This window comes from Sminthopsis crassicaudata, chromosome 1 (genome assembly GCF_048593235.1).
Source record: "Sminthopsis crassicaudata isolate SCR6 chromosome 1, ASM4859323v1, whole genome shotgun sequence".
Lineage (NCBI taxonomy): Eukaryota > Metazoa > Chordata > Mammalia > Dasyuromorphia > Dasyuridae > Sminthopsis > Sminthopsis crassicaudata.
Window position 1 is genome coordinate 61,003,487 of NC_133617.1, and position 72,089 is coordinate 61,075,575.

Genomic DNA, 72,089 nt, shown 5'->3' on the forward strand with positions numbered 1-72,089 from the left:
GGTGTTGTGTTAGGGCCCACAGGAGACCTGGTGCTACACAGAAGTTGTGGAGGTTGGGGTTTGGCTTCTCATCTAATGCTGTGTTGGGGCCCTTCGGGAGCTTGGCTTCACTTGTGGCACTCTACTGGCTCCTGTGGGGAGTGAGCCTGGTGCTGCAATGGTGGGGGGGGGGCTAGCTGCTTGTTTTGGTATTTTGCTAGAACTGTAGAGCCTCAGTTACTGACCTGTTCTGGGTCTCAAAGCTCTTGGCTTGTTGGAATGTGGCTTGCTGATGATTTGCCTAGACATAGTCTGCTTTGGACTATGAGTGAAACAGATCTTTCGTTCCAAACTTCTAAGTTGTTTTGGCCTGGAAAAAATTTCCCCCATCTTTTTATTGATCCTATTTTCCAGAATTCATTTCAAGGCATTATTTTATAGTTGTTTTGAGATAATTTTGGAAAGTTTAGGTGATTTTCTGCTGATAGTCTGGCTATTCTGATATTTTGGCTTCTGGAAATCAGTCTATTATTATTATTGTTTTTTTAATGAGCTCAATAGCCAAGAACAAAAGAGACAATGAAAAGAGGGACTAAGTCACCTTCTCCTCAGAGTTATGGAGAAGAAAATATTGCATTTCTGTAATACCTGTGCTATTAATAGAGTTCTGGGTTTAAAATCAGGAAGATCTGAGTCTAAATCCTTCCCCATATGCTTACTAGCTGTGTGACCCTGAAGGAGTCACTGCCTCAATTTCTTCATCTGTAAAATGGGGATGATGATAATAGCACCTACCTCCCAAGATTGTTGTAAAGGTTAGTACAGTGCCTGGCATATGAAAGCACTATATAAATGCTAGCTATTATTCTTATTATTTCTGAGGGGGCTCACCTCACTCAAACCAAATTTCGGACATAGATGACCTAAATTCCACTGCTATACCTGCACAATCAGTGATCGTGATGGTCTTTCTGATTCAAGTTCAAGAGAGAATAAGTCAGTAATAAAAATACTATCTGCTTCATAAGTGTTAAAGGCTAGATTTGAACTCAAGTCTTCTAAACCTGAGCTTGCTGCTGTATCCACTGTGTTACCAAGCTGTTTCAAAACATCAAGTATTTTGCAATTATGATATTGGTATCTCTGGGTTACTCTGAAAATAATATCTTTGGCATCCTCTCCTCCTTCAGGATTAATCCCTCAGTATTCTCAAAATTATGTCAGCTTTTCATCTTATATATGGACTTTCTCTGTATATATAGGTGTTTTATTCTAGCTTCATTTTCTTCAGTGACATTTCTGTCTCCTCTAGCATATCTAGATCCCTAATGTTGTAATTCTGCTGTCCTTGATGGTAAAAAGAGTTTCTTATAAACATCTTTGTAGATCTTCTTTAATCTATTTGTTCTTTTTCCAATTTCATGCTCAAATTTTCTTAGGGGGAACTTTGCTTATTTAGATCACTATCAAACTTTCTTTATGAAGTTTTTTCTCTCCACGGTTTCTTATCTTTATGAAGTGATCTTATTCATAATCTCTCATTCTTTTCTGTAAGATTTCATAATAAGTTTACATTTTATGTTGATGTTTCTCCTGGCTGCTTTATCTCTGAGTTTCACAAGTAAAGTTAGTATTTTCTGACTAATATGATTTTGAGATTTTTTTTGGCCTCATCATTATGACTGTTGTTATATATCTGTTAAACTCTGGTAAGAAATGACTATGTTAGTGTAGATGTCCTCTTTTTCAATAAGTTCCCAATTTGGGGTGTTAATAATGTTTTTAATATCCCAAGTTGGAGTTGCTTTAATTCCTTGGCCTATCTTTTTCTCATTTTAATTATTTCTTATACACTTGTATTAATTTTGATTTCTGCCCAAATCAGTCAGTGGTATGATTATATAAACACAGCTAATTTCAGGAAAGGTCTTTTCTCTATCACCATTACCAAAAAAGCAGCAGTGGATGGAATTACATAAGATTGAAAGTCAGTTTGGAGTCTTCTTTATTTCATGGGTTTCCAGGGTCAAAATATTCATTACCAAATGATTAGTCTACTGGTCACAAGCTTGTCTGTACTTTGCTAAGTCAAGTCTCTGAAAATAAACACAGTTTCTTGTTAGAGCTATATTCCAAGACTTTCTAGCTTGTCTCTCATTAGTATGACCTTTGAGAAACAAGAGAAGCTTTCCTTGGTAGTACTAGAGTAGCATTTTGTGGAGGCAGATACTAATGACAATAATAATGACTCCTTATATAGCAATTTAAAGCTAGTAAAGCACCTACCTAACATAAATATGTTATTTGATCCTTGATCTTAGGTTGGTATCAGAAGTATCATTAGCTCCATTTTACAGGTGAGCAAACTTTGACTCAGGTAAGTTCAGGAGGCAGTTAGAAATGCAGGGCTGAGTTCAAGTCGTTTTGAGTTCTCTTATTTATGTAGAACTCATCTGGGTAAAGGTAATAATTGAGGTCATGGGAGAGAATGAGAGGATATAAAAAGAAAAGATTAAAATGCTGAAGATAGATCCTTAGGCTACACTTGTCTTTGAAGGATGGGAGGAAAATGAAAAATAATTGAAGTATATCAAAATAGAAAGTCAGATGAAAAAATTTTAAAAAGTTCTGTGACATGGAATATGGTCAGTGAGAAAACCCAACAGCATCATTTTCCTGGCCCAAGAAGACAGTGAGATCCTCTGTTGAGAGATGATGTTTTTGTGTCTCTGGAGAAAGGAGAAGGTTCAAAACAGTCACTGTGGGAAATGTGTTTGGAAACCAATCAAGATGAAAGAAGGATTGTTGTGTGGTTGTTGTTAGGACCCAATTGAAGTCAGACAGCATGAATTGATACCAGTCAATTCAATAAACACTTATTAGGTACCTATTATGTGCAGAAAACTGATACTCTGAATTGTTATTGATGAGAAGTTTTAGGTAAGTCATGGTTTCCATTTCTGTGGAGTTTATAGTGTTAGGGTAACACGGAATACACAAATAATTAAAATTCATATTAATATAACTACTATGTGTAGTACAGATATGTGTAGATCAGGTTGCAGGTGGCAAAAAGTTTTACAATCAGGCTCATCATTCTCCAGGGGAGACAGATTTCCATCTTGAGAGGAACAAGAGAAAGTCCATGACTAGGTGCTTGCTCTTTCTCTCACCTATCTCCAAGAGGAGGATGAGGCTCGATTTAGGTTTATCTGTTCCCCCACTCATATCGGTAGTATCAGAATATGATTTAGGAATTCAGAACAAAAGCTAGTTTTCCAGTCACTTGCAAGGGAGATCTAGCCCTTAGCTTACCCTCTTTACTTTAACTCTTTCTTACCACTTGTTGTTTATACATAAGATTGTCACAAATAGTGAGTGGTGAGCAAAAATATTTATGCAGGCAAAATAGCAAACACTGGAGAAGTGTTTAGAATACACAGAATATTAGAATACACAAGAAAAGAAATAAGATTTTTAACATGAACCAAGATGAGATTTCCCATCCTCCCCCCCCAAAAAACAAAACAAAACAAAACAAAACAAAACAAAACAAAACAAAACAAAACAAAACAAAACAACAAACAAACCAAAACCTGATCTTACTTAAGGGAAAGTCTTCAAAGTCTCTAGGTGACAAAAGCTCAAAATTAGGGATGTATCAAGGAATCAGCTTCTCATATGTGTGTACACATTCTAAAGTCTTTCTTCCCACATGTTGTTACCAAAGAACCATATATTTCTTCTTAAAGAAACTATGGCACCAATTCTGCCTTTTATATAGATTCTCATTATGACCTGAGTATTCTCCATGCCAGTTGGAATTCATATTTCCCCCCCAGGTATGTAGCAGCAGATAAAACACTACACTCTTGGTAATTATGGGTTATACTGCAGTTTAGCTCAAGCACCACTTTCTACATGGAGTCTTTTCTTTTCTCTTAAGCTGATAGTGTTCCCCCGTTAACTTGTATCTATTTTGTTTATGTCCATACAAATATATATAGGTACATTAATGGATATATTGTTTCTCTTTTTATATTGTAAATTCCTCAAGTTCATAGACTGTTTCATTTTTATCTTTATATCTCTAATGGCTAGAGTATTGGTGGTTTATAAATGCCTTCTGATTCATTGAAAAGTCCAAAGAAAGGGCAATAAACAAGCTTCTAATTACTTAAGAAGGAGGAAAATGTGACAAGTTAGCATCACTGAGAGTTGGTGGAATAGAACTCAGAACTGAAATATGCCTATGGAAAGGTGTGCCTTGTGCAGAAGAAATAAAATAGTTTAAAAGGGGGCAATGTATATAAAAAAGGGGCTTTGCCTTCTATTAAGTAGGTTTTTTCTTTTTTAAATTTAATTATTTTTCCAATTAATAAATGCTTTCTCTTCCTCCCACTCTCCTCCCTCTAAATGAACAATAAAAAAGAAAGAAAAACCTTCAAAGAAAGTGTTTGTGTTTGAGCAAAACAAATCCCACATTGACCATGTCTAAAAAAATGTTTCATTCTTCATTGAATCCATCATTTCTCTATGAGCAAATATACTTGACTGAGGAAAACTAGGAATCCAGTTCCATAGAGCAGAATTATGGAGAGCAGTGGGTGAGCATAAATTAAGGGAAAGGAAATAAATGCCATGGTAAATGTATTCTATAGACCATCTGAAGGAGTTTGGGAAAGTCATTCACAAGCTTAGCTTGGTGCATGGTATAATTTTGATTGGAAACTTCAGTTACCCAGATACCAAGTCAAGAAGACTTATTAAGCCTTTAGAATGTGTTAGTCATTAGGGATGCAAAGAAAGGTTAAAACATAGTCCTTTCCCTTTAGAAAGCTCATAACCCAATGGGGGAGATAGAATGCAAGCAATTATATAAAAATGCATATGGCATATATTGGAGATAATCTCAGACAGAAGGAACTAGTATTAAGGGAGTCTAGAAAAGGCTTCCTTTTGAAAACAGAATTTTAGCTGAGACTTGAAGGAAGCCAACGAACTTAGGAGGCCAAAATGTGGGAGAGCATTCTGGACATGGGAGAAAGCCAGAGAAAATGCCCCAGAGTTGAGAGGTGGAGTGCCTTGTTCTCAGAACAAAGAGACCAGTGTTATGGTTTGAATTGTGTGTGTGTGTGTGTGTGTGTGTGTGTGTGTGTGTGTGTGTGTGTGTGTGAGGGGGGCAGGGAGAATAGAGTAGAGGAGGGAAATAAGATATTAGATGACTAGAAAGCAAAACATAATAAATTAAAAAAATTAATAGTAACATGTTAATTGTTCAAAACCCCAAGTGTAGTCTGGCATGAGGTAGCTTGTCTTACAAACCATCTTGCTTACAAAGAGGATTTGCAACCAACTTCTCAGTATTATAAAATATATATTTTAAAATTTTTGTTTGATTTTATTTTCAATTAACAGAAATTTATTTTTCATCTCCTATCTCTCACCTCCTCTCCCAACCCTCAACTTTCCCCAAAGGAAAGGCAAAATCAAACCCTTACAACAAATAATTCATAGTTAAGCAAAACAGATTCTAACCTTGGACATATCCAAAAATGTGTGTCTTATTCTGCATCTGGAGTCATTAATTCTCCATCAGGAGATGATTAACATACTTCATCTTATGGAAGGGGTTGGTAATTACATTGATCAGAATTTGTAAGGGTCTCAAATTTGTTTTTTTCCCCCACCATTTTGTTGTTATGTATAAAATGATTTAGTGCAATGGACAAAGTATTGGACCTCAAGTCAGGAATATCTATTTTAAATCTGACCTCAAATACCTATTCCCTGTGTGACCCTGGACAAGTGACTTAATTTCTGTTCACCTCAGTTTCCTCATTACTAAGTAATAGTATCTATCTTCTATTGTTGTTATGAGGATCAAATGAAGTAATATTTGTAGAGAACTTTGCAAGTCTTAAAGTGCTGTATAAATGCTTACTGTTATTCTTCCTCTTTTTTTCTTCTCCTCCTTTTCCTCCTCTCCCTTCTCGTCTTTCTCCTCCTTCTTCTCTTTTTTCTCTTCCTTCTTTATTATTATTATTTTATTCTGATCAGTTCATACAAGTCTTCCTGGGTTTCTCTAAAAATCCCTCTTTTACCATATCATGTCATGATATACTGATATACTGATGATGATATATATCATCAATACATATATTGATATATATTGAAATATATATATCAATACATATAATGATAGTATTCAATTATATTCATGTCCCATGGTTTGTTCAACTAGTTTCAACTCAATGAGCACCTCCAGTTTCTAGTTCTTTGTTACACAAAAAGAGATGTTTGTACAGAGATAGGCAAGAGACTAGAAACATGACCTCAAGTCAGGAACAGAAAATGTAAACTATCCTGAGTAAATATAAACAGCAATAGAAGCTCCAACTAACCCATGGGAAAAGTTGAACATGACCCTGGGCCATCACTGGCACCATGCCTTTACTGTATTGTTTCTATATAATACCTGAACTGAACTAGGATTGGTGTGGAAATTAAGGATGTTATTTTGTCCTGCTGTCACCCCAGAGGACTGGTCTCTTATGAGTAAACTCCTTTAAGTAATCCAATCAACCTAATTAACCTTAATAAAACCAACTAATGACGAAACTGGTATGAACTGCTCTTTCTTTGGTATCACAATATTCTCTCAGAATGAAAGCCATCTTACAACTGGCATAATTAGGACAGATAGTCTGGCTCTTTACACTGCTCTTACTATTTTTACACATGTGGGTTCTTTTTCTCTTTCTTTGATCTCTTTGAGATCTGACCATCCTAGGTCAAAGGGTATTCACAGTTTAATGTTTTTTCCAGCATGGATCCAAACTGGTTTCCAAAAGGGCTGGGTCAATTCAAATTCTACAAGCAGTATATTAATGTGTCTGTTTTCTAGAAGTCCTTTAAAGATTTATCATTTTTCATTTTTGTCATCATTATCAATCTAATGGATGTGAGGTAGAACCTCTGAGTTGATTTAATTTTCATTTTTCTAGTTATCAATGATTTGGAACTTTAAAATATATTTTATTTTTCTCCAATTACACGATAAAACATTTTTTAGACATTTGAAAAAAAGTTTTGAGTTACAAATTCTATCCCTCTCTCTTTTTCCACTTATCTCCCCTTTCTCTTAAGTAGTAAACAATCAGATATAGATTAAACATATTAAATCATGTAAAGCACTTCCATATTAGTCATTTTGTATAGGAAGACTATTAAAAAAAGAAGGAAAGAAAGTTAAAAATAGCACACCAATCTGTATTCAGACAATATAAATTCTTTTTCTATATGTGAATAGTATGCTTAAGCATTAGTTCTTTGGGATTGTCTTGATTCATTGCATTGCTGAGAATAGCTAAGTCATTCACAATTCTTCATTTCATAATATTGCTCTTATTATATTATTATGTCCAAACAATATTCTCCTGGTTCTATTCATTTTACTTTGTATCAGTTCATGTGAGTTTCTCTTAAATCATTCTGTTTTTCATTTCTTATAGCACAATAATATTCCATCACTTGTTTAGTCATTCTCCAATTAATGGACATCCATTTGATTTCCAATTCTTAGCCACCACAAAAAAGAGGTACAATAAATGCTTTTGTAATAATAGGTCCCTTCCCCCCACCTTTTTTGAAGTCTTTGGGATATAGACCTAATGGTGGTATTGCTAGATCAAAGGGTATGTTCAGTTTTATGACTTTTTGGGCATAGTTCCAAATTACTCTCTAGAATGTTCACAACTCCATTAACAGAGCATTATTGTCCCAGTTCCCATATTCCCTCCATTTTCCCTTTTTGTCTTATTAGATAATCTGATGGATATAGGGGTTGCTGAGAATTATTTTAATTTGCATTTCTCTAATCCATAGTGATCCAAGACTTTTTTATGACTATAAATAGCTTTGATTTTTTTTGTCTGAAAACTATTAATATCCCTTGATCACTTATCAATTGGGGAATGACTTGTATATTTATAAATTTGACACAGTTCTCTTTATATTTGAGAAATGAAACTTCTCTCTATCCATATCCACCCCCCAGTTTTCTGCTTTTCTTTTAAGTCACATTGGTTTTGTTTGTGTAAAACCTTTTGAATGTTATATAATCAAAGTGATTTGGTTTACATTTTGTAATGTTGTTTTTATTTTCTTTGGTCCTAAATTTTTCTCTCATTCATAGATCTGACAAATAAACGATTCCATGCTTTTACCTTTGAAAACTGCCTCACTGCCTATGGTTCTTATTCTTGTAAATCTGAATTATTTCTCATAAAAATAATGCTTTATAGTTTGTGAAATGCTTTTTTTTTTGATCCTGATAGCAAACCAATGGGGTGTGTATATTATTACTACATTTTACAGATGAAGAAACTTAGAAAGACAGAGGATAAATGTCTTGCCCAATATTCAAATATTGTCTCGGACATATTTGAACTCAGGTCTTTCTGATACCAACTATCTACTTACCCATTATCTTGAAAATGAAACATTTTTATCAGGGAAACTTTGTGCAAAGACATTTTTTCTGAATTAATTCTCTCCCTCCTAATTTTAGCTGCATTGAATTTGAATGTGCAAAAACTTAAATTTTAGTGATCAAAGTTCACTGTTTTTTATTCTGTGATCATGTTTTTCCCTTGGTTTCCCTTATAAGTAATGAATTCTTCAATCCCCATTAATGATCATTTTATTCTCAATAAGTTGACAAACATTAAAACCACACAGAAATGACAGGAGAAATTCTGACTCCAAATCTGATCTAAAGCGATGGAGAAATCTTGGCCCCAAATCTGACCTAGAAAATAACAGTTCTTTAAGTACAACATAAGATTGTATCTTGGCAAGATTATTTACTGAGCTGTTTGTTATCAATTCTCTTTGAAATATTATGAAAATTAGAGGAGTCATAGGACTGGGAGAAGGGCAGATACATTACATTTAAAATATATAAGGCAGTTTTTTTCCTAGACCTAATCATGAAAATGAACAGAATATAGAGGTGTTCAATTAACTGTAAAAATGGACCATGGTAGGTGATTACTTTATGAGGAAAGAGAGTCCCCTTGAATGAATCATAAAGAAAGCAACTCTTGGGGCAGCTAGGTGGCGCAGTGGATAGAACACCAGCCCTGAATTCAGGAGGACTGGAGTTCAAATTTGGCCTCAGACACTTAACACTTCCTACCTGTGTGACCCTGGGCAAGTCACTTAACCCCAGCCTCAGGGAAAAAAAAGAGCAGAAAGCAATTCTCATAGTATGAAGAATGGTAAGTCTACACCTTGGCCCAGGGAGTCCAGGAGAGAGACTGAAAGAAGAACCCACAATGAATAGAGGTAGAGAGAGGGTAGCTCTAAAAATTAAGTGATGTTAGGAGACTGGTAGCAAAGGAAGGAACAACTACCACAAAGAAAGAAACTAAGATTTTGGGAATGGGCTGCTTGGGTAATCAGGCATGAGAAATATTGGGGTGAAGGTGTGTTGCTAAAAATGCCCTTGGACTATAGACCTGTAGACAGTCAACCTGGATGCCCTTTCTCCTCTTAAGCTCTGTAGAAGAAATCTGAAACCTTTCCTGGAAAGTTTATTTACCTTTCTTTTATTTAAATGTTTGTTTTGTCTTTATAGAGAGTGCTAAGCAAAGCCTATGCCAGTCTGGGTATACTTAATGGAAATAAGAAGTCATTTGAGAAAGGAGCATCCTCACAAAAGAAAGATCTATAGATCTAAGGTGTGTTGCCAATGTGCTATCTCTGAATGGGGACTTGAACTATAAAAGATAGAATTACAAATCATTTGAGACAAAGTCCCAGTACAGAAAGGGAGTGTTTATTATCAAGAAAGACATTTGGGTAACAAGCTGGTGGTAGAGAAAGTAGGGGCCTTCAGGAATCACTAAATAATTCTGTTCACCACAACTGCTACATTAAAAATGGAAGGTCCCATTTTTAAATCTATAAATTATGGGATGGCAAACTTGGTAAAATTCTGTATCATATTATTTATTCATTTTTTTTTGTTCATTTGTTATAGTAGAAAGAGCACTGACTGGAGTCAAAGAGCCTGGATTCAAATCCTACCTCTGATGAAAATTATCTTTGTAACCTTGGGAATGTGCTCATCTATGAAATGATGGGATTAAAGTAGGTGGCCTCTGTAGTTTTTTTTTTTTTTTCAGCTCTCTAGCTATGAACCTAATTTTTTAATGGGCCCTTTGTCTTTTTATGACAATAATTTCATAAAATAAAAAAAAACTTTTCTTCTCCCCTGTGTCCTGATTACTTAGGGGACAGCAGCTTCCGAAGGTCTTTGTGTCCTCTTTGTTGACAGAGGTGGTCACAGACTCCAGCACTAGGTGTAGTTCCTACAGAGGCTGCAACTTGATTCTTGACCCACCTACCAGATGAATCTGGAGTTCTTCCACTTCTACAATTTGGCCTTGGGAAAGCCCTACAAATACTTACCTAGCAAAGCCTTCCTCTCTGTGTCTCTTCCTAATGTGAAGCAAACCCATGATAGAAGTCAAAGAGAGGGACCAGAGAGCCAGAATGCCATGTCTGATCCTTTAAAAGTTCTGCCAGAGCATGACTAGACGGTGACCTTTAACAACTGTTCCCTTTATAGCCTACTTCCGCTATTGTTGGAATGCATTCCCTTGTCACTTGGAAGCCAGAACTTAGTTGAAAGCTCAGTTTCCTATGGAAAGCTTTTTCTGGTTCCTCCTAATTATTAGTGTAACCTGTAGTACAGACTTTTATTCTGAAAAATCTGTTCTTTTTTTCCCCTTACCTCTTCCCATTGAAAAATAGAAAAGAAAAACAAAACTTTTGTCAAGCAAAACAAATTCCCATCTTGACTATGGCCAGAAATGTGTCTCATTCTATACTCTGAATCCATCATCTCTCTGTCAAGACATGGGTAACATACTTCATCATTGGTCCTCTAGAATCATATCTATTGACTCTGGTTTTATTTGATTCATGTCTGATTCTATATTAAGGCAAGAGAGGCAGCTACAGAGGCCCTCAGTTGGGGGTGTGCTACTTATGGACACAGTGACCACAGTAGAAAGTTTGGGTAGCTAGATGGTGCAGTGGATAGAACATTGGACCTGGAGTCAGAACTTCCTAAGTTCAAATCTGACTTCAGACATTTATTAGCTGTGTGACCCTAAACAAGTCACTTAACTTTGCCCCAGTTTCCTCATCTGTAAAACAAGAGCTGGTAAAGGAAATGGTAAACTACTCCAGTATTTTTGCCAAAGAAACCCCAAATGGAGTTACAGAGAGTCAGATGTGACTGAAGAATGACTCAACAACAGGAAGATGGAGTAAGAATAAAGAAGCCATTTGTCATTCCAAACAAAGATTCACTTATCATTTCCTAAGTATTCATGGGTGCCAATGTCTATTCCTGGCCTAAGTGTATGATTTAAGTGCCTGAACTTTCTGGAGACAGTATGTGAACTGAAAGGCATGTTAAGTTATAAGTCCACACAATGAGTCTTTAGTCAGATATTCTATAGAAGTTCCAATTCTAGATATCTTTGTTTGTTTGTTTGTTTTCTTAGTATCTTGAGGCTACAAATGTAGCTGAAGACAGACTGTCCATAGGGTATCCTTCATTCTTGGTTCATGATTCCCCTGCCACATATATACTTAATAGTGTTGCTCAACTAGCTTCTTCAGTGCAAGTCAATAAGGAAATAGAATCAAAGGAAACCTTAGTTCAGCTCTTTTATTTTATAAATAAGAAAATCAAAGCTCAGAGAGGACCTTAGGACTGACGTTCAGCTTATCCAAGATGTCACTGATCATGAGCTGTGAGTGTTACTGGTCATGGTCACCAAGCCCTTTAGGGTTTGGACATCCACAGCATTGATAAATACTTCATCTGACATCTTGCTTGTTATCAATATTTAGAAGATTTGAACCACCTAATATCTTTAGTTACATCTGTTATAGGGAACTTGTATAATTTTAGCATATATGTGCAAAAGATTTTGTCTGAGGGTAGCTTTAAGGATGCATTCTATTCTACTGTGTCTAATGTTTAAGAAAAAAACTAACCACAGATACTCTGGGATTTTATGTCTTCTACATCACTCAGTTACATGAACATAAAGATGTGGTTTACCATTGAGCCTATTTGCTTGCAAATCATGTAACAATTTTAGGTGAGGAGAAGTGACCTAGGTGTACCTATAGAAATACTTAGCAAAGGTCTCCAGCTTCACTCCCACTTCTTTGGTATGAGAGTTAAATTAATTTAACTTAATTTAGGGTAATTTTTATGATAGTGGTATTAGCTGCCAGAGATATAGTTGAAAGAAATCAATTCATCTTAAGCCCAAAATCAGGTGGGCCTGAAAACTCCCACTGAGGAAAAACATTGCTGGAAAAAGACAATTTTATCTGTTTGCTATGATGACTGGGTGAAACTGAACCTGATTCACACAAAAACTAAAACCCCACACAAAACCCCAAACATGGGCTAGCTAAAAATATTTCCTGTGGGGAAGAATCATTCTAGCAGCTTAGCCAGAGGTGACTTCAGCAGCTCTAGAGGAGGGATCATGAACTGGCAGCTTCAGAGGCAGAGAAGTCCCAGCTGGGATGTATTCCTAGGAATGTGAGCTTTCTGGGAGAGGAGTCTTTCTAATGGCATGGTCATCTATGGGAAATTGTGCTCCTTGTGCACATGGGAGCTTTTTCAAACTTAGTGGTTATTTTGTTACTCATTTTAAGTTTCTCTGTTTTTGCTTTAAATTAATGTGCAACCTAATTTAATTTGATAAAAGAAGAAAGACATCATATAGGGAATCATGAGCTGTGGATTTCAATAGATGCTAACTCAAAAAGAACCTGGAACTTGGACATAGTTTTATATTGTTTTTGTTTGGTAAAAATGGGCTGATGACCTGTAGATTTGAATAGATGCTGACTGACCACATACTTTGAAGCTGTTTTTAGTTTTGGGGGGAAGGAGTCAAACTATATTTAAAATTAAGAAATTGGAGGAAATTGGGATGGGTTCCACTTAAGCAATGAAGGCAGTGGTTTTAGCGATCCCAGACTTCTCACTTCTTCAGAACTTCATGATGATAAAACCAGTTTTCTCATGGTGATACTATGTGACTGAATCTTAAAAAAGCTTTTTCTCAGTGACTTCAGTAAATCCCTGGAGCCCATAAGAGAGTATCCTGGAGTACAAAGTTTTTTTTCCTTCTAGCTTTTGATAATGTAAATCCCAGGAGCAAAATTACAAGTAGTGTTTCCATCATTCTTAGCTCCCCAGGGAGAAGTTGTTTGTAGTGAGCAGAATCCCTGTGAGATAGGATTGTTTCTGCTTTCTTCCTAAGAACCATACATATAATGGGATTCTTAATTTCTACTTTCTGTCTACCCATCCCAAGTACCAAACAGTCCCCTCAGAAGGAGAACCTGAAGGGAAAATAGAAATATCTTGCCATTCTCCTTCAACGGTAAGTCTGGGCTCTTGGACAAGTCAGGGACAAATGGAGGGGACTAGACCAATTATTCCTGAAGGTAATAAAGTTTATGAAAACTCTAATAGCTCTTTAGGAAAGACCTGGTGAGCTATCAGACCTACACTTTCCTGGAGTTGGAGGCCCAAGCTCTGGCCAGCAAATGTCCAGACAAATTCTCCTATTAACTTCCTAAGGATATCACTGAGATTGAGAAGATGCTTCCTTGGCATAGCCTTGACTCACCCAGTTCAAGGTAAAAAGGAGAAGTCCATAATTATGTGAAATTTAGATTTGGATAAGACCATATCTACATACCACATACCACATCTAGCCCAAACCCTCATAAATTGCAGACCAAAGGGAGGAAATGACTTGTCCAAGACATGCAACCAGTGAATAGTAGACCTGGGCTTTGAATCCACAGTATAGAACATAACAGGTCAACCCAAAGTAAAACAGAACAAAAAAAAAACAGCAAAAAGAAAAGCTATTCAGGCCTTGGCTTACAAGATGGCCAGGGAATGGTGTTGTTCCAGAGACATCAATATCCACTCCTTCCCAGGTCATTTTTTCTTGACTATCCCCCATCCTTGGAATGCTCTATATGCTCATCCCTATGACTTAGCTTCCCTGGCTACCTTCAAGTCTCAGCTTAGTGTTTTACCTTTGCAAAAGGCCTTTCCCTGTCCTTCTTAATCTCAGTGCCTTCAACTTGTCCCTCAGCAACTTGTCCCACCTATGTCTCATTCATAAATAGTTGTTTGCATGTGGTTTCTCCCATTAGAACTTGAACTCCTTTCAGTCAGAGACGCCCACCCTAGGCCACTCTCCTCTTCCCCCCAACAATCTTTTTTATGCTCTAAGGGTTTATCACAATGCCTGGCACATTGTAGGTGCTTGATAAATGATAATTGACTACTTCCAAGACAGGATTTGGAGTAAGCTTAAGTTCCATTTCCATTGACTGGCTATGAAACTGACTGTTACCTAACTATTTAGAGACCTCATTTTTCTCATCTGCAACAGGAATTCAATAATAATTGCTTTGTCTGCTTAGAGAGGTAGTGTGAGTTTCAAAGTGCTTTGTAAATCTTAAAATGCTATAAAAATGCAAACTGTTATTATGACCACAACTACTATTAATTAAAACTTGGAAGGCTGGTTAACAACTTTCCCCACTTTTTCCTTTTAGGGAGCAATAGTTCCCAGCCAGGTCTAGCCATCCCTCCTTTTGCCCTTTACAACCAGGAAGACCTGTATTCAAGTTCCATTCACCTCTGGCACATACTGACTGTGTGACTCTAGACAAGTCATTTCAGCACTCTAGGAAATACTTTAAGACTAATTTTCAGAGCAAGTATTTTGATAAAATTCTTCACCAGGACCAAGAAATTCTTAAGTCTAGGTCATATTTCTATCCCTATGGTTTCAAAAATAGTATTAGATCCCACTTGTCCTGTAATTCATGTCTAAAGGAGATTTGAGTTCAAAGGCTTGCTAACTTGCTAAGCAATAAATACAGTTGATGCCCCAGTCCTATCCACAGTACTTTCATCCCCAGCCCCACACTGAAAATCAACATTCATAAACCACATTTTTTCTAGTAGCTGTTGCTTAGCATCCTTTACTCCCTCCCCTCAAGAGTCCTAGTCTCTCCTTCCCTCATCAGATTTTTGAAGGCAATAAAGATTCTCAACATCAAGAAAGAGAAATTGAGACATAGACAGGTAAGTGTCTGGCCCCCAGCTACCCAAAATTTCTAAGATGGAGCTTCCTGTTGTTGAAGTCAAAGTAGGTGTAGCTATCTCTAAAAGGAATGGCACTGACCATTTCCTACCCTCCCTTTTTCAGCAGCTGGAGTAGACAGCTTTTGCCTCTGGGCCATTAAGCATCAGGGATTCCCACTCATTTCTAGTCCTTTTTACCTCTCACATTGTCTCTTTTGGGGAAGTAGGGAGACTTGGCTTTGAATCCTAGTTTGGACAAGTCAGTTCATGTCTCTGAGTCTGTTTCTTTCCCTGTAAAGCCAGGGTAGTAATACATTTTGCTTCTGTGATCATTTCAGTTGCCTTTTTCTGAGTTCTCTCCATTTCATTCTGTTTCTCCTTAAGTAGAGTCCAGGTGTGGAGTCACCATGCTTTTGTACAGAGGGAGAAAGATAATTTTTGTTTTCTTCTTGATAGCCTTTTGGATGTCTATCATTTGGGGGGGACTTTTAATTTACAGGAGCTTTTGGGCTGGTGGGAATGAAGGCTACACCGAGTTTCTCTTTGTTTTTATTGTTCAGTTGTTTTTCAGTCATGCTTGATTCTTTGTGACCCTATTTGGACTTTTCTTGATAAGTGTGCTGGAGTGGTTTTCTCTCTCTCATCTTACAGATGAGGAAATTGAGGCAGACAGGGTAAAGTGACTTGCCTAGAGTCACACAGCTAGGTATCTGAGGCCAGATTTGAATTCAGGAAGATAAGACTTCCTGACTTTGGGGACTGGCGCTCTATCTGCTTTGCCACATAGCTGCCCTCTCAATATCATAACTGATATCTGGAAGCCTATAATACTATAATTAGTATATATTATTTTCCCTACTGGCCTTTCTTCCCTTTGTACTGGGGTAAATCTTTCCTATAAATTTCAGCGTAGTATCATGAGATCTTCTGAAGCTTATACCTTCAGGTTCAACATTTAATTCAAAAAAGGAGCTTAGCTTTTATTTGAAAAGCTAGAAATTTCCTACTTCTTCCAGATCTATTAAAAATAAAAATCTTAAATGAAAAAGATTTAACACCATTGTCTGGATAACTAAATTTATACCATGATCTAAACTGGATATCTATCTTCCCTCACTTATATAATAATTTCTCAATCCCTTGCAATCTGGATTCTGGCCCAACAATTTTTGGGAAACTATTCTTTCTAAAGTTACTGAGGATCTTCTAATTGCCAACTCTGATGGCAGCTCTTGGCTTTCATCCTTCTTTACTCCTCTGCAATTTTTGATCCAGTTGGCCACCCAATCTCCCTGACTAATCTCTTTTCCCCTTGGCATCTATGACATCATCCCATTGTTCACCTACCTGTCTAACTGCTCCCTTTTTGTCTCTTCTTGATGCTGGGTAATCATCCATCTCCCTTTCTCTTAGCTATTAGAGGCATAGAGAGAGCCCTGAACTCAAGTCCTGCTTTAGACACTGATCATGAGAAAGCACAAAACCTCTTTCAGTCTCACTTCATGGTATATCTGCAAAAGTACTTTTCTCCCAGGGCTGTTATGAGCACCAAATTAAATAATACATTTAAATAATACAATACTTTGCAAACCTTAAAGCCTCTTGGGAGTTTTTCTCTGTAGGCTTTGCCTTTTTTCTTTCATAATCTCTTGGAGATTTATCAGCACCTATGGGTTCAAATATCCCTTCTGTACAAATGACTTCCATATATGTGTTACACTCCTCCAAACTTTCATTTTTCTATTGTCTCAATTCTCTCTCTTGCACACACTGCCATATTAACCTCAAATGGATCTCTTTTCTTCTAGTTTCTCTACTTTCTAGTGCATACTTCATGTAGTTGCTAAAAGCACAGGCCTTATCATCTCCACCCCTCTTTCAAATATCTCCAATAGGTCCCTATTGCCTAGACATAAAACAAAGCAGGATTTCCCTAGCCTGGCACTTAAGGTCTCCTATAACCTGCAAGTTCCCATCTATCTTTCCAACATTTTTTATGTTTCTCCCCTTCACAAATTCAACATTCCAACCAAATCAGATAATGTGAATTCCCTCAATTTAAATACTTCATCTCTTGTCTCCATGTATCAACGAAAACTGTTTCTTAGCTTGCAATGCCCTCCCTCCTCACTCTGGCTTCTTAGAATCCATGTCTTCCTTCAATTCAACAATTGCTTTCTTGATCTTACTACTAATACTGTTACCTCTCTCTATTTTTCTTGTATGATACTTACTGATGTATAGATATATAGATATAAACTCCTCCCACCCTCTACCCTGCAGAATATAAGCTTTTGAAGGCAGGGATACCTTTTTGTTTTTTGTCTCCCTAGCACCTGACATAAAACAACCAAAGTATTACATGCTACATGCCAGAGAGAAGTGAGACCCAAACTGCTTGGTGAAGTCTGCAGAGAAAGATCCCATTATTAACTCAGGGAAAAGAGGAATCAGGGAAAACTTCCTGAAGGCTGAAGCATTTTGGTTTGGCCTTAAAAGATTTCTAGTTCTATAGGCTGAAATCAAGAGGGAACAGCTTATTCAAAGTTACAGAGACAGAAGAGACCAGTGAGTGTTTGAGAGGAAAGAACTGTTTAATTTGACTAAATAACAAGAAAGCTGACATTTATCTAGCACTTTGGGACTGTCAGAATACTTTAAATCATCTCATCCTTATAATAACCCCATGAGGCAGGTGCCAGTTTTACATTTGTATAACTGATTTTCAGAGAGATTAAGAAATTATTTTAAGATTTCACAACCACTAATATATCACTCAAACTAAAATACACATGATTCTGAGTCAGAAATGTCATTCATTTGGCCACACTGCTAGACTGTAAATATAAACAAATGGTATAAAGAGGAAGAAGAGAATAAACTTATCTTAGAAAGATAGATTACTACCACATTGTAGAGAGCCTTGAATGTAGAAATGTTTGGGTCAATTCTTAACAATCCATTTACCAAAAAAAAGAAGAAAAGAAAGAAAGAAAAAAGAAAAAAAGAAAAGATAAAAATATACTGTTATATTTTTTAAGATTATGTGCATTAATAACAGTTTCTCCATTACTTTCTGTTTTGACAATCAAAAATCATTAGTGTTGTAACATTTGCCAGTTTCTGAGGTATAAAGAAAATAGAAAACTTACCAGTCAGAGCTGGTTCCAGCACATCCCATTTGAATATCAGAAAAAGCATTCCCCAAGCTTGAAGGAGACAGTGAAGAATTTTGATGGAAGAGGAGCGATATGAGCAGAATCAATGAATAAGAAAGATTGGTTTTGACAGCAGTATAAAAGATCTAAGGGATTGAGAGAAGAGGCCACTAAAGCCTTTGAGGAAACCATTGCAAAAGTCTAGGTGGGAGGATCAAGAATGTCAGGTACAGATGGAGGTGATGGAAATAGACAGGAGAGGTAGATGGATAAGGTAGAGGTATTATCAACAGGCGCCTGATGGAAAGTTAGAGGTGACCAAAAGGGAAGTCAGGGAATCTCAGGTGAAAGGTGGTAGCTGGAGCAGGTTCACAGTAAAGTTAGGAAGGGAGGCAGTTTTTGAAAGATCAACCTAATGAGCTTAGATTTGAACATATTGGCATTGAGATCCTGGAGGTTATCCAGGGAGAGATGATCCTAACATAACTGAAGATTTGGGTCAGCAGAAGAGGGATCAAGACTAGAAATGTAGATTTGAGAGTCTTTTTAATAGATATGGTAGCGGAAGATATGAACTGAATGAGATCACCGAGAAGTAAGGAAACAATAAATGCCTACTAGGTGGTGGTACAATGCTAAGTGCTTTACAAATATTATCTCATTTTTTCCTAGTAAATTTATTTATTTCTTTTTTTATCATGGCTTTTTATTTACCAGATATATGCATGGATAAATTTACAGCATTGACAATTGCCAAACCTTTTGTTCCAACTTTTCCACTCCTTCCTCCCACCCTCCTCCCTCAGATGGCAGGTTGACCAATACATGTTAAATACGTTAAAGTATAAATTAAATACAATATGTGTATACATGTCCAAACAGTTATTTTGCTGTACAAAAAGAATCAGGCTTTGAAATAGCGTACAATTAGCCTGTGAAGGAAATCCAAAATGCAGGCAGACAAAAATAGAGGGATTGGGAATTTTATGTAGTGGTTCATAGTCAACTCCCAGAGTTCTTTCACTGGGTGAGACTGGTTCTCTTCATTATTGAACAAATGGACCTGATTTGGTTCATCTCATTGTTGGAGAAGGCCACATCCAAAAGAACTGATCATCATATAGTATTGTTGTTGAAGCATATAATAATCTCCTGGTCCTGCTCATTTCACTCGGCATCAGTTCATATAAGTCTCTCCAGGCCTTTCTGAAATCATCTTGTTAGTCATTTCTTACAGAATAATAAATAATATCTCATTTAATCCTCAAAGCAACTCTGGGGAGATAGAAACTATTATTATCCCCATTTTAAGGTGGAACATAAATTGAGGCAGACAGTAATGACTTGATCAGTGTCACAGAGCTAGGAGGCATCAGAGGCCAGATTTGAAATCAGGTGTTCCTGACTTTAGTCTTTGGATTTTATCCACTGTGCTGCCTCTAGAACAGACAAAGAAAAGAGAGGACTATGGATAGACACTTGAGAAATAGTCACTTTAAAGGATTTAGGCAAGAATGAAGATGCATTATAAGTAACAGAAAAGACATGAGTTGAGAGGTAGGAGAACCAGGAGGGTCTTCCTGAAGCCAAGAAGAGACAATTCTTCCTCAAAAAGGAGTGATCACTAGTGCTGAAAGCCATAGGAAAATCAAGAAGGATAGGACTGGAAAAAAGTGAAAAATCCCATCATTGGACGCCAGCCATTGTAGACCTTTGAAAGGGTAGATCCAGTTGTGCTAGGGCCAGAAGTCCAATCTCAAGAATTTCTTATGATATCAACCAAGAGAGTCTTATTGTGAGGAAGTATAGATAGCTAGTGGAGAAAATGTGATTCAAAATTGCTGAAAAGGTCCTATAGTTGAATTGGATAGGGGAGCCAGAGGAGGGTTTTAGGCTTTTTTTTTTTTAATGATTGGAAAAAGTTAAGAATGTTTTATTAAGTGCCTAAAAAGGAAGTCTCTCCAACATGGCTCTTTCAGTTTTCCTATTCTTATTTCCCATTCTCGCCTTCACGCGCCTAGTGTTCCAACCACATTGGAATATATTCTCTCTTCATCTCTGACTCTCAGAATTATGGGAACACAGATTTAGAGTTGGAGGGATACCTAGAGGTGTTTTAGTCCAAACCATTCTTCTTATGTATGAGAGGTCCAGTAAATAGACTCTCTTCTCAGATACTCAGTAATTATTCTGGGAAGTCACTTAAATTCTTTCTACCTCAATTTCTCAACTGTAAAATGGGGATAATAACAGTATATACCTTCTAAAATTGTTGTGAAGACTAATTGATACAGTTTTTGTAAAGTACTTAGCATCTTACACAAGGTTACATGACCAGGAGGGGTCAAAGCCTGGCTTCAAAAGCAGGTCTCTTGACATCCAACCCAACTTTTTAAGTCATGTGGTTATTTCTCAAATATAGAAGCACCAATCAGAACTGGAACATAACAGGAGTGTGGCAGAATGTAGGCATGTGGGAGCCTCATAGCCAGCCTCATATACAAGAAAGATGTGACTATAGGTCAGGTAGGTGACCTTTGTGATTGTTGTTTAGGCTTTTCAATCCCAACCTACTTCTGACCCTATTTGGGATTTTTTGAGGAAAGATACTGGAGTGACTTATAATTTCCTTTTCCAGTTCATTTTATAGTTAGGGAAACTGAAGCAACAGGGTTACATAACTGCTTTACAGTTAGTTGGTGTCTAAAGCTGGATTTGAACTCAGATCTTCCTGACTCCAGAGTTGACACTCTATCCTCTATGGCACCCAGCTGCCCCTAGGGAGATTAATTTTTATACCAGGCCAGATAGAATTTCTTATGATATCAACCAATTAATTGATGGGAGTGAGGAGACTCCAGTAGGATAATCAAAAGGATTGTAAGAAATATAGCATCTTCAGATGAAATCCAGATTTTCCACCAGAGAGAGGGAGTGAAGAAATAATGGCTGAGAAGTCTCAGGATGAAGGGGTGTTTGTTAGCAATAAAGCAGAGATTCCAAAGAGTCCAGTGGGGAGCTCTAAAAGATGTGGGATCAGATGGAAGGAAAACCATGCTGAATGGCATAGGGAGCAGGCTTTTACAGGAAGCCATACAGGTCTTCTACATACCTTTGAGGTGTCATAACTGGATGATCAGGACTGGGTTGCCATATAAGCAGGGTATATCCTATTTATATATTTACCATGTTTAACCATATCCAAAGTAGATGTATGGTCTGAGGCATAAACAGATTTCAGAATTCAGGCAGATAAATTGATTGATATCAGGTCCATTGGCCTTTGCATGCATAAATCAGAGAAAAAGGGTGAGTTCAGAGACCATCTTCAAGCATTTTAGAGCATTTGCTGATCTTGAGACAGAGAATCATTATGGCCCAACATATTGGTGTCTCCATGCCTATAATTTCAGGCAGTTTGAAGCCCAATCCAATGCTTTTAACTTTCCTAGGGATATGTATAAACATAGGAGAACCCAAAACAGCCCTCTAAGGAAAACCACCTAAGAAAACAGACTGCATTGCTCTGCTAGGAAAGGCTTTCCCTACTTCTTAGCTCAATAGCTACAGGCATTTCCAGAACAAGATTCCAAATAAGAATGTTCATTCCCAAGTTTAAGTCCCCTTGGTATTGATCCATTTTTTTCAGGTCGCTTCAGAATGAGAGAGAAAGAGAGAAAAGTTGGTGCCTTTATTCCCAGATATGGAAGCAAGTGCTATCTGCCTCTTTCCATAGTTCAAATCCCCTACCTCCCTGACCTTGGTAACTACTGATGGGGTAACAGAATGAATATCAGGATCATCAGCATCCTGATGGCAGCTTGGAGAGGACAAAAGTCTCCTAAGCAGGGGATGTGCAGCTGGTTGTGTCTTCCTTCCCATTCTTACTCATTCTTAGACAGCTTTGTTGCTCCAAGGAAAGCTGATGCCCCACATCTGGCCTGGTTAGGGAATGTGGAAGGGAAGAATTGTGAGTGGGAAACATGGGGGGGTCAGTAGATGAGGATCCCAGAATGGTGAAGCTTTCTGTAGCTTGAGTAATTTCTTTCACATGCTTCCATAGTGATGGCAGGTTGAATGGCCCCAAGTGGCTGCAAAGGCAATAAGGGAGCTCTTGGAACCACTTTCCAGATAATTTTGGACACACGGAAATTGCATTTACCCAAGAACAGAAAATGTTGCTTATGGATTCAGCCTGGCCATAGAATCCTGCCGTCGTTGAGCACTTATAAGCCTGGTGTTCAAGAAAGACAAGACAACAGTAAACTGAGGTAAGACTGTGATGCTCCACAAAGAAGCAAGCATGGTTTCAAAGTTGTTGGTGGATGGTGGGTATATTCCCTCTTTAGCTCTTTGTCATCTCTGCTAGTATGTTACAGTTGGAAAGATATCCAGAAAAATGATCAGCTAAATTAGGTGGCTCTTTTTTCCCTCAGATGTTTCAGGCATTAAGCTGCACTTGTACTTGGCACCCATGTCAGAACCCAGAGTTTCATTTTTGATGACTATAATTCAGAGCCAGGAGCAGATCATATTTATTAGTCACTTTGAAGCTCTTCCTTCCTATTCCTTCCAGGAAAACATCCTGCAGTACTTCAAGCCCTTGTGAGCTTTTTCTCTTCATTCTCACAAAGGTTATTCTCTAACCCAGACCAAGTTTTTTCCATCAACCTTGAATCTGTTTCACTGAATCACTCTAATAGTGTCAACATCAAATAGAAATGGTACCACTACATCACATGAAAAATTCCTTGCAGGATGCTTACTAACTTAGAAAATCTTGCATCAACATTATTGAAGTTCTTTTGTGTTTTTTTTAAAAATATTTTTATTTCATTTTCATCTGGTTGGGATGCATTCAGGAGTGTTATGGACAGTGCATATGACACCCCTAATTTAGTGCTGGAACCTTGTTGTTTGAGTACTTGAGTGTTTTGATTGAGTTCAAATTCCATTTCAGCCATTCACCTGTGTGATTTAGGCATGCTACTTCCCTTTTCAGCAGCTCATTTTCCTCAGTCTTAAAATAAAGGGATTGTAATTATAACTTCTAAGTTCTCTTAAAGTTCCTTCCTTCCTTCCTTCCTTCCTTCCTTCCTTCCTTCCTTCCTTCCTTCCTTCCTTCCTTCCTTCCTTCCTTCCTTCCTTCCTTCCTTCCTTCCTTCCTTCCTTCCTTCCTTCCTTCCTTTTTCTCTTCTTTCCTTCTTTCCTCACTCCCTCCTTTCTTTCCTCTTTCTTTTCATTCATCCCTCATCCCTCTCTCCCTGCTTCCCTTCTTTCCTTCCTTCCATCCTCCTTATTTCTCTACTCATTCCCTCATTACTCACTACCAAAAAAGAAAAACAAATGCCCTGTAGCAAATATGCCTAATCAAGCAAAGTGAATTTCCACATTATCTGTATCTGAAAATGTATGTCTTATTCTGTATCTTGAATTCACTGTTTTTCTGCCAAGAGGTGGGTCCCAGGCTTCATCATCAGTCCTCTGGAATTTTAATTCATCATTGTACTGATCACAGTCCTCAGGTCTTTCAAGTTGCCTTTCTTTATAATGCTGTTCTTAACATACAATGTTTTCTTTCTGTTCACTTCATTTTGGATCATTTCATACAAATGTTCCTAGATTTCCCACCCATCATTCCTCATGGAACAATAATATTCATATTGGGGACTTTATCCTTTGTGAAACAAACAAGGCTGGATTATTTGGGTCATCAGACAGATTCCTCGGTTGATAAACTGCATTCACTGAAGCACAGTGGCAAAGAGGTCCTAACTCAGGGGTGATGAACCTAAATCAGACAGGGTATTAAGCAAGAGAAAAGTAAGACTGAGATAGTCAAAATGAATAGTAATGTGGTACACCAAGCTCCATGGAGCAAACTTCATTTCTAGGTATGATGGAAGTTAAAATCTCCTTTCTTGTTTTATCTCCTTGTAGGTTCCTGGCATGAAGTTTGAAAATGAGACGTGGATAGTGACAGAATTTGTGCTTGTGGGGTTTTCCAATCTTCCAGATCTGAAGCCCACTCTCTTCATTCTCTTCCTGCTCATGTACTTGATCTCACTCAGTAGCAATGTCACTATCATTACCATCATCTACCTGGATCACACCCTTCACACTCCCATGTATTACTTCTTAGGTGTCCTGTCCCTTTCAGAGACTTGCTACACACTGGTCACCATTCCCAATATGCTGGTCCACCTATTGATGGAGAACCAAGTCATTTCAATTCCTAGTTGCCGGGCTCAAATGTTCTTTTTTATTGGCTTGGCCTGCAGTAATTGTTTCCTCCTCACCTTGATGGGCTATGACCGGTATGTGGCCATCTGCCACCCACTCCGTTATGCAGTGATCATGAGGCCGTCTGTTTGCCTCTATCTTGGAAGCCTGGTGTTCTGCTCAGGATTTCTGGTGGCTGTCTCTGAGACTTGCATCATATTCTCCTCCTCCTTTTGCCACAGCAACCGAGTGGAACACTTCTTCTGTGACCTTGCACCTGTTTTCAAACTTAGTTGTACTCCAAGTGCAGCCAAGGCCTTGACTATCTTCTTCTTTAGTGTGGTCGTGCTGCTGGCCTCTTTCTTCCTCATTTTGCTCTCATATGCCTTCATTGTGGCTGCCATTATGAGGATCCCTTCTGCTGCTGGACGACATAAAGCCTTCTCCACTTGTGTGTCTCATCTCACAGTGGTCATTGTGCACTTTGGATGTGCCTCAATCATCTATCTGAGACCAGAGTCAGAGAACAACCCAGATCAGGACCAAATGGTGGCTGTGTTCTACACAGTGGTTACCCCATTGCTCAACCCTGTGGTATACACCCTACGTAACAAGGAGGTCAGAGTAGCACTAAAGAGGACCTTGAGTTGCAGAATGAGGACCCAGAATGACTAATTACTAGGATGAGATTAGAAAAAGTAACAAAGCAACACTGCAGTTTCAAAAGGGACTCATATCCAAATTTAGTTGGGTGGTCAGTGTTAATTGTCCCAGGGTTCCAAAGTCATATCTCAGTCAACTTAACTGGAGACCACTCTAAGACTACAACTTAATTGGAGGCCAGACATCTCAATTGCCTATCACTAAATCCCCTCCCCATAATTCTAGAAGGCTCACATCAGCAGAACATGCAGTTGTATAGTCTACTCCTGCATCCATATATTCCAAATTAATTAGCTTTGAAAGTGGCTTTATTGAAGGAGCATGGATGTCATCAATGCCCATAGCCTCCTCTATCTTCTTGCCATCCTTTCATTGGCTGGGCATATGAACCACTAAGGGATGCAGGATGACTCTGTTTCATGCCAAACAGTCCAGAAAATCTTTGGAAGAAGAGAAGCACCTCTTTACCGACTTTAATTCAGTGGGTGTGAAGATAGATACAATAGAGTTTGAATTCATGTCAACTCTTCCCCACCAGAATAGAGAAAGAACAAGAAACTGGAAAAATTCAAGTAATAGTTTTAAAAAATGCTTTAGTACTTATAAAAAAGATTGTAAATGTTTCTGTTCATCTTTAGAACTCCTTTGAAAAGTGAAAGATGACTAGGGCATGTAGCAAGTAAAATGCAAATAACACAGAAACAGAGAAACAATATAACAGAGAAATTAACAAACACAGAAAGTTTCTCCAAGCAAGATAATAGTTTATTAATAGTGATGCATGAAGCTGTTAATAAAGGAAGTCAGACAGCCCCTCTCAATTAGGTCAGTGACCATGAAATTTTTTGGGAAACCCAATTTATTGAGCTACAAAAAGGGAAGATTTCTGGGTATTGGAGAATGTCATGATTAGCTTCACCAGGAAAAGATGGCTTATTTTCCAGACGTGGAAGATGGTCACACCACGAAACAATTAAAGAACATTAATTTTTTATGGGCTTCAACTGCTTCTAGTAATCTTGGCTAGAAATTAGAACCACCCCAGTCAGAATGGCAGGATTAGCCATTCCTTTGGGGAAACCAAACCACACCTACTTTTACAAGAAGAGACAACTGTGCATTGGAGAGGGACTCAACCAAAAACTGTTTTTTGGTATGCAAAACAAGTGTCCCAGGGGCTAAGTGAAAGGGGATGACAATGTCATTTGACCATGTCTTACTGGGAGAGACCACTTTTCTGATTTTAACTGAGAAATGGAGTTTGGCAAAATGGAAAATAAGGGCTGATTACAGAGTAAAATCAATTATTAAATGATAACAGCATAACTTTAGTTTTCTCAGGTGTGTAATGGCACAGAAAAGTCTGTAATAGCAGTTAAAAGAGGCATAGTAGAACCAGTCATCTTCCTTTAAGAGTAATTTCCTCCAAGACAGTTCAAATCCTAGCCTGCTTTCTTGATTGTTCCTCATCCCAGTCTTACCCACAACTGCTAGTGCCTTCTTTTTGCCTTTTCTTTGTATCCCCAGTGCTTGGCACAATGCTTGGCCCCTAGATGCTTAAGAAACATCAACTGACTGACTGCTTCTGAGGAAGGAGTTACCTTTTGGCTGAAGACACAAGCTAGAGATAGAGAAGAATCTCATAACTTCATGCCCAATGGAGCTGTATCTGGCAGTGATGGCACCAGGGACCCATACCCAGCAGAGTTCAAAACTGGCAGGGCTGTGCATCTCACAGAGACTTCATGCCACAAAGTGCCAGTGCTTGCAGGACCAGCAGGCAGAGTGTGTATTCAAGGCCAATGATTGCTTTGAGTTGTGAGTTGCCCCTCAATGTGTGCCTTAGTCATGTTTTTTGATGCATGTATCATGGCCATACATGTTCCCTGCATGTGTGGCACTTCTCTCCATGTGTTCCCCACATAACTCATTCTTTCCATGGATAGTATTTGTAGAATACAAACTCTTTGAGGGTAGGGGTGTCTTATTTTTATCACTGCATCCTTATTCACTAGCACATAGTATGTACGCATTTAATGCTTATTGATGGAACAGAATTGAAGATTGAATTGATTTGTACATTAATGAATTTGCCTCAGATTGATGATGGAAACATTTATTGTTACTTTACTTATGTTATTTTATTAAATATCTTTGGTATGAATTAATCATTTTCTTTGGTTAACTCACAAAAGAAAAAAACATTAGTGGGGGCTCACTTGAACCGTAATTTTAGTTAGATATAATTAACCAATCAATTAAAATTTATTAAATACCTTTTATGTGCCAAGAAATTTGCTAAGTGCTAGAGATTTTTTTTTTAAATAGCAAAAGACAATTTCTGCTCTCAAAGGTTTAGAATCTAAGGGGCAAAGCAATATGCAAACAGATATGTAGAAAATAAGCTAATTATTAGAAATAATTAATATAGGGAAGGCAGTAGAATAAAGGAGGGCTGAGGATGCTTTCTTGGTGAAGATGGAATTTTATTTGGAACTTAAAAGAAACTGGAGAGATCAACAGTTGGAGAAGAAGAGGGAGAACATTCTAAAAATAGGTCACAGACAGAGAAAATACCTGGAACCAAGAGATAGAGTATCTTGATTGTGAAACAGGAGACTATTGTCATAAGATCAAGGAGTAAAGAATATTTTGAACATGGAGAAATGAAACTGCCACCATATATGAGTAGAAGGATACTATCTATATGAGTAAAACATTTTTAAAACACTGAGCATTTCACCTCAGCTGGAAGCTAAGGAAACCATTATTAGTTTCAATAAGGGGAAATAGCTTTGTGAGACATTGGAATATGAGATCTTTTCAGAATTCTCCTCTTTCCTCTTTCTTTTTATTGAGAATAACTTTTTGTTGGTCATACAAGAAGGGAATAGAGAGTGACTATGGGAAGACTCTAGTTCTGTTCCTGCTTTGCACCCAAATTCTGGCAATCAAGGTCATAGGTTTCCATGTGAGAGATTTTTCTACCAATGAGAGGAAGAATTGTGACAGTTGGATTCTGAAGCCCCTTTCCACCATATGAGTGGACAATGACAAACGTGGGGGGTTGGTTCTGTGTTCTGTCAGCATCTCCTTTTTATACTTCTATATTACCACTAGAACTAGTGGTAGGATTGCTGTGGCCAGATTGTGACTGGTAACAGTAGTCATGCCTTAAAACCCTACCTTGTGATTAGGACCAGTGGAAGAAGGAACCAGATCAAAGTGAAAACAGAAGCAGGAGATTCTGACCACTTGGCTGGTGGCTCAAGTATAGTAGCATCTTGTGGAAAACTCACACACTGCATTCCCTTTTTGGAGAATTAATAAAGTGACACCTTAACTTCCTATACGTTTAATTAAGACAGTATATAAACTGATGTGGGCTTTATATATCTAACATAATACCCAAGTGTCACATGGTCTACATCAAATGCACTATGTAATCTATGTCTATGCACATTTAAAACTAGTTAAAAATAGCTTGTCATTAAAATAATACATTGGGAAAATAAAATTTAAAAAGTGATTTAATGTTTGAAAATTTAATTGACAGAATGCTTAGTAGTAGAACAAGATGGTTATACAAAAGTCCAGGCAAACAGTCGAGAACACAGATTTCTGAATGCTGATTTCTGAATACAATGGAATGATGGGTTCCATTTGAGCAATTAAGGCAGTGTTTTAATGATCCCAGACTTCTCACTTCTTCAAAAGTTCGTAATGATAAAGCCAGTATTCTCATGGTAGTACTATGTAACTGAATCTTAAAAAAGCTTTTTCTCAGTGACTTCAATAAATCCCTGGAGCCTGTGGGAGAGTATCCTGGAGTACAAAGTTTTTTTCCTTCTAGCTTTTGATAATGTAAAATCCCATGAGCAAATCACATGTAGTGTTTCTATCATTTTTAGCTCTTCAGGGAGAGGTTGTTTGTAGTGAACAGAATCCCTTTGAGATAGTATTGTCTCTGCTTTCTTCCTAAGAACCATACATATAATGGGAATCTTAATTCTACTTTCTGCCTATCTATCCCAAGTAACAAACAGTCCCCTCAGGAGGAGAACCTGAAGGGGAAACAGAAGTATCTTGCCATTCTCCTTCAACGGTAAGTCTGGGCTACTGGACAGGTCAGGCACAAATGGAGGGAATTAGACCAGTTATTCCTGAAGATAATAAAGTTTATGAAAATCTTAATAGCTCTTTAGGAAAGACCTGGTAACTAAATCACAAAGAACAAAAGCATCAATGAGCTATTGGACCTGCACTCTCCTAGAGGTGAGGGCCCAAGCTCTGGCCAGACAAATATCCAGACAAGATCTCCTCTTAACTTTCCAAGGATATCCCTGAGGTTGAGAAGATGCTTCCTTGGCATAGCCTTGACTCACTCAGTTCAAGGTAAAAAGAAGTCCATAGTTATTTGGGATGTAGATCTGAACAAGACCATATAGTTCATCTAGCCCAAACCCATTATAAATTGCAGACCAAAGGGAGGAAGTGACTTGTCCAAGATCGTGCAACTAGTGAGTGTAGACCTGGGCTTTGAATCCACATTCTAGAACATAACAGGTCAACCCAAAGTAAAACAACAGAACAGAAAACAAGCAAAAAGAAAAGCTGTTCAGGCCTTGGTCTACACGATGGCCATGAAATGGTATTGTTCCAGAGATACCAATATCCACTCTTTCCCAGGTCTTCATTTTTTCTTGACCTCCAAGGGTTTTGGCTGGCTGTCCTCCATCCATGGAATGCTCTATAAGCTCATCCCTATGACTTAGCTTCCCTGGCCACTTTCAAGTCTCAGCTTAGTGTTTTACCTTTGCAAAAGGCCTTTCCCTGTCCTTCTTAATCTCAGTGCCTTCAACTTGTCCCTCAGCAACTTGTCTCACCTACATCTCATTCATATATAGTTGTTTTCATGTGGTCTCTCCCATTAGACCTTGAACTCCCTTTGGTCAGAGACTCCCACCCTCTACGATTATCCTCTATCCCCAACAATCTTTTTATGCTCTAAGGGTTTAGCACAGTGCCTGGCACATTGTAGGTGCTTGATAAATGATAGCTAACTATTTCTGAGACAGAACGCGGGATTTGGTACTCCAAGCTTAAGTTCTAAGCCTTTCCATTGACTGTCACCTAACTGTCTAGAGACCTCAGTTTTCTCATCTGCACCAGTAGGACAATAATAATTGTACCATCTGCTTAAAGAGATGGTGTGAATTTCAAGTGAAATACTCAAAGTGCTTTGTAAATCTTAAAATGCTATAAAAATACAAACCGTTATTAGTAATTTAAACTTGGAAGGCTGGTTAATACCTTTCCCCACTTTTTCCTTTTAGGGAGCAATAGTTTTCAGTCAATCCTAGACACTCCTCCTTTTGCCCCTTACAGCCAAGAAGACCTAAATTCAAGTTCCATTCACCTCTGATACATACTGACTGTGTGACTATAGACAAGTCATTTCAGCACTCTAGGAATACTTTAAGACTAATTTTAAGAGCAAGTATTTTGGTAAAATTCTTCACCAGGACCAAGAAATTCTTAAGTCTAGGTCATATTTCTATCCCTATGGTTTCAAAAACAGCATTAGACCCCACTTGTCCTATAATTTGTGTCTAAAAGAGTCTGAGTTCAAATACTTTTTAACCTCTAAGTAATAAAAATAGTTGATGCCCCAGTCCTATCCACAACACTTTCATCCTCAGCCCCACACTGAGAATCTACATTAATAAACAATGACCCTTTTCATTTTTTTGTAGTCGCTGTTGCTTAGCATCCCCACAAGAATACTAGTCTCCCCTCCCCTCATCAGATTTTTGAAGGCAATAAAGATTCTCAACATCAAGAAAGAGAAATTGAGACATAGACAGGTAAGTGTCTGGCGCCCAGCACCCAAAATTTCTAAGATGGAGTTTCCTGTTGCTGAAGTCAAAGTACGTGTGGCTATCTCTAAAAGGAATGGCACTGACCATTTCCTACCCTCCCATATCCAGCAGCTGGAGTGGGCAGCTTTTGCCTCTGGGCCATCAAACATCAGGGATTTCCTCTCATTTCTAGTCCTTTTTACTTTACACTTTGTCTCTACTGGGGAAGTGGGGAGACCTGGTTTTGAATACTAGCTTGGGCAAGTCATTTCATGGCTCCGAGTCTTGTTTCTTCCCCTGTAAAGCCAGAGTAGAAATTCATTTTGCTTCTGTGATCATTTTTCTGAGTTCTCTTCCATTTCATTCTTTTTTTTCTTTAAGTAGAGTCCAGGTGTGGAGTCACCATGCTTTTGTACAGAGGGAGAAAGATAATTTTTGTTTTCTTCCTGATAGCCTTTTGGATATCTATCATTTGGGGGGTACTTTTAATTTACAGGAGCTATTGGGCTGGTGGGAATGAAGGCTACACTGAGTTTATCTTTGTATTTGTTGTTCAGTTGTTTTTCAGTCATGCTTGACTCTTTGTGACCCTATTTGGGTTTTTCTTGGTAAGGGTACCGGAGTGGTTTGCCATTTTTTTTCTGTCTCTTATAGAAGAGGAAATTGAGGCATACAGGATAAAGTGACTTGCCCAGAGTCTCACAGCTAGGTATCTGAGGCCAGATTTGAATTCTGGAAGATAAGACTTCTGACTTTGGGGACTGGCACTCTATCTGCTTCGCCACATAGCTGCCCTCTCAATATCACAACTGATACCTAGAAGCCTATCATACTATAGTTAGTATATATTATTTTCCCTACTGGCCTTTCTTCCCTTTGTACTGGGTAAATCTTTGCTATAAATTTTCAACGTAGTACTATGAGATCTTCTGTAGCTTATACCTGCAGGTACAACTTTTAATTTAAAAAGGGAGCTCAACTTTTATTTGAAAAGCTGGAAATTTCCTACAACAGAGTAAAATTTTTATTGAAAAAGGGAGCTTAGTATTTATTTTAAAAATTAGAAAATTTCTACTTCTTCCAGATCTATTAAAAATACAATATTGAATGAAAAAGATCTAACATCAATCTATAGACAACCAGACTTATAGTATGATTTAAAGTGGATATCTATCTTCCCTCACTGTTATATAATAACTTCTCAATCCCTTGTAATATGGATTCTGCCCCAACAATTTTGAGGAAACCATTCTTTCTAAAGTTACTGAGGATCTTCTAATGGCCAAATCTGATGGCAGCTCTTGGTTTTCATCCTTCTTTACTCCTCTGCAATTTTTGATCCAGTTGGCCACCCAATCTCCCTGACTAATCTCTTTTCCCCTTGGTATCTATGACATCATCCCATTGTTCACCTACCTGTCTAACTGCTCCCTTTTTGTCTCTTCTTGATGCTGGGTAATCATCCATCTCCCTTTCTCTTAGCTATTAGAGGCATAGAGAGAGCCCTGAACTCAAGTCCTGCTTTAGACACTGATCATGAGAAAGCACAAAACCTCTTTCAGTCTCACTTTGTGGCATATCTGCAAAAGTACTTTTCTCCCAGAGCTGTTATGAGCACCAAATTAAATAATACATGTAAAGTACTTTGCAAACCTTAAAGCCTATTGGGAGTTATTTTCTTTCTTTCTTTTTTTTGGGGGGGGGAACTTTGTGTTTGGGCTTTTCTTCCATAATCTCTTGGAAATTTATCAACACCTCTGGTTTCAAATATCTCTTCTGTGCAGAGGATTTCCATATGTGTCACTCTCCTCCTAACTTTCCCTTTTCTATTGTCTCAATCCTTTCTCTTGCCCACACTGCCATATTAACCTCAAATGGATCTCTTTCCTTTTAGTTTCTCTTTCACTTCCATACTTTATGTATGCCAAAGGCACAATTCTGATCATATCCACCCCTTTCAAGAGTCTCCAAAAGCTTCCCATTGCCTAGACATAATACAAAGCAGGGAAATCCTGGCACTTAAGGTCTCCTATAACCTTCAGGGTCCCATCTATCTTTCCAACATTTTTATGCTTCACAAATTCAACATTCCAGCCAAATCAGATGATGTGAATTCCCTCAATTTCAACACTTCATCTCTTGTCTCCATGTATCAACAAAAACTGTTTCTTAGCTTGCAATGCCCTCCCTCCTCACTCTGGCTTCTTAGAATCCATGTCTTCCTTCAAAGTTTAACTCAACAATTGCTTTCCTGATCTTACTACTAATACTGTTACCTCTCTCTATTTTTCTTTTATGATACTTTCTTATATGAAACAGCCCTCTGAGGAAAGCCACCTAAGAAAACAGACTGCATTGCTCTGTTAGGAAAGGCTTTCCCTATTTCTTAGCTCAATGGCTACAGCATTTCCAGAACAAAATTCCAAATAAGAATGTTCATTCCCAGGTTTAAGTTTCTTTGAAGGGCTGCTATTCACTAGTTCAAGTTCATAGTTCAAGTCCCCTACCTCCCCAACCTTGGTAACCACTGCTGGGGTAACAGAATGGGTATCAGGAGCATCAACATCCTGAAGGCAGTTTGGAGAAGACAAAAGTCTACTAAGCAGGGGATGTGCAGCTGGTTGTGTCTTCCTTCCCATTTTTCTTCATTCTTAGGTTCATGCCCCACATCTGGGCTGCTTAGGGAACGTGGAAGGGAAGAATTGTGAGTGGGAAACATGGCGTGTCAGTAGGAGAGGGCAAAATGGGATCCTAAGGTGTTAAAATTTTCTGCAGCTTGAGTAATTTCTTTCACATACTTTCATAGTGATGGCAGGCTGAATGACCCCAAGTGGCTGCAAAGGCAATAAGGGAGCTGTTGGAACCACTTTCCAGGTAATTTTGGTCACATGTAAATGCATTCACACAAGGACAGAAAATTGTTGCTTATGGATTGAGCCTGGCCACAGAATCCTGCTGCTGTAGTTGAGCACTTATAAGCCAGGTGTGCAAGAAAGACAAGACAACAGTAAACTGAGGTAAGACTGTGGTGCGCCACAAAGAAGCAAGCATGCTTTCAATGTTCTTGGTGGATGGTGGATATATTCCCTGCTTTAGCTTTTTGTCATCTTTGCTAATGTGTTATCTTTGGGAAAATATCCAGAAAAATGATCAGCCAATCTAAGTAACTCTTCCTTCCCTCTGATGTTGCAGGCATTAAGCTGTGCTTGTACTTGGCACCCATGTCAGAGCCCAGGATTTCATTTTTGATGACTATAATTCAGAACCAGGAGCAGATTATATTTGATCAGTCACTTTGAAGTTCTCCCTTCCTATCCCTTTCAGGAAAACATCCTGCAATACTTCAAGGCCTTGTGAGCTCTTTTTCTTCTTTCTCACAAGGGATATTCTCAAACTCAGACCAAGGTTTTTCATCAACTTTGAATCTGGCTCACTGAATCAGTCTAGCAGTGTCAACATCAATAGAAATGGTACCACAACATCACGTAAAAAAGTCCTTGTAGGATGCTTACTAACTTAGAAAATCTTGCATCAACATTATTGATGTTCTCCTGTGTTTTAATTTGTTTTATTAAATATTTTTCTTTTTTCCTTTTTTTTTTTTTTTTTTTTTCCTGAGGCTGGGGTTAAATGACTTGCCCAGGGTCACACAGCTAGGAAGTGTTAAGTGTCTGAGATCAGATTTGAACTAGGTTTCTCCTGAATTCAGGGCTGGTGCTCTATCCATTGCGCCACCTAGCTGCCCCTATTAAATATTTTTAAATTTCATTTTCATCTGGTTGGGATGCATTCAGGAGTGCAATGGTCAGTGAATGTGACACCACTAATTTAGAGTGAGAAGCTTGAATTGTTTGAGTACTTGAGTTAAAATTCCATTTCAGCCATTCACATGTGTGATGTTAGGCATGCTACTTCCCTTTTCAGGACCTCATTTTCCTCAGTCTTAAAATAGAGGGGTTTTAATTATAACCTCTAAGTTCCCTTAAAGTTCTAGATTTAAGGTCTTTTTCTAAGGAGTCTAATCCAACTAATTTATTTTAAAGATGAGGAAACTGAGACCCTTATCCATGGTTACACATGGAATGAGGAAGAGAGCTTCTTATTCCAATCCCAGATACTTAGGAGTATCTAACCCCAGATATTTTGTCCATCAAACAAGTCTCAGGATTTTTGTGATCTTTCTTATTCTCCAAATTGGTCTTTTTGAAGTCAAGGTCAGCTTCTGCTCATCTAAAGTCTCTCTGAAGAATTACTACTGCCTAGAGTACAGACCACCCATTTCTCTGGCCATATTTATCGTGTGCTCTCTCTACATGGCCTGTGATTCTCCTTCCTTCCTTCCTTCCTTCCTTCCTTCCTTCCTTCCTTCCTTCCTTCCTTCCTTCCTTCCTTCCTTCCTTCCTTCCTTCCTTCCTTCCTTCCTTCCTTCCTTCCTTCCTTCTTCCTTTCCTTCCTTCCTTCCTTCCTTCCTTCCTTCCTTCTTCTTTTCCTTCCTTCCTTCCTTCCTTCCTTCCTTCCTTCCTTCCTTCCTTCCTTCCTTCCTTCCTTCCTTCCTTCCTTCCTTCCTTCCTTCCTTCCTTCCTTCTTCCTTTCCTTCCTTCCTTCCTTCCTTCCTTCCTTCCTTCCTTCCTTCCTTCCTTCCTTCCTTCCTTCCTTCCTTCCTTCCTTCCTTCCTTCTTCCTTTCCTTCCTTCCTTCCTTCCTTCCTCCTTTCCTTCCTTCCTTCCTTCCTTCCTTCTTCCTTTCCTTCCTTCCTTCCTTCCTTCCTTCCTTCCTTCCTTCCTTCCTTCCTTCCTTCCTTCCTTCCTTCCTCCCTCCCTCCCTCCCTCCCTCCCTCCCTCCCTCCCTTCCTTCCTTCCTTCCTTCCTTCCTTCCTTCCTTCCTTCCTTCCTTCCTTCCTTCCTTCCTTCCTTCCTTCCTTCCTTTCTTCCTTCCTTTCTGCTGGATGAAGACATTCCCCCAACTCAAGGATGATGAGTAGACAAGGTATTTGGCAAGAGAAGAGTAAGACTGAGATAGTCAAAATGAATACACCAAGCTCCATGGAGCAAACTTCTTTTCTAGGTATGGTGATAATTAAAATCTCCTTTCCTGTTTTATCCCCTTGTAGGCTCCTGGAATGAAGTTGGAAAATGAGACATGGATAGTGAAAGAATTTGTGCTTGTGGGGTTTTCCAATCTTCCAGATCTGAAGGCTACTCTCTTCACTCTCTTTCTGCTCATGTACTTGATCACACTCAGTGGCAACATCACTATCATTACCATCATCTACCTGGATCACACCCTCCACACTCCGATGTATTACTTCTTAGGGGTCCTCTCCCTCTCAGAGACTTGCTACACTCTGGTCACCATTCCCAACATGCTGGTCCACCTGTTGATAGAGAACCATGTCATCTCCATTCCTAGTTGTAGGACCCAGATGTTCTTTTTTCTTGGCCTGGGCTGCAGTAATTGTTTCCTCCTCACCTTGATGGGCTATGACCGGTATGTGGCCATCTGCCACCCACTCCGTTATGCAGTGATCATGAGGCCATCTGTTTGTCTCTATCTTGGAAGCCTGGTCTTCTGCTCTGGATTTCTGGTGGCTGTCACTGAGACTTGTCTGATATTTGCCTCCTCCTTCTGCCACAGCAACCGAGTGGAACACTTCTTCTGTGACATTGCCCCTGTTCTCAAACTTAGTTGTACTCAGAGTGCAGCCAAGGCCTTGACTATCTTCTTCTTCAGTGTGATCGTGGTGCTGGCCTCCTTTCTCCTCATTCTGCTCTCATATGCCTTCATTGTGGCTGCCATTATGAGGATCCCTTCTGCTGCTGGAAGGCGCAAAGCCTTCTCCACTTGTGTGTCCCATCTCACAGTGGTCATTGTGCACTTTGGATGTGCCTCAATAATTTATCTGAGACCAGAGTCAGAGAGCAACCCAGATCAGGACCGAATGGTGGCTGTGTTCTACACAGTGGTTACCCCATTGCTCAACCCTGTGGTGTACACCCTACGTAATAAGGAGGTTAGAGTAGCACTAAAGAGGACCTTGGGTCGCAAACTGAGGACCCAGAATGACTAATTACTAGGATGAAGCAAGAAAAAGCAATACTCCAATTTCAAAAGGGACTCATGTGCCCAAATTCAGCTGGGTGGACAGCTTTAATTGTCCCAGGGTTCCAAAGTCGAATCTCAGTCAACTGAACTGGAGACCACTCTAAGACCACAACTTAATTAGAGACCAGATATCTCAATTGCCTATCTTTAAATCCCCTCCCCATAATTCTAGAAAGTCCACCTCAGCAGATCATGCAGTTGTGTAGTTGACTGCTGCATCCAAATTAATTAGCTCTGAAAATGGCTTTGTTGAAGGAGCATGAATGTCCTCAATGTCCTATAGCCTTCTCTACTTTCTTGCCATCCTTTCATTGGCTGGGCATATGAACCACTAAGGGATCCAGGATGACTGTGCTTCATGCCAAGCAGCTCAGAAAATCTTTGCAAGGAAGAGAAGCAACTCTTTACCAACTTCAATTCAATGGGTGTGAAGACAGGTACAATGGAGATTAATTTCATCTCTTCCCCCTCTTCACCACCAGAACCAAGAAAGAAGAAGAAACTGGAAATTTTTAATTAATTGTTTTTAAAATGGTATAGTATTTTGAAAAAGATTGTAAATGTTTCCAATCATCTTTAGAACTCCTTTGAAAGGTGAAAGATGTAGTAAGTAAAATTCAAATAACAGAGAAAAAGAGAAGCATAACAATATAACAGAGAAAATAACAAACAGATACAGCTTGTCCAAGAAGATGATAGCTTATTAATAGTGATCTATGAAGCTGTTAATAAAAGCAGTCATACTGCCCCTTTCAGTTAGGTCAGTGACCATGAAAAGATGGGGGAAACCCATTTTATTGAGCTATAAAAAGGGAGGATGTTTGGATGGTTGGAGAATGTGAAGATTAGCTTCCCAGGAAAAGGTGGCTTGCTTTTCAGATGTGGAAGATGGTCGCACCATGAAACAATTAAAGAACATTAATTGTTTTATGGGCTTTAACTATTTCTAGTAATCTTGGCTAGAAATTACAACCACCCCAGTCAGAATGGCAGGATTAGCCATTCCTTTGGGAAAACCAAATCACTCCTCTTTTTACAAGGAGAAACAACTCCTTCCCTTGGAGAGGGATTCAACGAAAAACTATTTTTTGGTATGCAAAACAGGTGTCCCATGGGCTAAGTGAAAGGGGATGACAATGTCATTTGACCATGTTTTACTGAGAGAGACCACATTTTTTTCCTTACAGCTTTTTATTTACAAGATATATATATGCATGGGTAATTTTTCAGCATGACAATTGCAAAACCTTTTGTTCCAATTTTCCCCTTCTTTCCAATTATTCTAATTGTTCCAATTTCCCCCCAGATGGCAGGTAGACCATTACATGTTAAATATGTTAAAGCATATGTTAAATATAATATATGTATACATGTCCATACAGTCATTTTGCTGCACAAAAAGAATCAGACTTTGAAATAGTGTACAATTAACCTGTGAAGGAAATAAAAAATACAGGTGGACAAAAATAGAGGGATTGGGAATTCTATGTAGTGGTTCATAATCATCTCCCAGAGTTCTTTCGCTGAGTGTAGCTGGTTCAAATCATTACTGCTCTATTGGAACTGATTTGGTTCATCTCATTGTTGAAGAGGGCCACATCCATCAGAATTGATCATCATATAGTGTTGTTGTTGAAGTATACAACGATCTCCTGGTCCTGCTTATTTCACTCAGCATCAGATCATATAAGTCTCTCCAGGCCTTTCTGAAATCATCCTGTTGGTCATTTCTTTCATACATCACAATTTATTCAGCTATTCTCCAATTGATAGGCATCCATTTAATTTCCAGTTTCTGGCCACTACAGAGAGGGCTGCCAGAAATATTCTTGCACATACATGTCCTTTTCCCTTCTTTAAGATCTCTTTGAGATATAAGCCCAATAATAACACTGCTGGATCAAAGGATATGTACAGTTCGATAACTTTTTGAGCCTAGTTCCTAATCATTCTCCAGAATGGCTGGATGTTTTCACCATTCCACCAATAATGTATCAGTGTCCCAGTTTTCCCACATCCCCTCCAACATTCTGCATTATCTTTCCCTGTCATTCTTGCTAATCTGACAGGCATGTAGTGGTATCTCTGAGTTGTTTTAATTTGCATTTTGCAATTTTCTCTGATTAATAATGACTTGGAGCATATTTTCATATGGCTAGAAATAGTTTCAATTTCTTCATCTGAGAATTGGAGAGACCAAATTTTTGAGCTTAACTGAGAAATGGAGTTTGACAAAATGAAGAATAAGGGTTGATTACAGAATAAAATCAATTATAAAATGATAACAGCATAATTTTAGTTTTTTCTGGTGTGTTATAACACAGAAAAATCTCTGTAGTTTCAGTTAAAAGAAGCATAGTAGAATCAGTTATCTTCCTTTAAGAGTAATTTCCTCCAAGACAGTTCAAATCCTAGCCTGCTTTCTTGATTGTTCCTCACACCCTCCCTACTCTTACCTGTTAGTGCCTTGTTTTTTGCCTTTTCTTTGTATCCCCAGTGCTTAGCACAATGCTTGGCCCCTAGATGCTTAAGAAATATCAATTGATTGACTGCTTCTGAGGAAGAAGTAACCTTCTGGCATAAGGAACAAGCTAGAAATAGAGAAGAATCTCATAACTTCATGTTCAATGGAGCTGTAGCTGGCAGTGATGGCACCAGGGATCCATATACAGCAGAGTTCAAAACTGGCAGGGCTGTGCATCTCACAGAGACTTCATGCCACAAAGTGCCAGTGGTTGCAGGAGCAGCAGGCAGAGTGTGTAGACGAGTTTTGAGTTGCCTCTCAGTGTGTGCTTTAGCCACATGTGTTTTCTATGAGTATGCTTTTTGATGCACATGTTTCCTTCATGTGTGACACTTCTCTCCATGAGTTTCCTATATAAATCTATTCTTTCCATGCATAGTATTTGTAGAATATAAACTCTTTGAAGGTAGGGGCTATCTTATTGTTATCACTGCATCCATATTCCCTAGCACATAGTATGCACTCAGTTAATGTTTGTTGATGCAATAGAATTGAAGATCAAATTGAATTGTCTATTTATGAGTTTGCCACAAATTGTTGAGAGAGAAATGTTTCTTGTTTCTTTACTTATTATGTTATTTTATTAAATACCTTTGGGTTTAAATTAATCCTTTCCTTTGGTTAATTTACAAAAGATAAAAACATTAGTAGGGGCTCCCTCACTTGTGTCATAATTTTAGTTAGATACAATCAATCAAACAATTAAAATTTATTAAATACCTATTATGTGCCAAGAACTGTGCTAAGTGCTAGAGATTTTTTTTAAAAATAGCAAAAGAGTCTCTTATCTCAAGAGTTTAGAATTTAAAGTGCAAAACAATATGTAAACATATATATGTGTATATATATATATGTGTATACATATATATATATATATATTAAGCTATCTACTAGAAATAATTAATATAGGGAAGGCAGTAAAATTAAGCAGGGGTGGGGATGCTTTCTTGGTGAAGATAGAATTTTATTTAGAACTTAAAAGAAACTGGAGAGATCATTATTTAAAGGGGGAGAGGAAGAACATTCTAGAAATAGATCACAACCAGAGAAAATGCTTGGAGTCAAGAGATAGTGTATCTTGATTGTGAAATAGTTTGGGAGACTATTGTCATAAGATCAAAGAGTAAAGAATATTTTGAACTGGAGAAATGAAAAGTATCTCCATATATGAGTAGAAGTATACTATCTATATGAGTAAAACATTTTTAAAACAATGAGCATTTTACCTCAGCTGGAAGATAAGGAAACCATTATTAGTTTCTATAAAGGGAAATAGATTTGTGAGACATTGGAATATAAGATCTTTTCAGAATTCCTCTTTTCTCTTCCTTTGTTATTGAGAGCCACTTTTTGTTGGTCATATAAGAAGGGAATAGAGAGTGACTATGGGAAGACTCTAATTCTTTTCCTGCTTTGGACCCAAATAGCCACTGATTCTGGGAATCAAGATCATAGATTTCCATGTGAGAGACTTTACATTAGCAATTTAGCTACCAATGAGAGGAAGAATTGTGACAGTTGGATTCTGTAGCCCCTTTCCACCATGTGAGTGGATAACGGCAAACGTGGGGGCTTGTCAGCATCTCCTTTATACCTCTATGTTGCCACAGAACTAGTGGTAGGATTGCTAAGGTCAGATTGTGACTGGTAACAGTAGTCATGCCTTAAAACCCTACCTGTTATGATTAGGACCAGTGGAAAAAGGAACCAGATCAAAGTGGAAACAGAAGCAGAAGCCTCTGACCACTTGGCTGGTGGCTCAAGTATAGTAGTATCTTATGGGAAATTCACATACTGCATTCCCTTTTTGGAAAATTAATAAAGTGACACCTTAACTTCCTATATGCTTAAGTAGGGCAGCTTGCAAACTAATGTGGGCTTTATATGTCAACATAATACCCAAGTGTCACATGGGGTACACCAAATGCTCTATGTAATCTATGTCAATGCACATTTAAAGATAATTAAAAATAGCTTGCCATTGCCCTCTCCAACAATGAGATGAGCCAAATCAGTTCCAAGGAGCAGTAATGAACTGAACTAGCTACACCCAGCTAAAGAACTCTGGGAGGTGACTATGAACCACTACATAGAATTCCCAATCCCTCTATTTTTGTCTGCCTACATTTTTGACTTCCTTCACAGGCTAATTGTACACTGTTTTAAAGTCCGATTCTTTTTGTATAGCAAAATAACTATTTGGACATGTATACATATATTGGATTTAACTTATACTTTCACATATTTAACATGTATTGGTTAACCTGCCATCTGGGGGAAGGCCTTGGGGGGGGGAGGGGAAAAGTTGAAACAAAAGGTTTTGCAATTGTCAATGCTGGAAAATTACCTATGCATAATTTTTTTTTTTTAAAAAAAATAGCTTGTCATTAAAATAATACGCTGGTAAAATAAAATTTAAAAAGTGATTTAATGTTTGAAATTTTAGTTGACAGAATTCTTAGTAGTAGAACAAGATGGGCATTCAAAAGTTCAGGCAAATAGTCAAGAACACAGATTTCTGAATGCTGATTTCTGAATACAATGGAATGATGGGTTCCATTTGAGCAATTAAGGCAGTGTTTTAATGATCCCAGACTTTTTACTTCTTCAAAAGTTCATGATGATAAAGCCAGTATTCTCATGTAGATACTATGTGACTGAATCTTAAAAAAGCTTTTTCTCAGTGACTTCAGTAAGTCCCTGGGGCCTGTGAGAGAGTATCCTGGAGTACAAAGTTTTTTCCTAGCTTTTGATAATGTAAATCCCAGAAGCAAAATCACAAGTAGTGTTTCCGTCATTCTTAGCTCCCCAAGGAGAGGTTGTTTGTAGTAAGCACAATCCCTCTGAGATAGAATTGTCTCTGCTTTCTTCCTAAGAACCATACATAAAATGGGATTCTTAATTTCTACTTTCTGCCTACCCATCCCAAGTAACAAACAGTCCCCCTCAGAAGGAGAACCTGAAGGGGAAACAGAAGTATCTTGTCATTCTCCTTCAACGGTAAGTCTGGGCTCTTGGGCAGGTCAGGCACAAATGGAGGGGATTAGACCAGTTATTCCTGAAGATAATAAAGTTTATGAAAACCCTAATAGTTCTTTAGGAAAGACCTGGTAACTCAATCACAAAGAACAAAAGCATCAATGAGCTATCGGACCTGTATTCTCCTGGAGGTGAGGGCCCAAGCTCTGGCCAGACAAATGTCTAGACAAATTCTCTTCTTACCTTCCCTGGGGTATCTCTGAGGTTGAGAAGATGCTTCCTTGGTATAGCCATGACTCACCCAGTTCAAAGTAAAAAGGAAAAGTCCATAGGAATATAGACCATATAGTTCATCTAGCCCAAACCCATCATAAATTGCAGACCAAAGGGAGGAAGATCTTGTCCAAGATTGTGCAACTAGTGAGTAGTAGACCTGGGCTTTGAATCCACAGTATAGAACAAAACAGGTCAGCCCAAAGTGAAACAGAACAGAAAACAAGCAAAAAGAAAAGCTATTTAGGCCTTGGCTTACAAGATGGCCATGGAATGGTGTTGTTCCAGAGACATCAATAGCCATTCCTTCCCACATCTTCATTTTTTTCTTGACCTCCAAGGGTTTTGGCTGGCATGGAATGCTCTATGTGCTCATCCCTATGACCTAGCTTCCTTGGCCACCTTCTAGTCTCAGCTTAGTGTCTTACCTTTGCAAGAGGCCTTTCCCTGTCCTTCTTAATCTCAGTGCCTTCAACTTGTCCCTCAGCAATTTGTCCCATCTACATCTCATTCATACATAGTTGTTAGCATGTAGTCTCCCCCATTAGACCATGAGCTCCCTTCAATCTGGGGCTCCTGCCCCAAACCACTGTCCTCATCCCCCAAGCACCTTTTTATGTTCTCAGGGTTTAGCACAGTGCCTGGCCCATTGTAGGTGCGTGATAAATGATAGTTGACTATTTCTGAGACAGAGGGATGGATGTGGAGTAAGCTTAAGTTCCAAGCCTTTCCATTGACTGACTATGGAACTGACTGCCACCTAACTATCTAGAGACTTCAGTTTTCTCATCTGCAGCACTCTTTCCCCATTTTTTCCTTTTAGGGAGCAATAATTTCCAGTCAGGTCTAGCCACCCCTCCTTTTGATCCTTATAGCCAGTAAGACCTGGATTTAAGTTCCATTTATCTCTGACACATACTGACTGTGTGACTCTAGACAAGTCATTTCAGCACTCTAGGCAATACTTTTTAATTATTATTATAGCTCTTTATTTACAAAATATATGCATGGGTAATTTTTCAGCACTGACAATTGCAAAACCTTTTGTTCCAATTTTTTCCCTCCTTCCCCTCACCCTCTCCCCCAGATGGCAGGTTGATTAATACATATTAAAGATGTTAAAGTATAAATTAAATATAATATATGTATACATGTCCAAACAGTTATTTTGCTGTACAAAAAGAATCAGACTTTGAAATAGTGTACATTTAGCCTGTGAAGGAAATAAAAAATGCAGGCAGACAAAAATAGAGGGATTGGGAATTCTATGTAGTGATTCATAGTCATCTCCCAGAGTTCTTTCACTGGGTGTAGCTGGTTCAGTTCATTACTGCTCTATTGGAACTGATTTAGTTCATCTCATTGTTGAAGATGGCCACATCCATCAGAATTGATCATCATATAGTATTGTTGTTGAAGTATATAATGATCTCCTGGTCCTGCTCATTTCACTCAGCATCAGCTCATGTAAGTCTCTCCAGGCCTCTCTGAAATCATCCTGTTGGTCATTTCTTACAGAACAATAATATTCCATAACATTCATATACCACAATTTATTCAGCCATTTTCCAATTGAGGAGCATTCACTTAGTTTCCAATTTCTGGCCACTACAAAGAGGGCTGCCACAAACATTCTTGCACATACAGGTTCCTTTCCCTTCTTTAAGATTCTAGGCAATACTTTAAGACTAATTTTCAGAGCAGGTGTTTTGGTAAAATTCCTCACCAGGACCAAGAAATTCTTAAGTCTAGGTCATATTTCTATCCCTATGGTTTCAAAAACAGTATTAGACCCCACTTGTCCTATAATTCATGTCTAAAGGAGACTGAGTTCAAAGGCTTTTTAACCTGCTAAGCAATAAATATAGTTGATGCCCCAGTCCTATCCACAACACTTTTATCCTCAGCCCCACACTAAGAATCTACATTAATAAACAATGGCCCTTTTTATTTTTTGTAGTACTGTTGCTTAGCATCCTTTACTTCCTCCCAACAAGAGTATTAGTCTCCACTCTCCTCATCAGATTTTTGAAGGCAGTAAAGATTCTCAATATCAAGAAAGAGAAACTGAGACATAGACAGGTAAGTGTCTGGCCCCCAGCCACTCAAATTTTCAAGATGGAAGTTCCTATTGCTGAAGTCAAAGTAGGTGTGGCTATCTCTAGAAGGAATGGCATTGACCATTCTCTACCCTTCCTTTTCCAGCAGCTGGTGGGGGCACCTTTTGCCTCTGGGCCATCAGGGATTTCCCCTCATTTCTAGTCCTTTTTACTAACTTTGTCTCTATTGGGGAAGTGGGGAGACCTGGCTTTGAATTCTAGCTTGAGCAAGTCATTTCATGGCTCCGAGTCTTGTTTCTTCTCCTGTAAACCAGGGTATTAAAACATTTTGCTTCTGTGATCATTTCAGTTGCCTTTTTCTGAGTTCTCTTCCATTTCACTTTTTTTCTTTAAGTAGAGTCCAGGTGTGGAGTCACCATGCTTTTGTACAGAGAGAGAAAGATAATTTTTTGTTTCTTCTTGAAAACCTTTTGGATGTCTATCATTTGGGGGGTACTTTTAATTTACAGGAGCTATTGGGCTGGTGGGAATGAAGGCTACACTGAGTTTATCTTTGTATTTGTTGTTCAGTTGTTTTTCAGTCATGCTTGATTCTTTGTGACCCTATTTGGGTTTTTCTTGGTAAGGGTACCGGAGTGGTTTGCCATTTTTTCTCTGTCTCTTGTAGAAGAGGAAATTGAGGCAGACAGGGTAAAGTGACTTGCCCAGAGTCACACAGCTAGGTATCTGAGGCCAGATTTGAACTCAGGAAGATGAGATTTTTTGACTTCTGGGACTGGCACTCTGCTATGCCACTTAGCGGCCCTCTCAATATAATAACTAATATCTGGAAGCCTATCATACTATAGTTAGTATATATTATTTTCCCTATTGGCCTTTCTTCTCTTTGTACTGGGTGAATCTTATCTATAAATGTTCAGACTAGTGCCATGGGATCTTCTGAACCTTATGCCTGCAGGTTCAACTTTTTATTCAAAAAGGGAGGTTAACACCCAGTGTAAGAACACTGGGAAATGAGTGTGAACCACAACATAGCATTTGCACTCTTACTGTTATTATTTGCTTGCATTTTTGTTATTCTTTCCAGGTTATTTTTACCTTCTTTCTAAATCCAATTTTTCTTGTGCAATAAGACTACTGTATAAATAGTGTATTTAAGATATACTTTAACATGTTGAATATATATGGGACTGCCTGCCATTTAGGGGAGGGGATGAAGACAGGTAGGAGGACAATGAAGGATGTCATGGATGCTAAGGAAAAATGAGATTAGTCAGGGAGATTGGGGGACCAACTGAATCAAAAGTCAGAGAGATCAAGAAGGATGAAAACCAAGAGCTGCCATCAGATTTGGCAATTAGAAGATCCTCAGTAATTTTAGAAAGAATGGTTTCCCCAAAATTGTTGGGCCAGAATCCAGATTACAATGGACTGAGAAGTTATTACATAACAGTGAGGGGAGATAGGCATCCAGTTTATATCATGATATAAATGTTTTCCAGACATTGATGTTAGATATTTTTCATTTAAGAATTTTATTTTTAATAGACCTGAAAGAAGTAGAAAATTTCCAGCTTTTCAAATAAAAGCTAAACTCCCTTTTTGTCTTTTGTTTGTTTGTTTGTTTTTTATTATAGCTTTTTATTTCCAAAACATATGCATAGGTAATTTTTTCAACATTGACCCTTGGAAAACCTTCTGTTCCAAATTTTCTTCTCCTCCCCCCACCCCTTTCCCTAGATGGCAGGTAGTCTAATACATGTTAAATAAGTTAAATTATATGTTAAATCCAATATATGTATGCATATTTATACAGTCATCTTGCTAGACAAGAAAAATTAGATTTATAAAGAAAAAAAACCTGAGAAGGAAAACAAAAATACAAGCAAACAATAACAGAAAGAATGAAAATGCTATGTTGTGGTCCACACTCAGTTTCTATAGTCCTCTCTCTATGTGTAAATGGCTCCCTTCATTACTGGACAATTGGAACTGGTTTGAATCAACTCACTGTTGAAGAGAGAGCCATGTCCATCAGAATTGATCATTGTATAGTCTTGTTGTTGCTGTGTATAATGGTCTACTGGTTCTGCTCATTTCACTCAGCTTCAGTTCCTGTCAGTCTCTCCAGGCCTCTTTGACATCATCCTGTTGGTCATTTCTTACAGAACACTAATATTCCACAACATTCATACTATAATTTATTTAGCCATTCTTCAATTGATGGGCATCCATTCAGTTTCCAGTTTCTCTATTTTTCTTGTATGATACTTATTGATGTATAGATACGTTGTTCTATAAACCCCTTTCCATCCTCTACCCTGTAGAATATAAGCTTTTGGAGGAAGGGACATCCTTTTGTTTTTTGTCTCCCTAGCATCTGAAAAAAAACAAAGTATTATATGCTACATGCCAAAGAGAAGTGAGTCCCAAACTGCTTGGTGAAGTCTGCAGAGGAATATTCCATTACTAACTCAGGAAAAGAGAAGCAGGGAAATCTTCATGGAAGCTATAGCATTTTGGTTTGCCTTTAAAGGATTTCTAATTCTATATCCTGAAATAAAGAGGGAGTGAACAGCTTAATCAAAGTCACAGAGGCAGAAGAGACCAATGAGTGTTTGGGATGAAAGAGTTGTTCAATTTGGATGAATAACAATAACAGCGGACATTTATATAGCACTTTGGGACTGTAGGACTGTCAGAATACTTTAAATCATCTCACCTTCACAATAACCCCATGAGGCAGGTGCCACTTTTACAAGTGGATAGCTGATTTTCAGAGAGATTAAGAGGTTGTTTTAAGATTTTACAACCACTAATTTGCTACTCAAACTACGGTCCACGTGATTCTAAGTCAGAAATATTCATCTGGCCACACTGCTGGACTGTACATAGAAACAAAGGGTATAAAGAAAAAGAAGAGTATGAAATTATCTTAGAAAGGTAGAGTAGCATCTCATTGTAGAGGTCCTTGAATGCAGGAAAGTTTGGGTAAATGCTTAACAATCCATTTACAAAAAAAAAAAGTAGAAAAAAGTTTACCTGGTATATTTTTAAGGTTATGCGCATTAACACTTTCTCCATTACTTTCTTTATCTAAACAATTAATATGGCAAATCATTAGTGTTGTAACATTTGCCAGTTTCTGAGGTATAAAGAAAATAGAAAACTTACCATTCAGAGCTGGCTCCATCACATCCCATTTGAATATCAGACAAAGTAATTCCCCAAGCTTGAGAGAGATAGTGAAGAAGTTTGATGGAACAGGAGAGAGATGAGCAGAATCAATGAATAAGAAAGATTGGTTTTGACAGTAGCATAAAAGATCTAAGGGACTGAGAGCAGAGGCAACTGGACCTTTGAGGAAGCCATTGCTAAGTGGGAGAGTCAGGAATGTCAGGTATAGGTGGAGGTGATGGAAATAGACAGGAGAGGTAGATGGATGAGGTAGAGGTATTATCAACAGGCACCTCATGGAAAGTTAGAGGTGACCAAAAGGGAAGTCAGGGAAACTCAGGTGAAAAGTGATGGCCGGAGCAGGTTCACAGTGAAACCAGGAAGGGAGGCAGTTTTTGATAGAGAGACCTAATGAGCTTAGATTTGAACATGTTGGCTTTGTGATTCTGGGGGTTATCTAGGGAGAGATGGTCCTAACATAACTGAAAATTTGGGTCAGCAGAAGAGGGATCAGGACTAGAAATGTATATTAGGGAGTGTTTTCAATAGATATGGTAGCTGAAGACTACTGAAAGGGGACTGAATGAGGTCACCAAAGACGAGAAGTAAGGAAACTATTAAATGCCTAGTATGTGTTGGGTACAATGCTAAGTGCTTTACAAATATCATCTCATTTAATATTCATAGCAACTCTGGGGAGATAGGTGCTATTATTATCCCCATTTTAAGGTGGAACAAATCGAGGCAGATGGTAGTGACTTGACCAGGGTCACACAGCTAGGAGGTATAGGAGGCCAGATTTGAAATCAGGTCATCTTGACTTTAGATGCCAGAATTTATCCACTGTCCTACCTTTAGAAAAGACAAAGAAAAGGTGAGAGGACCATGAATAGACACTTTGGAAATAGTCACCTTAAACAATTTAGACAAGAATGAAGATACATTATAAGTAACAGGAAAGGTATGATTTTAGAGGTAGGAAAACCAGGAGGATCTTCCTGAAGCCAAGAAGAGACAATTCTTCCTCAAAAAGGAGTGATAAATAGTGTTGAAAGCCATAGGAAAATCAAGAAGGATAGCAGTGGAAAAAATATGAAAAATCCCATTATTGGGAGCCAGCCATTGTAGACCTTTGAAAGGGTTGATTCAGTCGTGTTAGGGGCAGAAGTCCAATCTCAAGGGGTTTAGAGAGTCTCATTGTGAGAAAGTAGAGGTAGCTAGGGGAGAAAATGTGCATAAAAATTGCTGAAAAGGTCCTATAGTTGGATTGGATAGGGGAGCCAGAGGAGGGTTTTAAGCTTTTTTTAATGATTAAAAAAACTTAAGAATGTTTTATTAGGCACTTCGAAAGAACTCTCCCCAATATGGTTCTCTCAGTTTTCCTATTCCTATTTTCCATTCTCTCCTTCACGCACCCAGTATTCCAACCACATTGGAATATATTCTCTCTTCATCTCTGACTCTCAGAATTATGGGATCACAGATTTAGAGTTGGAAGGACACCTAGAGGTGTTTTAGTCCAAACCATTCTTCTTATGTATGAGATAGTGGCCCAGTAGATAGACGATTTTCCCAGACACTCAGTAGCTATTCTGGGAAGTCACTTAAACTCTGTAAGCCTCAGTTTCTTCAACTGTAAAATGGGGATAATAACAGTTGTTATTCCAGAATTGTTGTGAAGATTAAACGAGACAGTTTTTGTAAAGTGCTTACCATACTATCTGGCATATAATAGATGTCTAATAAATGCTTGTTTTCTTCCTTTCTTACAGATGAGAAAATTGAGGCCTTAAGAGGCTGTAACTTACACCAGGTGACAAGATTGGGAGGGGTCAACGTCTGGCTTCAAAACCAGGTCTCTTGACTTCCAACCCAGTGACCTTTTTAATATCATTTGGTTATTTCTCAAATATAGAAGCACCAATCAGAACTAGAACAATAACAAGAGTGTGGGAGAATGTAGGCATGTGGAAGCCTCATAGCCAGCATCATATACAAGAAAGATGTGACTGTAGGCCAGGCAGGTGACCTTTGTGGTTGTTGTTTAGGCCTTTCAATCCCAACCTACTCCTGACCCCATTTGGGATTTTCTTGGGAAAGATACTGAAGTGGCTTACAATTTCCTTTTCCAGTTCGTTTTACAGTTAGACTAACTGAACAATAGGATTAAATGACTTGCTCAGGGTCAAATAGTTAGTCCGTGTTTAAAGCTGCATTTGAATTCAGATCTTCCTAACTCCAGAGTTGACACTCTATCCTCTATGGCACCCAGCTGCCCCTAGGGAGATTAATTTTTATACCAGGCCAGAGAGAATTTCTTATGATATCAACCAATTAATTGATGGAAATGAGGAGTCACCAGTAGGACAATCAGAAGGATTGTAAGACATATGGCATCCTCAGAGGAAATCCAGATTTTCCCCCAGAGAGAGGGAGTGAAGAAATAATGATTGAGAAGTCTCAGGATGAAGGGCTGTTTGTTAACAATAGAGCAGAGATTCCAAAGAGTCCAGTGGGGAGCTCTAGAAGATGTGGGATCAGATGGAGGGAAAACCATGCTAAATGGCATAGGGAGCAGGCTTCTAGAGGAAGCCATATGGGTGTTCTACATACCTTTGAGGTGTCATAACTGGATAATCAGGACTGGGGAAGCCATATAAGCAGGATACACCCTATTTAGTTAAATTCTATCAATCAGCTTAAAGTGATAAGCCTCCCCCCAGTTTGAAGTAGAATTTAGAAACTTCTTGTTTCACATGATATTTCTTAAGAGTTTCTCTTTTTTTCCCCCTGAGGCTGGGGTTAAGTGACTTGCTCAGGATCACACAGCTAGGAAGTGTTGTGTCTGAGACCAGATTTGAACTAGGGTCCTCCTGAATTCAAGACTGGTGCTTTATCCACTGCACCACCTAGCTGCCCCTAGAGTTTCTCTTGTAGGTGTGTTTTGGTTCAGTGATTTTAAAGTAATTGCCATGCATTCATATATTTGGCTAAGCACCCACCCATCCATCCATCCTTCTACCCAGCCACCACTACCCAGTTATCCATGTACCCATCTGCCCACCCATCCACCCATGTATTCATCTAATCACCCAGTATTTGAGTTGAAGTCCTTCCTAATTCTCAGTACATCACTCTAATCATTTGAAGGTCAGATGCCTCTGACATTGCATCTTAAAGAGGGAATTGAGGTATGGAGTGATTAAGTGACTTAACTGTGGGTTGCACAGCTGGTATGTGTCAGAGGCAAGGCCTTCCTAGTGTCATGTCCAGTGCGCTATTTTCCCTCCACATCTCCTTTTGAAGCATTACATAGATTTCAGTGATTATTATTGTTTTCAAAGGGATATGTGCATCATGTTGGAAAATAAGCAAAATTTAATCAAATTATCTATCAACAAGTATTTGTTAACTACCTGATGTGTACCAGATGTGGTGATGGGCACTGGGGAAACATTCATTTGAAAAATCAAACAATGCTCATTCACAAGGAACTTACATTCTAATGAGAAACACAAGTTTGTGTGTATGTGTGTGTATCTATATCTATATATTATCAACATAAAGTAAGTAAATATATACAAAATATTCAAATATAGGGTAGTTTAACCATGTCCAAAGTACATGCATGGTCTGAGGCAGAAAGAGATTCCAGAATTCAAGCCAGTAAATTAATTGATTGATATCAAGGTCCATTGGCCTTTGCATACATGAATCAGAGAAAAAGGATGGGTTCAGAGAGTGTCTTCGAGCACTTTAGAGCATTTACAGATCTTGGGACAAAGAGTCATCATGGCCCAATACATTGCTATCTCCATACATGTTATTTCAATCAGTTTGAAGAAAATGTCTTCCCTAGGGATATGTATAAACATAGGAGAACCCAAATCAGCCCTCTGAGGAAAACCACCTAAGAAAACAGAGCCTCCTGGGACTGCATTGCTCTGCTAGGAAAGGCTTTCCCTACTTCTTAGCTCAATGGCTATAGGCATTTCCAGAACAGGATTCCAAATAGGAATGTTCATTCCCAGGTTTAAGTCTCCTTGCTGTTGATTCATTTTTTAAGGCATGCTTCAGAATGAGAAAGAGAAAAAAGTTGGTGCCTTTTTCCCAACTATAGAAGCAAGTGCTGCCTTTCTCTTTCCATAGTTCAAGTCTCCTAGCACCCCAAACTTGGTAACCACTGAAAAGGTAACATCAGGAGCATCAATATCCTGATGGCAGCTTGGAGAGGACAAAAGTCTCCTACGTAGAGGATGTGGAGCTGCTTGTGTCTTCCTCCCTATTCTTACTCATTCTTAGACAGCTGTGTTGCTCCAAGGAAGGCTGATGCTTAACAACTGGGCTTCTTAGGGACGTGAAAGGAAAGAATTGTGAGTGGAAAACAGTGTCTCAGTAGGAGAGAAAGACCCTAGGGGATCCCAGGGTGTTAAGGTTTTATGTAGCTTGAGTAATTTCTTTCATAGTGATGGCAGGCTGAATGACCCCAAGTGGCTGTAAAGGCAATGAGGGAGCTTTTGGAACTACTTTCCAGGTAATTTTTTCACATGGAAATGCATTCACACAAGGACAGAAAATTGTTGCTTATGGATTGAGCCTGGTCACAGAATCCTGTTGTAGTTGAGCACTTATAAGCCAGGTGTGCAAGAAAGACAAGACAAAGTAAACTGAGGTAAGACTGTGATGCTTCACAAAGAAACAAGCATGCTTTCAATGTTCTTGGTGGGTGGTGGGTATATTCCCTGCTTTAGCTCTTTGTCATCTCTGCTAGTGTGTTATCTTTGGGAAAATATCCAGAAAAATGATCAGACAATCTAGGTGGCTCTTCCTTCCTTCTGGTGTTTCAGGCATTAATTTGTATTTGTACGGGTAACCATATCAGAGCCCAGGGTTTCATCTTTGATGACTGTAATTCAGAGCCAGGAGCAGATCATATTTGATTAGTCAGAAGTTCTTCTTTCCTATCCCTTGAAGAAACGCATCCCAGAGTACTTCAGGCTCTTGTGAGCGCTTTCTCTTCATTTCACCAAGGTTATTCTCTATCTCAAACCACGTTTTTTCATCAACTTTGAATCTAGCTCACTGAATTAATCTAGCAGTGTCAACATCAAATAAAAATGGTCCTACTAAACCAAATAAAAAACTTCCTGCAGGCTGCTTACTGATTTAGAAAATCTCTCATCAGCATTACTGATGTTCTCTTGTGTTTTAGTTTGTTTTATTAAATATTTTCTTATCTCATTTTTATCTGGTTGGGATGCATTCAGGAGTGTTATGAGCAGAGTATGTGACATCACTAAGTTAGAGCTAGAAGCTTAATCTTTGAGTACCTGAGTTCAAATTCCATTTCAGCCATTAACCTATGTAATGTTAGGCATGGTACTTCCCTTCTCAGACCTCATTTTCCTCAGTCTTAAAATAAAGGGGTTGTAATTATAACCTCTATGTTCTCTTAAAGTTCTAGATTTAAGATCTTTTTCTAAAGAGCCTAATACAACTAATTTAACAGATGAGGAAACTGAGGCCCAAAGAAAGGAAGTTCATTGTCCATGACCACACATGGAATAAGGAAGAGAACCTCTTTTTCCAACCCCTTTATCTGACCTTAGATACAGCATTTTTTGCATTGAACAAGTCTCAGGATTTCTTGGTCTTTCTCAGTCTCCAAAGCACTCTTTTTGAAATCAAGGTGAACTTCTGCTCAGCTAAAGTCTCTCTGAAGAATTGCTATTGTTCCTGCATCCAGACCACTTATTTCCTTGGCCATCTTTAGAGTGTGTTCTATCCATATGGCTTGTGATTCTTCCTTCCTTCCTTCCTTCTAATTCATCATTGTACTGATCAGAGTCCTCAAGTCTTTCAAGATGTTTTTCTTTATAATGCTGTTGTTATTATTCAATATTCTGTTTCTATTTACTTCACTCGGGATCAGTTTATACAAATGTTCCCAGATTTCTCTGAAACCATCCACCATTCCTTATGGAACAATAATATTCATATTGGGGACTTTATGTCTTGTGAAACAAACAAAACTGGATTGTTTGGGTCATCAGACAGATTCCTTGGTAGATGAACTGCATTCACTGAAGCACAGAGGCAAAGAGGTCCTAACTCAGGGATGATGAACCTAAATTAGACAGGATATTTAGCAAGAGAAGAGTAAGACTGAGATAGTCAAAATGAATAGTAGGGTGGTACACCAAGCTCCATGGAGCAAATTTATTTTCTAGGTATGATGGAAGTTAAAATCTCCTTTCCTGTTTTATCTCCTTGTAGGCTCCTGGGATGAAGTTGGAAAATGAGACATGGATAGTGAAAGAATTTGTGCTTGTGGGGTTTTCCAATCTTCCAGATCTGAAGGTTACTCTCTTCACTCTCTTCTTGCTCATGTACTTGATCACACTCAGTGGCAATGTCACTATCATTACCATCATCTACCTGGATCACACCCTCCACACTCCCATGTATTGCTTCTTAGGGGTCCTGTCCCTCTCAGAGACTTGCTACACTCTGGTCACCATTCCCAACATGCTGGTCCACCTGTTGATAGAAAACCATGTCATCTCCATTCCTAGTTGTAGGACCCAGATGTTCTTTTTTCTTGGCTTGGGCTGCAGTCATTGTTTCCTCCTCACCTTGATGGGCTATGACCGGTATGTGGCCATCTGCCACCCACTCCGTTATGCAGTGATCATGAGGCCGTCTGTTTGTCTCTATCTGGGAAGCCTGGTCTTCTGCTCTGGATTTCTGGTGGCTGTCACTGAGACTTGTCTGATATTCTCCTCCTCCTTTTGCCACAGCAACCGAGTGGAACACTTCTTCTGTGACATTGCCCCTGTTCTCAAACTTAGTTGTACTCCAAGTGCAGCCAAGGCCCTGACTATTTTCTTCTTTAGTATGATCGTGGTGTTGGCCTCCTTCCTCCTCATTTTGCTCTCATATGCCTTCATTGTGGCTGCCATTGTGAAGATCCCTTCTGCTGCTGGACAGCGCAAAGCCTTCTCCACTTGTGTGTCTCATCTCACAGTGGTCATTGTGCACTTTGGATGTGCCTCAATCATCTATCTGAGACCAAAGTCAGGGAGCAACCCAGATCAGGACCGAATGGTGGCCGTGTTCTACACAGTGGTTACCCCATTGCTCAACCCTGTGGTGTACACCCTACGTAATAAGGAGGTTAGAGTAGCACTAAAGAGGACCTTGGGTCGCAAACTGAGGACCCAGAATGATTAATTGCTAGGATGAAGCTAGAAAAAGTAACAAAGCAATACTCCAATTTCAAAAGGGACTCATGTACCCAAATTCAGCTGGGTGGACAGCTTTAATTGTCCCAGGGTTCCAGTCAGATGTCAATTTAACTGGAGACCAATCTAAGACCACACCTTAACTAGAGGCCAGACATCTCAATTGCCTATCTCTAAACCCCTTTCCCATAATTCTAGAATGCTCACATCAGCAGATCATCCAGCTGTATAGTCTACTTCTGCATCCATATATTCCAAATTAATTAGCTTTGAAAGTGGCTTTGTTGAAGGAGCATGGATGTCATCAATGCCCATAGCCTCCTCTACTTTCTTGTCATAATTTCATTGGCTGGGCATATGAACCATTAAGGGATCCAGGATGACTGTGCTTCATGCCAAACAGTTCAGAAAATCTTTGGAAGGAAGAGAAGCAACTTTTTACTGGCTTTAATCCAATGGGTGTGAAGATAGATACGATAGAGTTTGCATTCATGTCAACTCTTCCTCCCCTGTGAAGTCTGGGTTAGCTCCCTGGAGGCCTCGGAATCAGCTGGAGTCAGGATAAGCAAAAGTCCTTGGTCTTTAGGGGGAGAAGTGAAGGGGATGGACAAAACTCCCACAAGCTCTCCACCAATCTCCCTTCTCCTAGTCTTCCTCCAAAGTGACTTTGGCTTGTCTCATTCCCCTACCTAATCTCTCCTACAATTATCCGTACACACCAAAAGATTGAGCCAGCACGGAAAAGTGGGAATGGCCATTTTCCACGCCCATGCTAATAGAGTATATTGTCCAATATATAATTAGCCTTAAATGCTTGGCTATCTGATTACAGTACACCTATTCAGAGTTTCAGCCTTTCACCCCCAGAATAGAGAAAGAACAAGAAACTGGAAAATTTTGATTAATAGTTTTTAAAATGTTATAGTACTTTAAAAAAAGATTGTAAATGTTTCTGATCATCTTTAGAATTCCTTTGAAAGGTGAAAGATGACTAGGATATGTAGCAAGTAAAATGCAAATAATAGAGAAACAGAGAAGCATAACAATATAACAGAGAAAATAACAAACAGAAACAGTTTCTCCAAGCAAAATGATAGTTTCTTAATAGTGAAGCATGAAGCTGTTAATAAAGGTGGTCAGACAGCCCCTCTCAATTAGGTGAAATTTTGGGGGAAACCCATTTTATTGAGCTACAAAATGGGAGGATTTCTGGGTGGTTGGAGAATATCTCAATTAGCTTCACTAGTAAAAGGTGGCTTCTTTTCAGACGTGGAAGATGGTCACACCATGAAACAATTAAAGAACATTAATTGTTTTATGGGCTTCAACTGCTTCTAGTAATCTTGGCTAGAAATTAGACCCCCCCAAGTCAGAACTACAAGATTAGCCATTCCTTTGGGGAAACCAAACCACACCTCCTTTTACAAGAAGAGACAACTGTGCATTGGAGAGGGACTCAACCAAAAACTATTTTTTGGAATGCAAAACAGGTGTCCCAGGGCTAAGTGAAAAGGGATGACAATGTCATTTGACCATTTCTGACTGGGAGAGACCACATTTCTGATTTTAACTGAGAAATGGAGCTTGGCAAAATGGAGAATAAGGATTAATTACAGAATTAAAATCAATTATTAAATGATAACATCATAATTTTAGTTTTCTCCAGTGTGTTATGGCACAGAAAAGTCTCTAGTTGCAGTTAACAGAGGCATAGTAGAACCAGTCATCTTCCTTTAAGAGTAATTTCTTCCAAGACAGTTCAAATCCTAGCCTGCTTTCTTGATTGTTACTCACCTCACCCCTACCCCCAACTGCTAGTGCCTTCTTTTTGCCTTTTCTTTGTATCCCCAGTGCTTAGCACAATGCTTGGCCCCTAGATGCTTAACAAATATCAGTTGACTGACTGCTTCTGAGGAAGGAGTAACCTTCTGGATGAAAACACAAGCTAGAGATAGAGAAGAATCTCATAAATTCATGCCCAATGGAGCTGTAGCCGGCAGTGATGGCACCAGGGACCCATACAGCAAGTTCAAAATTGCAGAAACTTCTCACAGAAACTTCATGCCACAAAGTGCCAGTGGTTGCAGGACCAGTAGAAAGAGTGTATATTCAAGGCCATCAGTAGCCTTGAGTTGTGAGTTGCTCCTCAATGTGTACTTTAGTCACATGTATTTTCTATGAGTATGCTTTTTGTTGCTATCATGGCCATTCATGTTCCCTGCTTGTGTGACGCTTCTCTCCATGTGTTTTCCAATAACTCTATTTTTTCCATGGATAGTATTTATAGAATACAAACTCTTTGAGGGTAGGGGCTGTCTTATTTTTATCATTGCATCCTTATTCCCTAGCACATAATATGTACTCAGTCAATGCTTGTTGAAGGAACAGAATTGAAGATTGAATTGAATTGTGGATTTATGAATTTACTTCAGATTAATGGGGGAAATGTTTATTATTTCTTAACTTATTATATTATTTTATTAAATACCTTGGATTTTAATACCTTTGGCTAACTTACAAAAGATAAAAACATTAGTAAGGGCTCACTTGTGCCATAATTTTAGTTAGATATAATCAATCAAACAATTAAAATTTATTAAATACCTATTATGTGCCAAGAACTGTGCTAAGTGCTAGAAACATTTTTTTAAAATAGGAAAAGAGAGTTTCTTATCTCAAGAGTTTGGAATATAATGTACAAAGCAATATGTAAACATATATATAATAAGCTATGTACTGGAAATAATTAATATAGGGAAGGCAGTAGAATTAAGGAGGGGTGGGGAGGCTTTCTTGATGGAATTTTAGTTGGAACTTAAAAGAAACTGGAGAGATCAATAATTGGAGAGGAAGAGAAATAGGTCACAACCAGAGAAAATGCTGAAGCCAAGCAATAGAGTGCTTGGATTGTGGAACAGTCAGGAGACAATTGTTATAAGATCAAGGAGTAAAGAATATTTTGAACTTGGAGAAATTAAAACTACTACCATATACGAGTAGAAGTATATTATCTATACCGGCAAAACATTTTTAAAACAGTGAGCATTTCACCTCAGCTGGAAGCTAAGGGAGCCACTATTAGTTTCAATAAGGGGAAATAGATTTGTGAGACATTGGGATATGAGATCTTTTCAGAATTCCTCTCTTTTCTCTTCCTTTGTTATTGGGAGTGACATTATTGGTCATACAAGAAGGGAACAGAGAATGGCTATGGATAGGCTCTAGTTCTTTCCTGTTTTGCAACAGAATAGCCCACTAATTCTGGGAATCAAGGTTATAGATTTCCATGCAAGAGAGACTTTACATGAACACTTTGGCTACTGAAGTTAGGAAGAATTGTGACAGTTGGACTCTGTAGCCCCTTTCCACCATGTGAGTGGACAATGGCAAACATGGGGAGTTGGTTCTGTGTTCTGTCAGTATCCACTATTTATGCCTCTATATTATCACTAGAATTAGTGATAGGATTGCTGAGGCCAGATTGTGACTGGTAACAGTAGTCATGCCTTAAAACTCTACCTGTTATGATTAGGACCAGTGGAAGAAGGAACTAGATCAGAGTGGAAACAGAAGCAGGGACTCTGACCACTTGACAAGTGGCTCAAGTATAGTAGCATCTTGTGGGAAATTTACATACTGCATTCCCTTTTTGGAGAATTTATAAAGTGACACCTTATCTTCCTATATACTTAAGTAGGGCAGCTGATGTGGGCTTTATATGTCAATATAATACCCAAGTGTCACATGGGGTACATCAAATCCTCTATGTAATCTATGTCTATGCACATTTAAACATAGTTTAAAATAGCTTGTCATTAAAATAATACACTGGTAAAATAAAATTTAAAAATGTGATTTAATGTTTTAAGATTTAATTGACAGAATGCTTAGTAATAGAACAAGATGGATATTCAAAAATCCAGGGAAACAGTCAAGAAAACTCATTTCTGAATGCTGATTTCTGAAGACAGTGAAATGATAGTTTCCATTTGAGCAATTAAGGCAGTGTTTTTAGTGATCCCAGCCTTCTTGTTGCACCACAGTTTCCCTAATTGTCCTGCCTCAGTTTCCCTAATTTTTTCTGCCTCAGTTTCCCTTAATTGTTCTGCCTCAATCCCCTTAGTTGCAAATCCCCCCTCTGGTTCATTAGGACTGATATAACTCAGGGCTAGTTACTCTAAAGTTATAAATTGTAAATGTGTAAACTCAAGATAAGGAGGAGTTCAGACTTCGTGGCTCCTAACTCCTCCTAAGTCATCAAGAATTTATGGTTTTACCCCTTAAACTGTCAGAACCGGATTGATAGTCCCTGCCTGGAGATTCCTGCTCACTAGAGTTCACCACCCTTTGTTTTAGATCCCAGAGTTTGGAGCCAAGGATATATATGTCATTGAGAACTCTGCATGATTTGGACATCAGCCCTGAGGGGATCATGCCCTCAGCACAATCTCTCACTCAGAAATCCAAATAAAATATTAAAAACTCTCTAATATCTATCTTGCCTCAGTTTCTCTGGTATTACATTCTCACTTCTTCAAAAGATCATGCTGAAATAAGCAGTACTCTCATAGTGATACTGTGTGATTGAGTTTTTAAAAAAGCTTTTTCTCATTGACTTAAGTAAGTCAGACTCTGGGGCCTGTGGGAGAGTATCCTGGAGTACAAAGTTTTTTTTCCCCTTCTAGCTTTTGATCATGTAAATCCCAGGAACAAAACCACAAGTAGTGCTTCTATCATTCTTAGCTCCTCAGGGAGAGGTTTTCTAGTGAGCCTAATCCCTCTGAGATAGAATTTTCTTTACCTTCCTCCTAAGAACCATGCATACAATGAGACTCTTAATTTGTGCCCATCTATTCCAAATAACAAAGAGTCCCCTCAGGAAGAGAACCTGGAGGGAAAACAGAAATATCTTGCCATTCTCCTTCAAAGGTAAGTCTGGGCTCTTAAACAGGTCAGGCACAAATGGAGGGGACTAGACCAGTTATTCCTGAAGATAATAAAGTTTATGAAAACCCTAATAGTTCTTTAGGAAAGACCTGGCAACTAAATCACAAAGAACAAAAGCATCAATGAGCTATCGTACCTGTACTCTCCTGGAGGTGAGGGTCCAAGCTCTGGCCAGACAAATGTCCAGACAAATTCTCCTCTTAACTTTCCAAGGATATCCCTGAGGTTGAGAAGATGCTTCCTTGGCATAGCCTTGACTCACTCAGTTCAAGGTTAAAAAGGAGAAGTCCATAGTTAAATGAGATTTAGATTTGGATAAGACCATATCCACATACCACATACCACATCTAGCCCAAACCCATCATAAATTGCAGACCAAAGGGAGGAAGTGACTTGTCCAAGATTGTGCAACTAGTGAGTGTAGACCTGGGCTTTGAATCCACACTCTAGAACATAATAGGTCAACCCAAAGTGAAACAGAACAGAAAACAAGCAAAAAGAAAAGCTGTTCAGGCCTTGCTCTACAAGATGGGATGGAATGATGTTGTTACAGAGACACCAATATCCACTCCTTCCCAGGTCTTCATTTTTTCTTGACCTCCAAGGGTTTTGGCTGGCTGTCCTCCATCCATGGAATGCTCTATAAGCTCATCCCTATGACCTAGCTTCCCTGGCCACTTTCAAGTCTCAGCTTAGTGTCTTACTTTTGCAAGAGGCCTTTCCCTGTCCTTAATCTCAGTGCCTTCAACTTGTCCCTCAGCAACTTGTCCCACCTACATCTCATTCATACATAGTTGTTAGCATGTAGTCTCTCCCATTAGACCTTGAACTCACTTTGGTCAGGGACTCCCACCCCAGCTCATTTTCCTCTCCCCCATCAACAATCTTTTTATGCTCTAAGGGCACAGTGCCTGGCACATTGTAGGTGCTTGATAAATGATAATTGACTATTTAAAAGACTGGATTTGGAGTAAGCTTAAGTTCCAAGCCTTTTCATTGACTAGCTATAGAAATGACTGTCACCTATCTGTCTAGAGACCTCAGTTTTCTTATCTGCACTAGTAGGACAATAATAATTGCACCACCTGCTTAGAGAGGTGGTATGAATTTCAAGTGAAATACTCAAAAAGTGCTTTGTAAATCTTAAAATGCTATAAGCATGCAAACTGTTATTATCATAATTATTTCTAATTTAAACTTGGAAAGATGGTTAACACCTCTCCCCACTTTTTCCTTTTATGCAGGAAAAATTTTCAGTTAGGCCTAGCCATCCCTCTTTTTGCCCTTTACAGCCAGGAAGACCTAGATTCAACTTCTATTCACCTCTGACACATACTGACTGTGTGACTCTAGAAAAGTTATTTCAGCATCCTAGGTAATACTTTAAGATGATTTTCAGAGCAAGTGTTTTGGCAAAATTTTAGGACCAAGAAATTCTTAAGTCTAGGTCATATTTCTATCCCTATGGTTTTGATAATAGTACTATCCACAATGTCCTATAATTCATGTCCAAAGGAGACTGAGTTTAAAGGCTTTCTAACCTGCTAAATAAGAAATAGAGATGATATCCCAGTCCTATCCACAACATTTTTATCCCCAGCCCTACATTGAGAATCTACATTCATAAACCCCAATCCCTTTCATTTTTCTAGTAGTGGTTCCTTAGCATCACTTACTCCTTTCCCACAAGAGTCCCCTTCCCTTGTCAGAGTTTGGAAGGCAATAAAGATTCTCATCACCAAGAAAGAAAAACTGAGACATACATAGGTAAATGTCTGACTCCCAGCCACCCAAATTCTCTAAGATGGAACTTCTTATTACTGAAGTCAAAGGAAGTGTGGCTCTCTCTAGAAGGAATGGCACTGAATATTTTCTACCCTCCCTTATCCAGCAGCTAAAGTAGGCAGCTTTTGCCTCTGGGCCATTAGTCCTTTTTACCTTTCACATTGTAGCTTCGGGCTGTCTTTATTAGGGGAATGGGAAGACCTGGTTTGAATCCTAGTTTGGGCAAGTCATTTCATGGCTCCCAGTCTGTTTCTTTCCCTGTAAAGCCAGGGTAGTAATACATTTTGCTTCTGTGATTATTTCAGTTGCCTTTTTCTGAGCTCTCTTCCATTTCATTCTGTTTCTTCTTAAGTAGACTCCAGGTGTGGAGTTTTTATACAGAGGGAGAAAGATAATTTTTTGTTTCTTCCTGATACCCTTTTGGATGTCTAACATTTGGGGAGACTGATGGGAATGAATGCTACATTGAGTTTCTCTTTGTTTTTGTTGTTTTTCAGCCATGCTTGACTCTTTGTGACCCTATTTGGGCTTTTCTTGATAAGGGTGCTGGAGTGGTTTGACATTTTTTTCTCTATCTCATCTTACAAATGAGGCAGTTGAGGCAGACAGGATAAAGTGACTTGCGCAGAGTCACACAGCTAGGTATCTGAGGCCAGATTTGAACTCAGGAAGATGAGACTTCCTGACTTCTAGGATTGGCATTCTATCCACTGTGCCACATAAGTGCCCTTTCAAAATCCTAACTGATATCTGGAAGCCTATCATATTATAAGTAGTATATATTCTTTTCCCTGCTGGCCTTTCTTATCTTTGTATTTTCTTTCCTATAAATTTTCAGCCTAGTGCCATGAGATCTTCTAAAGTTTATACCTGCAGGTTCTACTTTTTATCCAAAAAGGGAGCTTAGTTTTTATTTGAAAAGCTGGAAAATTTCTACTTCTTCCAGATCTATTAAAAATAAAAACATTAAATGAAAAAGATCTAACATCAATCTTTGGACAACCAAATTTATACCATGATATAAACTGGATACCTGTCTTCCCTCACCGTTATATAATAACTTTTCAATCCCTTGCAATCTGGATTCTGGCCCAACAATTTTGGGTAAACCATTCTTTCTTACTGAGTTACTGAGTCATCTTATGATAAATTACTGAGGATCTTCTAATTGCCAAATCTGATGGCAGCTCTTGGCTTTCATCCTTCTTTACTCCTCTGCAATTTTTGATCCAGTTGGCCACCCAATCTCCCTGACTAATCTCTTTTCCCCTTGGCCTCCATGACATCATCCCATTGTTCTCCTACCTGTCTAATTGCTCCCTTTTTGTCTCTTCTTGATGCTGGGTAATCATCCATCTCCCTTTCTCTTAGCTATCAGGGGCATAGAGAGAGCCCTGAACTCAAGTTGTGCTTTAGATACTGATAGTGATGAAGCACAAAATCTCTTTCAGTCTCATTTCCATGGAATATCTATAAAAGGACTTTTCTCCCAGGGCTGTTATGAGCATCAAATTAAATAATACATGTAAAGTACTTTGCAAACCTTAAAGCCTCTTGGGAGTTTTTCTTTTTGGGCTTTGTCTTTTTTTCTTCCATAATCTTTTAGAGATTTATCAGCACCTGTGGGTTCAAATATTCCTTCTGTGCAGATGACTTTCATATATGTGTCACCCTCCTCCAAATTTCCATTTTTCTATTGTCTCAATTCTCTCTCTTGCCCACACTGCCATATTAACCTCAAATGGATCTATTTCCTTATAGTTTCTCTACTTTCTAGTGCATACTTCATGTAGTTGCTAAAAGCACAGGCCTTATCATCTCCACCCCTCTTTCAAAAGTCTCCAATAGCTCCCCATTGCCTAGACATAAAACAGAAGGATTTCCCTAGCCTGGCACTTAAGGTCTCCTATAACCTGCAGATTCCTATCTACCTTTCCAACATTTTTATGCTGTTTCCCTTAAGAAATTCAACATTCTAGCCAAATCAGATGATGGGAATTTCCCCAATTACAATACTTCATCTCTTATCTCCATGCATGAACAAAAATTGTTTCTTAGCTTGCAATGCCCTCCCTCCTCACTCTGGCTTCTTAGAATCCATGTCTTCCTTCAAAGTTTAACTCAACAATTGCTTTCCTGATATTACTACTAATACTGTTACCTCTCTCTATTTTTCTTGTATGATACTTATTGATGTATACGTATGTTGTTGTAGAATATAAGCTTTTGGAGGCAGGGATACCATTTTATTTTTTGTGTCCCTAGCACCTGGCAAAAAATAACCAAAGTATTACATGCTACATGCCAGAGAGAAGTGAAACCCAAACTGCTTTATGAAGTCTTCAGAGGAAGATCCCATTACTAACTCGGGGACAAGAGGAACTAGGGAAGTCTTCTTGGAGGCTATAGCATTTTGATTTGTCTTTAAAGGATTTCTAGTTCTATAAGTTGAAATCAAGAGGGAACAGTTTAATTAAAGTCAGAGAGGCAGAAGAGACCAGTGAATGTTTGAGAGGAAAGAACTGTTCAATTTACCTAATAACAAGAAAGCTGACATTTATATAGAACCTTGCGACTGTCAGAATACTTTAAATTATCTCACCTTCACAATAAGTACATGAAGCAGGTGCCAGTTTTACAATTGGATAGCTGAGTTTCAGAGAGATTAAGAGATTCTTTTAGGATTTCCCAACCACTAATGTGCCATTCAAACCAGGGTCTATGTGATTCTAAGTAAGAAACATCATTCATCTGGCCACACTGCTAGACTATACATAGAAACAAAGGGTATAAAGAAGAAGAAGAAGAGAATAAAATTATCTTAGAAAATTAGAGTAGCATCACATTGTAGAGGTACATGAATGAAGGAAGGTTTGGGTAAATGCTTAACAATCCATTAAAAAAAAAAAGAAAGAAAAAAGAATAAAAGAAAGAAAAAATAAAGAAAATGTATTTGTTATACTTTTAATGTTATGAGCATTGTTAACACTTTATCTATTACTTTCTTTGTCTAGACAATCAACATAACAAATCATTAGTGTTGTAACATTTCCCAATTTCTGAGGTATAAATAACAATGGCTCCAGCACATCCCATTTCAATATCAGACAAAGTAATTCCCCAAGCTCTAGGGAGACAGTGAAGAATTTTGATGGAAGAGGTGTGATATAAGCAGAATCGATGAATAAGAAAGATTGGCAGCATAAAAGATCTAAGGGATTGAGAGCAGAGGCAAGGGGAACCTTTGAGGAATCCATTGCAAAAGTCAAGGTGGGAGGGTCAGGAAGGTCAGGTACAAGTGGAGGTAATGGAAACAGATAAGAGAGGTAGATGGATGAGGTATTATCAACAGATACCTGATGGAAAGTTAGAGGGGACCAAAAGGGAAGTCAGAGAATCTCAGGTGAAAGATGGTGACTGGAGCAGGTTCACAGTGAAGTCAGGAAGGGAGGCAGTTTTTGAGAGAGAGACTTAATGAGCTTAGATTTGAACATGTTGGCTTTGTGATCCTGGGGGTTATCTAGGAAGAGATGGTCCTAATGTAGCTGAAGATTCAGGTCCAGCAGAAGAGGAGTCAGGACTAGAAATGTAGATTTGGGAGTCTTTTCAATAGATATGGTAGCTGAAGACTACTGAAAGGGGACGGATTGAGGTCACCAAAGAAGAGAAGGAAGGAAACAATAAATGCCTAGTATGTGTTGGGTACAATGCTTAGTGCTTTATAAATATCATCTCCTTTAATCCTCATAGCAACTCTGGGGAGATAGGAGCTATTATTATCCCCATTTTAAAGGGTCACATAGCAGGAGGTATCAGAGGCCAGATTTGAAATCAGGTGTTCCTGACTCTAGGCTCTGGATTTTATCCACTGTGCTACCTCTAGAACAGACAAAGAAAAGAGGAGAGGACCATGGATAGACACTTGAGAAATACTCACATTAAAGGATTTAGACAAGAATGAAGATGCATTTTAAGTAAAAGGAAAGACATGAGTTGAGAGGTAGGAGAACCAGAGGGTCTTCTTGAAGCCAAGAAAGGAGACAGAGAGTTCTTCATCAAAAGGGAGTGATCAACAGTGTTGAAAGCTACAGGAAAATCAAGAAGGATAGGACTGAGAAAAAGGTGAAAAATCCATCTACCTGCCATGTGGGGGAGGAATTGGGGGGAAGAAGGGGAAAAGTTGAAACAGAAGATTTTGCCTGGGTTAATGCTGAAAAATTACCCATGGATATGTCTTGTAAATAAAAAGCTATAATAAAAAATAAAATAAAAATAAAAATTTTAAAAAGGGTGAAAAAAATCCCATTATTAGATGCCATTCATTGTATACCTTAGAAAAGGTAGATCTAGTCATGCTAGGAGCAGAAGTCCTATCTCAAGAGGTTTAGGAAGAGTGTCACTGTGAGGGAGTAGAGGTAGCCAGTAGAGAAAATGTGTGTCAAAATTGCTGAAAATATCTTATACCTGGATTAGATAGGGGAGTCAGAGGAGGGTTTTAAGCTTTTCTTTTCTTTTCTTTTCTTTTCTTTTCTTTTTTAATGATTAAAACAACTTAAGAAAGTTTCATTAGCACCTAGAAAGGAAATCTCACCAATATGGCTCTCTGTTTTCCTATTCCTATTTCCTATTCTCTCATTCACGCACTCAGTGTTGCAACCACACATATGGAAGTCTGACTCTCAGAATTATGGGATCATAGATTTAGAGTTGGAAGGACACCTAGAGGTCTTTTAGTACAAGCCCTTCTTATTTATGAGATAATGGATAGTATATTTCTATATGTATCAATAGATAGAATCTCTTCTATCACTGAGTAGCTATCCTGGGAAGTCACTTAACTCAGCTTCAATTTCTTCAACTGTAAAATAGGCATAATAACAGTATCTACCTTCCAGAATTGATGTGAAGACTAATTGAGACAGTTTTTGTAAAGTGCTTACCATACTATCTGGCATATAATAGGTGCCTAATAAAGCTTCTTTCCTTCCTTTCTTACAGATGAGAAAATTGAGGCCTTGAGAGGCTGTAAATTACACCAGGTGACAAGATTGGGAGGGGTCAAAGTCTGGCTTCAAAACCAGGTCTCTTGACTTCCAACCCAGTGACCTTTTTAATGTCATGTGGTTATTTCTCAAATATAGAAGCACCAATCAGAACTAGAACAATAACAAGAGTGTGGGAGAATGTAGGCATGTGGAAGCCTCATAGCCAGCCTCATATACAAGAAAGATGTGACTATAGGCCAGGCAGGTGACCTTTGTGGTTGTTGTTTAGGCCTTTCAATACCAACCTATTCCTGACCCCATTTGGGATTTTCTTGGGAAAGATACTGAAGTGGCTTACAATTTCCTTTTCCAGTTCGTTTTACAGTTAGACTAACTGAACAATAGGATTAAATGACTTGCTCAGGGTCAAATAGTTAGTCCATGTTTAAAGCTGAATTTGAATTCAGATCTTCCTAACTCCAGAGTTGACACTCTCTCCTCTATGGCACCCAGCTGCCCCTAGGGAGATTAATTTTTATACCAGGCCAGAGAGAATTTCTTATGATATCAACCAATTAATTGATGGAAATGAGGAGTCACCAGTAGGACAATCAGAAGGATTGTAAGACATATGGCATCCTCAGAGGAAATCCAGATTTTCCCCCAGAGAGAGGGAGTGAAGAAATAATGATTGAGAAGTCTCAGGATGAAGGGGTGTTTGTTAACAATAGAGCAGAGATTCCAAAGAGTCCAGTGGGGAGCTCTAGAAGATGTGGGATCAGATGGAGGGAAAACCATGCTGAATGGCATAGGGAGCAGGCTTCTAGAGGAAGCCATATGGGTGTTCTACATACCTTTGAGGTGTCATAACTGGATGATCAGGACTGGGGAGCCATATAAGCAGGGTACACCCTACTTAGGTAAATTATATTAATCAGCTTAAAGTGATAAGCCTCCCCCCAGTTTGAAGTAGAATTTAGAAATTTCTTGTTTCACATGATATTTCTTAAGAATTTCTCTTGTAGGTGTGTCTTGCTTCAGTGGTTTTAAAGCAATTGCCATGCATTCATCTATTTGACTAAGCACCCACCCATCCATCCATCCTTTTACCCAGCCACCACTACCCAGTCATCCACCTACCCATCTGCCCACCCATCCACCCATGTATTCATCAATTCACCATCCACTTGCCCAGTATTTGAGTTGGACTTTTTCTTATCTCTAAGTTCAGAACTCTAACAATTTGACAGATATTTCTGACTTTGCATCCTTAATTGAGAAATTAAGTAACTTAACTGTGGTTGCACAACTGGAATGTGTCACAGGCAAGGTCTTCCTAGTGTCATGTCCACATTTCCTATTCATCCCTCCATATCTCCTTTTGAAGCATTACATAGATGTCAATGATTATTATTGTTTCCAAAGGGATGTTGCAAAATGTGCAAAATTTAATCAATTTTATCAGTCAACAAGTATTTGTTAATTACCTGTTATGTACCAGATGTGGTGATGGGCACTGGGGAAACATTCATTTGAAAAATGAAACAAATGTTCACTCACAAGAAACTTACATTCTAATGAGACCCACAAATGTGTGTATATGTGTGTGTGAGTGTCTCTCTCTATAAAATCAGCATAAAGTAAGCAAATATATACAAAATATTCAAAGCCTAAGCTTCTAGCTGCCCAGTCTAAGGCAGTTTGACTTCCCTAGGGAATATGTATAAACATAAGAGAACCCAGATCAGCCCTCTGAGGAAAACCATCTAAGAAAACAGAGCCTCCTGGGACTGCATTGCTCTGCTAGGAAAGGCTTTCCCTACTTCTTAGCTCAATGTCTACAGGTATTTCCAGGACAGGATTCCAAATAGGAATGTTCATTCCCAGGTTTAAGTCTCCTTGCTGTTGATTCATTTTTTTCAGGTTGCTTCAGAATGATAGAGAAAGAAAAGTTGGTGCCTTTATTCCCAGCTATGGAAACAAGTGCTGCCTCTTTCTTTCCATAGTTCAAGTCCCCTACCTCCCCGACCTTGGAAACCACTAATGGGATAACAGAATATGTATCAGGATCATCAGCATCCCAAAGGCAGCTTGGAGAGGACAAAAGTCTCCTAAGCAGGGGATGTGCAGCTGGTTGTGTCTTCCTTCCCATTCTTACTCATTCTTAGACAGCTGTGTTGCTCCAAGGAAAGCTGATGCCTCACATATGTGCTGCTTAGGGGATGTGGAAGGGAAGAATTGAGAGTGGAAAACATAGTGGCTCAGTAGGAGAGGGCAGAATGAGGATCCCAGGATGGTGAAGCTTTCTGTAGCTTCTGAAGCTTCCATAGTGATGGCAGGCTGAATGACCCCAAGTGACTGCAAAGGCAATAAGGGAGCTGTTGGAACTACTTTCCAGGTAATTTTGTACACACGGAAATCTCATTCACTCAAGAACAGAAAATGTTGCTTATGGATTCACCCTGGTCACGGAATCCTGCTGTAGTTGAGCACTTATAAGTCTGGTATTTAAGAAAGACAAGACAACAGTAAACTGAGGTAAGACTGTGATGCTCCACAAAGAAGCAAGCACAGTTTCAATGTTGTTGGTGGATGGTGGGTATATTCCCTGCTTTAGCTCTTTGTCATCTCTGCTAGTATGTTACATTTGGAAAGATATCCAAAAAAATGATCAGCCAAATTAGGTGGCTCTTCTTTCCCTCTGGTGTTGCAGGCATTAATCTGCACTTGTACTTGGGACCCATGTCAGAGCCCAAGGTTTCACCTTTGATGACTGTAATTCAGAGCCAGGAGCAGATCATATTTGATTAGTCAGAAGTTCTTCTTTCCTATCCCTTGAAGGAACGCATCCCAGAATACTTCAGGCTTCTTTCTCTTCATTTCACCAAGGTTATTCTCTATCTAAGACCAAGTTTTTTCATCAACTTTGGGTCTGGCTAACTAAATTATTCTAGCAGTGTCAACATCAAATAAAAATGGTCCTACTAAACCAAATAAAAAGCTTCTTGCAGGCTGCTTTATGAAGAATTGCTTTGTTTGTGCATCCAGACCACCCATTTCCTTGGCCATCTTTATAGTGTGTTCTATCCATATGGCATGTGATTCTTCCTTCCTTCCTTCCTTCCTTCCTTCCTTCCTTCCTTCCTTCCTTCCTTCCTTCCTTTTCTTCCTTCCTTCCTTCCTTAATTCATCATTGTACTGATCAGAGTCCTCAAGTCTTTCAAGATGTTTTTCTTTATAATGCTCTTGTTATTATTTAGTATTCTGTTCCTATTTACTTCACTCAGGATCAGTTTATACAAATGTTCCCAGATTTTTCTGAAACCACCCACAATTCCTTATCAAACAATTATATTCATATTGGGACTTTATGCCTTGTGAAACAAACAAAACTGGATTGTTTGGGCCATCAGACAGATTCCTTGGTAGATGAACTGCATTCACTGAAGCACAGAGGCAAAGAGGTCCTAACTCAGGGAAGATGAACCTAAATTAGACAGGATATTTAGCAAGAGAAGAGTAAGACTGAGATAGTCAAAATGAATAGTAGGGTGGTACACCAAGCTTCATGGAGCAAACTTATTTTCTAGGTATGATGGAAGTTAAAATCTCCTTTCCTGTTTTATCTCCTTGTAGGCTCCTGGGATGAAGTTGGAAAATGAGACATGGATAGTGAAAGAATTTGTGCTTGTGGGGTTTTCCAATCTTCCAGATCTGAAGGTTACTCTCTTCACTCTCTTCTTGCTCATGTACTTGATCACACTCAGTGGCAATGTCACTATCATTACCATCATCTACCTGGATCACACCCTCCACACTCCCATGTATTGCTTCTTAGGGGTCCTGTCCCTCTCAGAGACTTGCTACACTCTGGTCACCATTCCCAACATGCTGGCTCACCTGTTGATAGAGAACCATGTCATCTCCATTCCTAGTTGCCGGGCTCAAATGTTCTTTTTTATTGGCTTGAGCTGCAGTAATTGTTTCCTCCTCATCTTGATGGGCTATGACCGGTATGTGGCCATCTGCCACCCACTCCGTTATGCAGTGATCATGAGGCCGTCTGTTTGTCTCTATCTGGGAAGCCTGGTCTTCTGCTCTGGATTTCTGGTGGCTGTCACTGAGACTTGTCTGATATTCTCCTCCTCCTTTTGCCACAGCAACCGAGTGGAACACTTCTTCTGTGACATTGCCCCTGTTCTCAAACTTAGTTGTACTCAGAGTGCAGCCAAGGCCTTGATTATCTTCTTCTTCAGTGTGATCATGGTGCTGGCCTCCTTCCTCCTCATTCTGCTCTCATATGCCTTCATTGTGGCTGCCATTGTGAAGATCCCTTCTGCTGCTAGACGGCGCAAAGCCTTCTCCACTTGTGTGTCCCATCTCACAGTGGTCATTGTGCACTTTGGATGTGCCTCTATAATTTATCTGAGACCAAAGTCAGGGAACAACCCAGATCAGGACCGAATGGTGGCCGTGTTCTACACAGTGGTTACCCCATTGCTCAACCCTGTGGTGTACACCCTACGTAACAAGGAGGTCAGAGTAGTACTAAAGAGGACCTTGGGTCGCAAACTGAGGACCCATAATGACTAATTACTAGGATGAGATTACAAGAAGTAACAAAGCAATACTCCAATTTCAAAAGGGACTCATGTACCCAAATTCAATTTGGTTGACAACTTCAATTGTTCCAAAGTTCCAAAGTCATATCTCAGTCAACTTAACTGGAGACCACTCTAAGACCACAACTTAATTGGAGATCAGGCTTCTCAATTGCTTATTTCTAAATCCACTCCCCATAATTCTAGAAGGGTTCACCTCAGCAGATCATGCAGTTGTATAGTCTACTCCTGCATCCATATATTCCAAATTAATTAGCTTTGAAAGTGGCTTTGTTGA

General features: G+C 38.8%; 4 protein-coding genes across 4 annotated transcripts; all 4 read left to right on the top strand.

Annotated features, from left to right (window-relative positions):
* The first annotated feature begins 24,318 nt into the window (after nucleotides 1-24,318).
* Nucleotides 24,319-25,266, top strand: LOC141552071 (olfactory receptor 10T2-like). Its single transcript, XM_074284495.1, has one exon. The coding sequence runs from the start codon at nucleotides 24,319-24,321 to the stop codon at nucleotides 25,264-25,266; it is 948 nt and encodes a 315-aa protein (XP_074140596.1).
* A 10,967-nt stretch (nucleotides 25,267-36,233) lies between these two features.
* On the top strand, nucleotides 36,234-37,181 carry LOC141552077 (olfactory receptor 10T2-like). Its single transcript, XM_074284507.1, has one exon. The coding sequence runs from the start codon at nucleotides 36,234-36,236 to the stop codon at nucleotides 37,179-37,181; it is 948 nt and encodes a 315-aa protein (XP_074140608.1).
* A 17,333-nt stretch (nucleotides 37,182-54,514) lies between these two features.
* Nucleotides 54,515-55,462, top strand: LOC141552086 (olfactory receptor 10T2-like). Its single transcript, XM_074284518.1, has one exon. It carries the CDS (start codon nucleotides 54,515-54,517, stop codon nucleotides 55,460-55,462), a length of 948 nt encoding a protein of 315 aa, XP_074140619.1.
* A 15,373-nt stretch (nucleotides 55,463-70,835) lies between these two features.
* On the top strand, nucleotides 70,836-71,783 carry LOC141552096 (olfactory receptor 10T2-like). Its single transcript, XM_074284530.1, has one exon. It carries the CDS (start codon nucleotides 70,836-70,838, stop codon nucleotides 71,781-71,783), a length of 948 nt encoding a protein of 315 aa, XP_074140631.1.
* The last annotated feature ends 306 nt before the right edge of the window (nucleotides 71,784-72,089 follow it).

Coding starts and splice junctions, on each gene's coding strand:
- LOC141552086 (XM_074284518.1), top strand. CDS start 54,515: ATGAAGTTGGAAAATGAGACATGGATAGTGAAAGAATTTGTGCTTGTG.
- LOC141552096 (XM_074284530.1), top strand. CDS start 70,836: ATGAAGTTGGAAAATGAGACATGGATAGTGAAAGAATTTGTGCTTGTG.
- LOC141552071 (XM_074284495.1), top strand. CDS start 24,319: ATGAAGTTTGAAAATGAGACGTGGATAGTGACAGAATTTGTGCTTGTG.
- LOC141552077 (XM_074284507.1), top strand. CDS start 36,234: ATGAAGTTGGAAAATGAGACATGGATAGTGAAAGAATTTGTGCTTGTG.